The 72,089-nt window shown below is 40.3% G+C and overlaps 2 protein-coding genes across 3 annotated transcripts; both read left to right on the forward strand.

The window, feature by feature from the left end:
- The first annotated feature begins 13,324 nt into the window (after positions 1 to 13,324).
- On the forward strand, positions 13,325 to 48,352 carry arvcfa (ARVCF delta catenin family member a). Of its 2 annotated transcripts, XM_034192181.1 has the most exons (16): positions 13,325 to 13,539; positions 18,579 to 18,755; positions 23,650 to 24,254; positions 27,608 to 28,086; positions 28,169 to 28,352; positions 28,426 to 28,543; positions 29,790 to 29,958; positions 32,147 to 32,164; positions 32,293 to 32,364; positions 35,588 to 35,715; positions 37,405 to 37,555; positions 38,885 to 39,077; positions 39,363 to 39,474; positions 41,878 to 41,965; positions 44,467 to 44,543; positions 47,479 to 48,352. In XM_034192181.1, the coding sequence occupies exons 1-16, from the start codon at positions 13,519 to 13,521 to the stop codon at positions 47,569 to 47,571; spliced, it is 2,685 nt and encodes an 894-aa protein (XP_034048072.1). In that variant the 5' UTR covers positions 13,325 to 13,518; the 3' UTR covers positions 47,572 to 48,352. The 2 variants fall into 2 exon arrangements, with proteins under 2 accessions (XP_034048072.1, XP_034048073.1); XM_034192182.1 differs by lacking the exon at positions 32,147 to 32,164.
- A 3,729-nt stretch (positions 48,353 to 52,081) lies between these two features.
- Positions 52,082 to 54,149, forward strand: LOC117529409 (bone morphogenetic protein 10-like). The gene is made up of 2 exons (XM_034192183.1): positions 52,082 to 52,583; positions 52,918 to 54,149. Exons 1-2 carry the CDS (start codon positions 52,259 to 52,261, stop codon positions 53,925 to 53,927), a joined length of 1,335 nt encoding a protein of 444 aa, XP_034048074.1. The 5' UTR covers positions 52,082 to 52,258; the 3' UTR covers positions 53,928 to 54,149.
- The last annotated feature ends 17,940 nt before the right edge of the window (positions 54,150 to 72,089 follow it).

A 72,089-nucleotide genomic window follows, 5' to 3' on the forward strand; every position in this document is an offset into this window, starting at 1 on the left:
AACAATTATGATGCCCTCCTGCAAACATCTGAGATGATCATTGCAGATGAGTCCATGGATGATGACACATTAGACTGTGCCAATTTCTTTGTTTGTTATTGCAGTAGTCATTAAAACTGGAAATTTGTTCTTGAAAATAGCTGTTGTGAGTTAATTTGTGGGTTTGCGGGTGTTCAGGATGAAGTTAGTGTTTTCATGGGTGGTGGGGCGGAGGTGGTGGCCACGTTAGTGTGCGCGGGGGGGGGGGGGGGCACGCAGGGGGTTTCGCCCGGAGAGTAAATCACTCTAGGACCGCCACTGCATGCATCCATCCATTTCCAACTTTCTTTGCTTCACCCACTGCTAATTAATTCAGGTGTTCTCAGCCAATCAAGAGCTAAGAAACACCGGGATTAACTAACCAGCTGTGGGTGCAGCAGGAGCATGTAGACATGATGTTGACCAGGTGACCTCCAGGAGCAGGGTTGGTGAATCCTGCTGTGATTTTGAAATGTGGTCACGATGGTTTATTTTCTCTTGTCTTTCCTCCTTCACCCAGTTTCTGCAGCCGCGGGATAAGAGGGTTGTGACAGTAATGATGACAGGGTGACTGTGTGAGGGAGGATTACAATTCACAGAGGACAGAAGCTAAAGTAATTCTGTGCAGCCTGCGGTGTGCGTCAAACTCTCCATCATGCTGAAGACTAAAACAAATATTTTGTAAGAAATCATTGTCTTGAAACCCTACATTTATTGCAAATACAACTCTGGGAACACTGACCGCACTGCAGTGGTTATAGCGCATTTTGTTCTAACAATAATGCACATAGTTTGCATTGTAAACATTATTAACTTAATATTATAAAACTTTTCTCATCACAGTACACAAAACTAGAAGGACAATCAGTTTGGAAGACACCTCCTCCAAGGTACCACATTCCCCCTTTAATTTAACACCAAAACCAAATTAATCCGAAATTTGTTTCTGATTGCCAACCTGCAACCCTGGTCCTTGCTCCTGATCGCTCTTCTTTGATCCTGATTGATGCTCTTTGCTCCTTTGTTTTTACTTGTTTGTTCTGGACCTGATCGTGATTGTTGAGATGTGAACCTGAATACTGACACTGGCAATAATTGCTGAAGTTTGATCTTTGTTGCTGAGCTTTGGTCTTGATTAATGGTCCTTGATCCCGATCACTCATCTTTCATCCTGACATTTGATTCTGATCACTGAACTTTGAACCTGAACATTAACTTTGACAGTAATTACTGAAGTGTTATCTCATTCTTGGTCTTTGGTCCTTATTACTCATCTTTAATTCTGATCTTTGATCTCATTACCCTGACTCACGCCCTATGACTACTGAGATAGGCTCCAGCCCCCCTTGACCCTTAATTTCAGTAAGCGGGTACACAAAATGAGTGAATGAAGAATGAATGATGTGATTGCTGAGCTACAAACCTGAATATTGACCTTTTGACAGTGATTTCTGAGCTGTCATGATTTCTTAGCTTTGATCTTGATTGCTGAGCTTTGATCTTGAGTGATGGATTTTTATCCTGATCACTTGTCTTTCCAGATCACTCATCTTTGATTGGTCATGATATCTTAGCTTTGACCTTGAGTGATGGACTTTAATCCTGATCACTCATCTTTGATCCACATCACTAATCTTAGATTGGTCATGATTTCTTAGCTTTGATCTTTATCGCTGAGCTTTGATCTTGAGTGATGGACTTTGATCCTGATCACTCATCTTTGATCCAGATCACTCATCTTTGATTGTATTCCTGACATTTGATCCTGAGTGCTGAACAATGATCCTTCTTGATGATTGCTTTGATCATCTAATCGGGATCACAGGACTCTTTTTCAGAGTTATGCTTTAAGGATCAAAAGAAACAACTGCCCCTTGATCTGCATCTGCACCAAAAATGTGATGGGTTCTTCCTTGGCCTATGTTCCACGCCTCCACCATGTTTCATCAATAATAGTTCATTTGTTTTTATATATTGTAATCCTGGTAATGCAAAACACAGCAGACATAACAAATTTGCATGCCTGTAGGTGGTGATGCACATCATTATCTGATCTATGCACGTGGATTTGTGCACAGTTATAGTGAGAGTGTTGTCCTGCATTGCCACACGTCTTCTTGCATTTGCAAAATTATGGAAAAGGGAGCAATCATGTAAATCATCCAGATGCTCCTGATTACCTCCTGACACAAGCAAATGTCTTTGTAATCAATCTTTAAGTCATCTAAACCTTTTTTACAATGTTCTTTTAGATGCTGGAGGGCTGACCTACATTTGTGCCACTGCGGGAGCACCCCCCCCCCAGCTCATTGATATGCCCGATTATCAGAGGCATCGCTGAATTGACTGTCATTTCCAGCTGCAGTGCCACTGATGTATTTCGTTTCCTCTCTGGGTGAGGTTGGCGTGATTAAACACTCGTTACAGTGACACTTGTCTAGGAAGAACTAGATTATAGCACCCTGCTTTGTTTCTGTGTGTATGTATGTATGTGTGTGTGTGTGTATTTTTGCAACATTACATTATTTATCAAATGCCTGGGGGTTGATATATTATGGGTTCAGAAATAGTGGTCCTGATGCTGCTGTTCCTGCAGCTGCCAAAGGGGTGCAGTAGGACTGTGAAGCTGATAGTCAGCTGTTGCTTTTGATTTGCAGTCTGGCGGATGCTCCTCTCAAACTAACTGGATCTCATCCAGAAACAGGATTCACACAGACCTCAGCGCCACTTGGCTGCAAATTGAACTCTGCAATTAACCCGTGTTCAGATCATCTCTGAACACATGAAAATGAAAGATGACCTTTTAGTCTTTTGAAGCCAAACGGTGACCTTTCTCTGGTATTTCCAGCGTTGTTGCACAGCGTGTGACAGAAATAGGAGCATCATTCAAGGCGCTGTTGGCAGCTGTTACATTTTTTTTCTTTATGCGCTCTTTATAGCTATTTTGTCTCTGTGTTAAATTGAATTAGCGTCAGCTCCACACGCCAGCCTGCACACAGTGGTGGTTGGGCAGTGCAGGGGTTTAATTACGATGGAAATTTGCACCGACTGCAGAAAAAGTGATGGGAAATGCCCAGCCGTGCACGGACGATATGTGGGCATTTCACTGCAATTAATAGAGCACCATGCACGGTGTAATGTGAGATACTTATTTGGTGTTTGCAGCTTGGATGTTTGTCTGCAAACACTGTAGTGAGTCTACTGTGCAGCCTGTGTTCATCCCCCAGTGTGAGATAATATACAGCAATAATTACATTCACCTCTACCATGACAGACAATTGTCCAGTTACTGCGCGTGTGTGTGTAGCAACAACACAATACAACATTATTTACACATCAGAATGAGCTGTGTGTGGGTGTTCTGCAGACTCCAATGTGGTTCAGATGGTTTTATGTTAGTCTGTAGGGGTGTATCTGTTTTTATATCATACGACTGTGTGCACAGTATGTGATATTATGATGTCCTGTTTATACAGTGACCTCCAAAAGTATTCAGCCCCTTGGTATTTCACACATTTTAACTTGTTTATGCCCTTTCAAATACAAAAAGTAAATCAGGCTTCTCAGTATAAAAATTTCAAAAATGATCTTCCTTAAACTCAAACTCAAAGCAAATCTCTACAACTTGATGTAAATAAATTAAAAATATAAAAGCCAAGATAATGGGTTGCATAATTAAGTACAAAAAGTAGTACTTTTTGTATCTGAAATGGCATGAATAAATTAAAATGTGTGAAATATCAAGGGCTGAATACTTTTAGAGGACACTGTAGCTCTTTAGATTTCAGAATTGTTAGATGTACATATTGAAGGAAATTAAGTAATTTGTCTTGTGAACATGACAACTACTAACGACACATAGGAGACACTTGATACTTGCACTATAGGTACTCTCTGGGGAGTAGATGAGCTGATTAGATTTTGGGATTGTTCGATGCATTTATTTGCATATTCATTCATTCATTCATCTTCTACCGCTTAGTCCAATTAAGGGTCGCGGGGGACTGGAGCCTATCCCAGCGGTCATAGAGCGCGAGGCGGGGTACACCCAGGACAGGACGCCAGTCTGTCGCAGAGCCACAAATAGACAAACACAGACACACCCACACACACACCTACGGACAATTTTAAAGAGTCTGTCTTTGGAGTCGCATGTCTTTGGATTTGGGAGGAAACCCACGCAAACACGTGGAGAACATGCAAACTCCACACAGAAAGGCCACAGGAATTGAACCCACGACCTTCTCTCTGTGAGGCAACAGTGCTAACCACTAAGTCACCGTGCTGAAGCCACCATGCTGCCCATATTTGCATATTAATGAAAATAAATAGATTTTTTTATTGTGACCATAGCAACTATTAACAAAACATAATACACCCTTGATGCTTTCACTGCACCTACCCTCTGGGTAGTTGGTGAACTGATTAGTTTTTAAGATGGTTTATTTCTCTATTTGTGTATTAATGAGAAGTGATTTTATTTTCCTGAACATAACTCATTAACATAATGCAGTAAGCACTTGACACTTACACCATACCTACCCTTAGCAGAGTAGATGAGCTGGTTATTTTTAAAGACTATTTAGTGTACATTTGTGTAAAGAGGGTGGTGGTCAAGTGGTTAATGCACTTGGTTTCAGTGTGGAAGGTTCCCGGTTCAAATCCCACCCCTACCACATTTCTCCATGTAATGTGGAGATATTTAGAGAGACATTTAGTCCATGTAATGTGGCATCCGGCGTAAAACTTGTGCCAATTCAACATGCAGATCCACCTTGGATTTGCTGTGGCGACCCCGAATACAAAACAAAGGAGCAGCCGAAGGGACTTACTAGTGTACATTTGTGCATGAATGACAAGTGATTTTGTTTTTCTGAGCCAGAGAACTCCTTAGCAAAATATAGTTGAACCTGATACCTACACCATAGGTAAATGTCTGGGGAAAAATGAGCTGAAATTTTAAATTGTTTGATGCATATATTTACTGAGAATGAAGAATGAACAACTGTTAACAAAATATAGTAGACACTTGATACTTACACTGTACGTACCCTCTGGGAAGTGAGGTGATTAGATTTTACGGTTGGTGCATGTAATTACATAATGTATTTTTCTGAACTCATTAACATTATATAGTAGGCACTTGATACCTATAGTATAGACACCCCCTGGGAAGTAGATGAGCTCATTAGATTTTAGGATTGGCTGTTATGTATATTTGCATATTCATTAGCATTTTTATCCTGACTAGGATGATTCATTAGCAACGCTTAGTAAACACTTGATACTTACATCATATGTACTCTTTGGGGAGAAGGTGAGCTGATTACATTTTAGGGTTGTTTGGCACGTACTACAACCCCTGGCAATAATTATGGAATCACCGACCTCGGAGGATGGTCATTCAGTTGTTTAATTTTGTAGAAAAAAAGCAGATCACAGACATGACACAAAACTAAAGTCATTTCAAATGGCAACTTTCTGGCTTTAAGAAACACTATAAGAAATCAAGATAAAAAAATTGTGGCAGTCAGTAACGGTTACTTTTTTTAGACCAAGCAGAGGGAAAAAAATATGGAATCATTCAATTCTGAGGAAAAAATTATGGAATCACCCTGTAAATTTTCATCCCCAAAACTAACACCTGCATCAAATCAGATCTGCTCATTAGTCTGCATCTAAAAAGGAGTGATCACACCATGGAGAGCTGTTGCACCAAGTGGACTGACATGAATCATGGCTCCAACACGAGAGATGTCAATTGAAACAAAGGAGAGGATGATCAAACTCTTAAAAGAGGGTAAATCATCACGCAATGTTGCAAAAGATGTTGGTTGTTCACAGTCAGCTGTGTCTAAACTCTGGACCAAATACAAACAACATGGCAAGGTTGTTAAAGGCAAACATACAGGTAGACCAAGGAAGACATCAAAGCGTCAAGACAGAAAACTTAAAGCAATATGTCTCAAAAATCGAAAATGCACAACAAATGAGGAATGAATGGGAGGAAACTGGAGTCAACGTCTGTGACCGAACTGTAAGAAACCGCCTAAAGGAAATGGGATTTACATACAGAAAAGCTAAACGAAAGCCATCATTAACACCTAAACAGAAAAAAACAAGGTTACAATGGGCTAAGGAAAAGCAATCGTGGACTGTGGATGACTGGATGAAAGTCATATTCAGTGATGAATCTCGAATCTGCATTGGGCAAGGTGATAATGCTGGAACTTTTGTTTGGTGCCGTTCCAATGAGATATATAAAGATGACTGCCTGAAGAGAACATGTAAATTTCCACAGTTATTGATGATATGGGGCTGCATGTCAGGTAAAGGCACTGGGGAGATGGCTGTCATTACATCATCAATAAATGCACAAGTTTACGTTGATATTTTGGACACTTTTCTTATCCCATCAATTGAAAGGATGTTTGGGGATGATGAAATCATTTTTCAAGATGATAATGCATCTTGCCATAGAGCAAAAACTGTGAAAACATTCCTTGCAAAAAGACACATAGGGTCAATGTCATGGCCTGCAAATAGTCCGGATCTTAATCCAATTGAAAATCTTTGGTGGAAGTTGAAGAAAATGGTCCATGACAAGGCTCCAACCTGCAAAGCTGATCTGGCAACAGCAATCAGAGAAAGTTGGAGCCAGATTGATGAAGAGTACTGTTTGTCACTCATTAAGTCCATGCCTCAGAGACTGCAAGCTGTTATAAAAGCCAGAGGTGGTGCAACAAAATACTAGTGATGTGTTGGAGTGTTCGTTTGTTTTTCATGATTCCGTAATTTATTCCTCAGAATTGAGTGAGTCCATATTTTTTTTCCCTCTGCTTGGTCTAAAAAAGTAACCATTACTGACTGCCATAATTATTTTTCCTGATTTCTTATAGTGTTTCTTAAAGCCAGAAAGTTGCCATTTGAAATGACTTTAGTTTTGTGTCATGTCTGTGATCTGCTTTTTTTTCTACAAAATTAAACAACTGAATGAACATCCTCCGAGGCCGGTGATTCCATAATTATTGCCAGGGGTTGTGTATACAGGCTTTATTTTCAGAATTCCTTCATATCGAGGTGACACTAACACAACAGCATATACAAGCATGCTAATTAGGACACTGATTTGCATAAATAGATCCAATATAAATCAATGTCAAGAAATACAGTGATATGCTAATTAGCCAGCCTGTCTTCCAATGCTCCAGACTGCTTGATCTCAGAGGTTTCACATTCAGAATGTTTAATATAAAAACGATGGTGTGCCCAAATAATCAGGTTTATAATTTGCATGTGAACAATCACAGATAATAATACGTTATGATAATGGGTACACAAAACACTGCCACAGACCTGTCACCATGCTTCTGTATTATTAACTGATAAATATGACATTTGTAGCAGCCTTCCTGATATATGTCCTTTTCCTTATATGTTATACCATGCACAGATATTATTATACTACTTACAACCTGTGAGGTTTCAAGGAACATTAAGCAATTAAAAAGTGCCTCTATTTATAACCTTTTATCACCCAATTAGTTTGGTAAATGTTTGGAAATATCACAGTCATGTTTGTTTGTCAGACCACACAGTGAGTGAAAAGAGGAACAGATCACCCGGCAGAGGGGATGAGAGCAACCACACGGTTGTACAAGTGAGATTCTTTAAAATAAATGTTTATACACCAAAATATCTGTAGTCAGCTTCTTGGGGGTTCTTGTGCTGTAAGTTAGTTTTATTAATGTCTGTTATAAAAAAGACAGAAAAACGGTGGCTGCAAATGGTTTTTGTTGCTGACTAGAAGGAATAGAACAAACAGTGCAATCAAGCAACCCCCCCCCCCCCACCCCCCACCCTACAAGCAGATTTGTGGTGTAAATTTTTGTTTTCCAACATGCAAAACCATCTTCCTTCTGTATTACATCACCAGAATTTGAAACATGCATATTCAACTTAGATTTCTTTTTATTTCCTCCCTCACTCTAAGTTGATGTTTGCAAATGAACACAGTGGCGGCCGTGATAATAAGAGAAACTAACAAGCTGTTCCAAACCTCCATCATGCAATTTGATCAGATTATTTCTTGATGGTTGATTGGATGCCTGCATGGACTCTCGTCAATTGTTGTTGTGTTCTGTATTGTAAACCTTTTTGGTAGAATGTCCTAAGCAGTGGGTCACCCCTTTGAGTCTGGTCTGCTTGAGATTTCTTCCTCAATATCATTAGAGGGAATTCTCCTTACCACTGTCACCTGTGTGCTTGCTCTAGGGGTTGGTAAGGTTAGACCTTACTTGTGTGAAGCACCTTGATGCACCTTTGTTGTGATTTGGAGATATATAAATGAAATAAATTGAAATAAATTAAACTGAATTCCTGCGACAGTCCCAGGCATGGCCAGCAGGTAGCAGACAGCCATATGTTATATTACATAATCAAACCAAACTTGCTTTTTGTATTGATCATAATTCACCAGATTTTAATCAATTTATCCTCATTATCTGTCCTTTCAGTTTGGGGATGTACAACATGAGAGCATTTGTTCGTTTTTGAGTTATTGTGTTATTGTCCTGGAGGAGGATGGACTCATTCATCTGTATATCCACCTGCAACATTTTACAGGGCACAGACCTCAGCTTTTCCCAAACTTAGGGCATCTTACTGACCTGTTATTGAAGTACAGAGATAAGTAATTTCAGTCAAATGTATACAAATGGAGCAACTAGAAAGTTAAGGTCATTGACAAAATAAAAAAAAAAAATCTTGTTTTTATTTGGATCAAAATTGAACAGTAGAGTTTCTGGTCTTTTTCAGAAAAAGTGTGAAACTACATCAAATTGAATCTTTGGGTTTTTTGAGAAATTAAAGTCCCGAGTAGAGCCCGAGTTTTATTGTCTTTGCCTGTTACCATGGTAACACTTCCGTTTCTGACAGTGTGTTCCTTTAGAGCTTATATAAATTTGTTTTCTTGCCAATAATTTGACAGCAAATAGCACAAGCATTTCTTGAGCACAGATATATAGATATATATTCATTGTGCACAGCGTCCCTTTTATTAAAATCTTCACTTTAATTCATCTGATTGGGCCGTGCCATCGTGCAAAGTGTGGAACGCTGAACCAGCTTGAAAATAAGACAAATGCAATGAACGTATATGAAAAAGCCTCTATGGCGCTGAGGAACATTTACGGTTTATCTCTAATAATGAAGTCCAGCTGAGTTAAGGTGATAAATGAGTGTATGTGCAATACAATAAATCAAGCAGAGTCACACTAATGCAGTAGAAGACAGAGTATGGCACACAAATCTTAAAATTCTGCAAATATCTGGAGCCTGGAGACCAGGGGTTACTGTCACACAGTAAGTCTCCCTCTTTTAGTTAGTTATGGAGAGGAATAAAGTGTTTTGGGGCTAAAGTTAAAGTGTGGTCTGCTTTTTGTCAGCATGTTGAATCAATTTGTTACAAAATCCAACAATAAAACCACAGTATAAACATGGATAATTAATGTAATGGGTACAGTCTCAAGTATAATGTGAACAGTGAAGTGGTTTCTCTTTTCAGCTTGTAGATTAATTCATTTATTTCACTTTTTTGATATATCTGTAGATACATTTGAAGTGAACAGTGAAGTGGTTTCTCTTTTCACCTTGTAGAAATGGAATCAGGCTTTCGACCTATGTGCACATTCTATTTATTGTGCCAAATATTTCACCAGAAGTTCATAATGTGCTTTAATTGAGATCTGCACATCTGACATTTTACAATCTTAACTACAACAAACAAAAGGCATATTTCCTGTACACTCCATCATGAGAAACTGCCAAGAAAAGCGGTATGAATCATTTTCAGTATGAAGCACCCTCATCTGTCATGATTGACATTTTCAGCTCTGGCACTAAAGTCATTCCTTCATATCTCACAGCGACTCCCAGCCACACAGGTGGCTTTGTGTTTCTATTAATCATTTCCGGGTTATTTTTGAAGGAGACAAGTACAGATGTGTGATGAGAGGAAGTTCACATATTAAATTTGTGAATTAAAATAGGCCCAACCGTTATTAATTGTTATTTTTAGTTTCAGGAATGATGATGGATCTGTTAATGCTGCCTAAGTAAGTTTGATTAAACAAAAAAAAATCTCCTTTGGTGGAATATCTGCTGCTGTGGCAGTAAGATGCTTCCAAAGAAATTAAATGCACACACTTCTGTTTGTGCCATATATATTCTGAATGACATTATGGTGAAGGATAATTAAAGATATAGATCCTGCCAGCAGCAGGTCATATAAAATGGAATAAACTAGAAGAAGATTCAGTAAAGTGCATACTGCCACAAGCCTTCAGTCTCCTCTCGTGGTGCACCCCCATCCACAAATATAATTTGACACCCATAGCTACATCGTTATTTGGATCTGGGTCAAACTACACCTGTGGATAGGCAATTACAGGATCCTGAACACTCATCTTCGATCCTAATTACCCACCTTTGTTTCCACCTGTTAATCCTGATTACTCATCTCTGAAGATGTCCATGACCTTTTGTATCAACTGATCCATTTAGTTCCTGATTGCAGACCTTTGTTTCTGGCTGCCGATCTGTGAGCCCAAAGCTGATTTTTCTTTCTGATCACTTACCTTTAATCATGAACTTTGATCCTGATCACCAACCTTTGATCATGTTTGTGAACTTGAATATCAGTTGATCTAGTTAGTGCCTAATTGATGGTCCTGATATTAATCTTTGTTTTTGATTGCTCATCTTTGATCCTGATCACTCATCTTTGGAGATGTTCTTTACCTTTAATATCAATACATCTACTTAGTTTCTGATTGCTGATCTGTGATCCCTATCTTTCTTTCTGATCACTCATCTTCAATCCTAATCACTCCTCTTTGATCACATTCCTGACCTTTGATACTGACCAATATACCTGGGATTCCTATCCAGATGTTTCTTTATGATCATTTATCTTTGATCCTGACATTCGAACATGGTCACTCATCTTTGATCATGTGTCTGGCATTTGATACTAATGGTGACTACTTTGATCCTAATCATTCTTTGAACCAGAAGACTGATCTTTGACACTAACTGTTGATTTATTATCCAAATCACTGACCTTTGATTGGATTGACTCTCTTTTAATTCACCCTTTGATCCTGATATACAATTAATATGTTCTTCTCTGACCCGTGCCTCACTCCACCATTTAATTAATTAAAATCAGTTGTGTATTCCTCCTAACAAACAAACAAACAAACAAACAGATATGAGTGAAAACATTATCTTATTGATGGAGATCATAAAAATAGGGCTGCTTGCACCCAGAGGTCTGATAAAACAAATCTTTAAAAAGTGCAAGTTTCTAAAAGGACAAAGTGCAGACTGATGGTGAAGTTTGGCAGCTGGCTGACATACTGCAGAAACCAATGAAATTCATAAAAGCTTCAAAATCAATTATATTGATTGCTGCACATAAATCAATAAGAAGGACAGAGACAGAGTCACTCTGTGAAAGACAGCAGGTCACTGGATTAGATATCAGTTTTATATCTGATGTAGACGCCCAAACTGCTTTACAGTAACAATGAGCTCTCTATCTCTCTCTCTCTCTCTCTCTCTCTCTCTCTCTCTCTCTCTCTCTCTCTCTCTCTCTCTCTCTCAGCTGCACACTGCACACTAGGACCAATGTGGGGAATTGAACTTATGACCTTGCCTTTTTCTAACTTGTTAAAAAATAAATACTTTGTTTTCAGACGCAAAAAAAAAAAAAAAAAAACACACCAGCGAATGAAACATCAATGAACAGTTGCTTCAGGAAACACTCCAGGATTTTGAAACAGTGAAATTATTACATAAAATGTTTGCTTCAAATGTTTCACAACACTTGAAACACTAAATGAAACACTTTGAAATAAATTAATTGTATGACATCCTAGAATCAATGAATGAATCAATTGCTTTATGAAATGAAGGTTGTGAAACACTGGAATTACTACATGAAACATATGCTTCAGAAAACGATCATCAATTTTGAAACAAATTAAACATCTGCCTCAGAAAATTCACCATTTGGAAACACTTCAAACAACAAACAAAATAACAATGGCTCCAGTAAATGAGTTGTTTATTCATGAATGGAACCAGTCACTTTAAGAAATGACTGAGTGTTGAAACACTGAAATTACTCCATGAAACGTTTGCTTCATAAAAAGATAATCAGTTTCTAAACACTAAATGAAACATCTGTCTCACAAAATGAATCATAACTACAAACCCTATAAACAACAAAGGAATTAATTGCTTCAGAAAATTGAGTGTTTCAATGTGCACAAAAACACAATGCTGGTGTCATTTAAGGGATAGTGAAAAGTTGTTTAAAAAATGACTTTTGAAACACTAGAAGCAATGAAAGATCCAATTGCTTCAAAAATGAGTCAGGATTTCAAAACACTGAAATGTCTACATGAAACATTTGCTTCAGGAAAAGATAATCAGCTTGGAAACACTAAATGAAACACTTACCTCAAAAATGAATCATTATGTTGAAATACTATAAACAGTAAATGAGCTAACTGCTTCAGAAAACTGAATGTTTCAATACGCACAAATATACTAATCATGTAAAAAAACAGTAACAGCCGTTTGTCCCAGAATCGTTAGCACTCTGTGTTGATTGCAGTTCTCATACCATATCTGGCCCGTGGGCCCCCATTTGAAGACCCTGTCATTAGAGCCTCACGTACATGGACCTCATCCAAGAGCAATTTTCTTCAAACTCCAAAGGCAGATGGAGCGTTTTCCCTTTTACCTTTAGTTCTACACCTGCTGGAGAGCTGTAAAACAAGTAGTGTGTGAAGGAGCTTTTTGGACAGACAAAGACAAAAGGGGTTTGAAGACCAGAGCTCAGAGTCTGTACCAGCTGCATGCAGTCAGTGCTTCACTTTTTGGACGTCACCTCCTCCGACCCTTGCTGTGCTGCACATGGGTGACATAGGAATGAACCAGTGCAGGCTTCTCTGTGTTCCAGCTGCTTGTGCACCCACAGGGACTCCTGTTTGCACCAAAGCTGCAGGATTGCAGAGCTGTGCGGTTACATGTACCTCAACCACACACAGGCTCAGCATCACACGATTGATTCAGCATCTTGCACACATTAACTGCAGCACAGATGAGAGGGGCAGTGCAGTAATCAGGGACAGTCCTGGCGTTTATTCCCACTATATGTGCTGAGCAAATGTGTGCACGGTGCCCGCACTGTGAATTTGTGAGAGGAATAGAGTTAGAGAGAGAGAGGGAGGGAGGGAGGGAGGGAGAGAGCCAGGGAGAGAGCGGACGTGTGGTAGCGAGAGCTGGGAGGAAGGATGGCTGCTTATGTTTGAACTACCTCAGATGCTCAAAGGCAGAGTCGAAGCAGAAATCCAGCAGAAGCAAAGGAACAGACGTCTCACAGGGAGACGCGTCTTCGTTTGTGGGGGAAACTGAACACATTTGGTAATGCCTGCTGAAGTGAAAGAGGTAAGTGTGTGATGGAATGGCTCTATTTGCTGTGTACCCTCCCTCTTTTTTTCCCTGCAGAGAACTGAAGCCCTTCACAGCTTTGCATTAACATCTCTGTCATGATGAATGAAGCAGCCGTCCGTCGGTTCACCTGCTGGTGTGTGCAGTCTGCATGGGGACATGATGCATCTTCATCAAGCATGTTGCAATGTGTGTGTGTGTGTGTGCGTGCATGCGAACGTGCACACTTATGCATGTGTGGAAACTGCATAGGCAAGCTTATAAGAAGGGGGACAATCTCTAATTGTGTAATGAGCAGAGGTTGTCCCCTCCTCAAGGCAAATTGTTGCACACACACACACACACACACACACACACACACACACACTAAGTGTTTGCTGTGAGGCATCAAGGAGACATTAAATCTGACCATGCAGCATTTAACTATTTGAGGAGCGGAATGACAGGAAGCTCCCTACTGCAACTTTCTGCTTTTGTCTTTTCTTGCAAAAGAGACTAAATTTAGCCTGCAGTAAATACAGTTATATTGTGCAAAAAAAAAAAAAAAAAAAAAGCAAATGCATGGTCGTATTTCTGCAGGCATCAATGCTGAAATGTCTTTTTTATTCCCAATGCAGATGTGACTGCTGCTGAGGGTGGATGAGTTGTGACAAAGTTGTGACTAATGGCTTGTGACATCAGAGGGTCGATGTCACGTTTTATTATCCTGTGGGAACATGACGCTTTTAATCCTGCACTTTGATAGAGACAAAGTGACTGCTGAAGCTAATTTATACACAAGTTTCAGAAAAAGCAATCATGATCTGCAGATGTCGCAGCATTTGAGAGCATCCATTTATTCAGATGGGCTTTTATGGATCTGTGATAACTTTGAAACAAGCTTCGTGTTGCTTTTGCCCTTGAAGTGTTCTGCAAAATCTAATAGATCACAAAAAAAATTATACCCGATCATGGCCTTCTATTCCACGCCACACCATGCTTTTGAAGTCAGAAATTGACCTATTTGTGTGTGTGTGTGTGTGTGTGTGTGCGCACTTAGGAGGGGTGCAGTGAGTTATTTAAATGAGCTTTGACTCACTGTGGCCGGGCCTTCCCTGCAGCTCAAATTAGACGAGGACAGCTCACAGGCCGCTGTCCAACCCATTATCCTCCTCCAATTCCTTAATCAAGCTGTCTGTAGAGGACGGGTGACTCTGGCCGTCTTTTGGACGGGCATGCTAACGAACAATATCCAATCAAGCCCTCTCGCCCACCCATACAAGGGTCTGAATCATTTCCCCTCTTCCCCACATTTTGTGCATGAATGCGAGGGCTCTCGTGTTCGGTGGTGAGCTGTATGAAAAGAGAAGCCGGCCCTCCCTCCACATCCACTCAGCTGTTCACTGCAGCCCAATTTAATGTGGTGCAGTTTAATGCAGCAACAGAAAAGAGTTTCAGAGTTTGCAACCAGTATGAGATTTTACACCCTTATTTGGGATTTTGCAGCCTTGTTTGAGATTTTTATAGCCTTATTTGAGATTTTGCACCCTTTATGAGATTTTGTAGTCTGTTTCAGCTTTTGCACCCTTATTTAGGATTTTGCAACCTCGCTTGAGATTTTTTTATAGCCTTATTTGAGATTTTGTAGCTTTGTTTGTGATTTTGCAGCCTATTTAGGTTTTTGAAGACTGTATGAGATGTTGAAGCCTGTTTGAGATTCCTTCTTTGAGACTTGGCATTTTTGTTTGAGATTTTGAAGCCTGCTTGAGATTTTGCAGCCTGGGTTTTTTGCAGCCTATTTGGGTTTTTGGAGCCTTTATGAGATATTGAAGCCTGCTTGACATTTTGCAGCGTGGGTTTTTTGCAGCCTATTTGGGTTTTTGGAGCCTTTATGAGATATTGAAGCCTGCTTGAGATTTTGCAGCCTGGGTTTTTGCAGCCTATTTGGGTTATTGAAGCCTGTTTGGGATTTTGAAGGCTGTGTAAGATTTTGAAGGCTGAGATTTTACAGCCTTATTAAAGAATTTACATCTTTATTTGCAATTGTGCAGTTTGTGATTGTGAGTTTTTTCAGCGTGTTTGGGTTATTGCAGTCTCACAGTAAAATCACCAGTGTTAAATTAACACCAACAGTTTTACACTGGTGATTTTGCTATGCTGAGGTTTTGTAGCCTTGTTTGAGATTATGCAGTGTGTGAGATTTTAAAGCCTCTTCAAGATTTTGCAGTTTGCATGACAGTTTGAAACCTGTTTGTGTTTTTGAAGCCTGTATAAGATATTGAAAGCTGTTTGAGATTTGGCAACCTATTTGAGATTTTGTCATCTTGTTTGAGGTTATGCAGCATGTGAAATTTTAAAGCCTCTGAAATTTTGCAGCCTGCATGAGATTTTGAACCTGTTTGTGATTTTGCAGCCTGGGTTTTTGAAGCTGGTATGAGATGTTGAAGCCTCTTTGAGATTTTGAAGGCTGTGTAAGATTTTAAAGGCTGATTAAGATTTTGCAGCCTTGTTTGAGATTTTGCATCTTTGTTTGTGACTTTGCAACGTATTTGGGTTGTTGCAGTCTGTTTGAGATTCTGAATTTGGATTGGGGTTTGGCAATTTTGTTTTGACATTTGGTAGCTTTGTACACTATGAGATTTTGAAGCCTGATTGAAATCTGGCAGCTTTGTATGAGATTTTGAAGCCTGCTTGAGATTTTGTAGCCATGTACAGCATAAGATTTTGAAGCCTGTTTGAAATGTGGCAGCCTTGTATGACATTTTGAAGCCTGCTTGAGATTTTGTAGCCATGTACAGCATGAGATTTTGAAGTCTGTTTGAGATCTGGCAGCCTTGTATGAGATTTTGAAGTCTGTTTGAGATTTTGTAGCCTTGTACAACATGAGATTTTGAAGCCTGCTTAAGATTTTGTAGCCATGTACAGCATGAAATTTTGAAGCCTGTTTGAGATCTGGCAGCCTTGTATGAGATTTGAAGCCTGTTTTGAGATTTTGCATCAGTGTTTAAATTTGCAGCCTTGTATAAGATTTTGAAGCCTGCTTGAGATTTTGAATTGGGTTTGGAGTTTGGCAGTCTTGTTTGAGAATTTGAAGTTTGTTTAATATTTTCCAGCACTGTTTGAGATTTTGCTATTTTGTTTGAGATTTTACAGTCTTGTACACTATTATATTTTTAAGCCTGTTTGAGATTTTGCATCCTGTTTTGATTTAAAGCTTGCAGCTTTTGCACTGGCCCGTCATTTACATTGTGTCTGACTGGCACGTTTCATAACATTAATAATATTTTTGTAACAATTCTTGCAATGAAAATTGATGAAGACAATTGAAGAAATGACTAAAATTTCTCAAAAAAGGGTTATAAAATGATACATTTTTTGTGTTGATCTGTATTCTGTTGTGACTTCAGTTATTGTCGTGATAAATATCTCACCATTCGTTTAGCGATCCAGTTAGAAGTCTCACTTTCATAAGTTCCAATTTATCCCTTTTTAATTAGCCTCTGGTTTTTTTCTTCACATCAGGTTTTCCATCCCGAGATATTCTGTAAGAGCAGATTCATACAATGGAAATACTTTTTCTCTCAGTTTGGTGGGTCACATGACAGTTGCTTTGACATTATATATATTCTACTAATATAAGAATATACATGAATGAGATTAATTTCTCTTTGTTAGACTGAACACTCCAGCACCCTGTAGTTTTTTCAGATTTCTTTCAACTTGGTCCAGAAATGACTTAATAATCTTACTTTCACACAGCGTGGCTGTTTCATTTATATTATTTGAAATTTTCACGGAGAAGCTCGCCATAAAAGCGGCGCAGCAGGTGTGTTAAGAGCAGTCTTTAATATTAATATCTTTAATATGATGCGAGTGTGTGAAGCTCTTACTTTCACCCCTGATTATTCCTCATCTTTAACTTTATAATGAAATAAATTCAGGATCAGACTAGTATCTCGTGTCGTGGCAGACATAGTGTGATGGTATTATTTTCTATCTGGACTGGGATGAACAAATTAATTCTGTTATATAAATTTGATCCTCTTCTGTATTTGTTTTGACAAATAGTGGCTGCACACACACACACACACACATATATATATATATATGTGTGTGTGTGTGTGTGTGTGTGTATGCATATCCATCTCGGCATCTCCTGACTTGCCTGAAGAAAAAAATGACTTTAAAAAGTATTTCTGGAAATTCTTCAAAGTGTATCAATAGTTGCACATTGACTTTTGTTTACCGACCTTGACTTCATGGATGATGCTGTGCTCTTCGCCGCTGAGTGAGGAACCGGATTGTCTGGGTTTGTGACCGACCTGGATTATAGACTAAGATCCAGGTTTAGAATGACTTCCTGAACTCTTGGCCTTTGAGACTGAGAGGCACCTGGGAAGACCTCATAGAGTCATGACGTCACTGGACAGAAGTGTTTGGTGATGCTGATATCTTTGTAGGAGAAGGAAGGTCCAAATCTTTAGTGTCCTGGTGCTTTCTGTCTTAGAGGCTAACCAGTGGCCTCAGGTGACAACTAGACATCTTTGGTATTAGGTCGTTTCGGAGGATCCTTGGGTACCACTGAATGACTTTTATCAAATGAGCAGTTACTGAGGGAGCTTAGGGTGAGGAGCGCCACCTGCACTGAGAGCTAACATCAATTGAGCCATTTTGGCTACATGGAGCGTTTCTCTGGGCGGGATCCAGCATGCAGGTGCTTCAGTGTTCAGGACCCCAGTGGCAGAAGAAGGCCAAGGGGATGCCCACATTTGACCTGGCTGCAGCAGAAGGATGCTTACTTTTGAGAGCTGAGATGGACCGTTGCCTACCTGGGTGGTTGCTATCTGGGACCCAAAGTCTTTCAGTCATTTGGTGGACATGGCACCGTATGGCACCAAAACTTGCCCCCAGACCTGATCTGAATAACTCTGGACATCTTATCCAATGTCCTGATTATACAAACGTGAACATATTTTAAATTTAAACTATAGGGGTGCCTAAGTGTCAAATTGGTCAATAAAATGCCTCACTGGGTCATGTCTGTGTTTGTGGTGCAGGAGCAGAGTTCAGAGGGCCCCCCAACATTGTCAGTGTCCCAAGAGGCTAAAGAGACCACGCCTGATAACCCATCCACCAATGATGAGCTGGATACGCCCAGTTCCATCGCCTCTATGATGACCTCGACCAATGACAGCTCGACGGAGATAGACACCCCACAGCAGACGGACAATGAGGTTCAAACATTCTTTTGTGTGTTTGTTTCATAAAGTTTCAAACACAAAGTGCAAAGAGAGAATTTGTTACTAAATGTTTGCCAAGAATGAGGAGAGTAAAAGATGTAGAAAGTGCACGAGCGATAGGACATTCTAATATATATTATATTCACATTTGCATGTTTAATCCTGTGCTGCTACACAAGAGTCAAATCAAAGCCAATTTCCTAAATCAGAGGATTAAATATCCTGCAATTCAACAAAAAGACCTCAAATTGTTTCATCGGATGCCAATCTAAATTCACTTTGAACTAGAGCATCGTGCTCATAGAGCACAAACCTCCACCAACACTACTTTTTACCTTGGAAAGAAATTTCAAGGTCAAAGTCCTTTTAGAAGTGGCTTTTCATGAGCTAAGATGTGAACAAATGTCAGGAGTATGTATTTAGTTCACGCACTTGAATCAAAGTTTTTGTGTGGTGTTGTCACGTTGTTTTTTGTTGTTGTTGTTTTACTTTTTCAGTTTCTGAATTCTTTTTCAGATAATTTTCACAGAACATTGGTTTTCTGTGCTTTGAACAATGTGTCATTGCTTTTTGGCACTTTGGTTTCTGACTGATAACTGGAAGACAAACAGGCAAAAAATTGGAACCTCCATCCAATTTTGCTGGTGTAAGTTAATCCATAACAGAAAAATGAAACTGATTGAGGCACTTTTGATTGAGATATAGTGCAAAATGTACATTAAATGGGCTTTTCAATATTAAATTCAAATGTCCACAAAATCCACAATCTGGATCAGATCCAGATCAAAATTTGTCAGGCGATAGTGAGTGTCAGTCTGCACTTCACTTTCAAATATAAGAGTGATTGGGGCATGTTTCATTAAGATATAATGTAAAATATACATTAAATGGGGTTTTCAATGTTAAATTAAAATGTCCACAAAATCCACAATCTGGATCAGATCCAGATCAAACTTTTTCAGGTTATAGTGAAGTGCAAGTCTGCACTTCACTTTCAAATATAACAGTGATTGGGGCACGTCTCATTAAGATATAATGTAAAATATACATGAAATGGAGTTTTCAATGTTTCAATTTTCAATTTATTTTCATTTATATAGCGCCAAATCACAACAGAGTTGCCTCAAAGTAAATTAAAATGTCCACAAAATCCACAATCTGGATCAGATCCAGATCAAACTTTGTCAGGTGATAGCGAGTGCCAGTCTGCACTTCACTTTCAAATATAAGCGTGGTTGGGGCACATTTCATTAAGATATAATGTAAAATATACATTAAATGGGGTTTTCAATGTTAAATTTAAATGGCGAGAAGGAGAGAGATTGTTCTACTGGGGGATTTCAACGCCCACGTGGGCGGAGACAGTGAGACCTGGAGGGGGGTGATTGGGAAGCACGGCCTCCCCGATCTGAACCTGAGTGGTGTTCAGTTGTTGGACTTCTGTGCTAGTCACAGTTTGTCCATCATGAACACCATGTTCGAGCACAAGGGTGTCCATAAGTGCACGTGGCACCAGGACATCCTGAGCCGGAGGTCGATGATCGACTTTGTAGTCGTATCATCTGACCTTCGGCCATGTGTCTCGGACACTCGGGTGAAGAGAGGGGCAGAGCTGTCGACTGATCACCACCTGGTGGTGAGTTGGATCCGCTGGGAGGGTAGGAAGCCGGTAAGACCTGGCAGGCCCAAACATATTGTGAGGGTCTGCTGGGAACGACTGGCGGAACCCTCTGTCAGCGAGGTATTCAACTCCCACCTCCGGGAGAGCTTCTCCCAGATCCCGGGGGAGGTTGGAGACATGGAGTCCAAGTGGACCATGTTCTCCACCTCCATTGTCGATGCGGCTGCTTGTAGCTGTGGTCGCAAGGTCTCTGGTGCCTGTCGCAGCGGCAATCCCCGAACCCGGTGGTGGACACCGGAAGTAAGGGATGCCATCAAGCTGAAGGAGTCCTACTTATCTTTGTTGGTAGGTGGAACCCAGAGGCAGCTGACAGGTACCGGCAGGCCAAGCGTGCCGCAGCCCGTGCAGTCGCAGAGGCAAAAACTCGGGTCTGGGAGGAGTTCTGGGAGGCTATGGAGGAGGACTATCGGTCGGCCTCGAAGAGATTCTGGCAAACCGTCCGACGCCTCAGGAGGCGGAAGCAGCTCTCCACCAGCACTGTTTACGGTGCGGGTGGCGAGCTGATGACCCTGACTGGGAATGTTGTCGGGCGGTGGAAGGAGTACTTCGAGGATCCTTCCGAAGAGGAAGCAGAGACTGGGGACTCGGAGGCGGACTCATCCATTACCCAGGCCGAAGTCACCGAGGTGGTTAGAAAGCTCCTTGGTGGCAAGGCTCCTGGGGTGGATGAAATCCGTCCTGAGTACCTTAAGTCTCTGGATGTTGTGGGGCTGTCTTGGCTGACACGCCTCTGCAACATCGCGTGGTGATCAGGGACAGTGGCTCTGGATTGGCAGACCGGGGTGGTGGTCCCTCTGTTTAAGAAGGGGAACCGGAGGGTGTGTTCCAACTATAGGGGGATCACACTCCTCAGCCTCCCCGGTAAGGTCTATTCCAGAGTACCGGAGAGGAGAATTCGACCGATGGTCGAACCTCGGATTCAGGAGAAGCAGTGTGGTTTTCGTCCTGGTCACGGCACACTGGACCAGCTCTACATGCTCCATCGGGTGCTCGAGGGTTCATGGGAGTTTGCCCAACCAGTCCACATGTGTTTTGTGGATCTGGAGAAGGCATTCGACCGTGTCCCTCAACGCACCCTGTGGGGAGTGCTCCGGGAGTTCGGGGTCCGGGGTCCTTTGCTAAGGGCTATCCAGTCCCTGTACGACCGCAGCAGGAGCTTGGTTCGCATTGCCGGTAGTAAGTCAAACCTGTTTCCAGTGCACGTTGGCCTCCGCCAGGGCTGCCCTTTGTCACCAGTTCTGGTCATTATTTTTATGGACAGAATTTCTAGGCTCAGCCAGGGTGTAGAGGGGGTCTGGTTTGGGAACCACAGAATCTCGTCTCTGCTGTTTGCGGACGATGTGGTTCTGTTGGCTTCATCAAATCAGGACCTTCAGCATGCACTGGGGTGGTTTGCAGCCGAGTGTGAAGCGTCCGGGATGAAAATCAGCATCTCCAAATCCGAGGCCATGGTTCTCGACCAGAAAAAGGTGCTTTGCCCTCTTCAGGTCGGTGGAGTGTCCTTGCCTCAAGTGGAGGAGTTTAAGTATCTTGTGGTCTTGTTCACGAGTGAGGGACGGATGGAGCGTGAGATCGATAGACGGATCGGTGCAGCATCTGCAGTGATGCGGTCGCTGTATCGGACCGTCGTGGTGAAGAGAGAGCTGAGTAGGGGGGCAAAGCTCTCGATTTACCGATCGATCTACCTTACGATCCTCACCTATGGTCATGAGGTTTGGCTCATGACCGAAAGAACGAGATTGCGAGTACAAGCGGCCGAGATGAGTTTCCTCCGCAGGGTGGCTGGGCGCTCCCTTAGAGATAGGGTGAGGAGCTCGGTCACTCGGGAGGAGCTTGGAGTCGAGCCGCTGCTCCTCCACGTTGAAAGGAGTCAGTTGAGGTGGCTCGGGCATCTTTTCCGGATGCCCCCTGGACGCCTCGCTGGAGAGGTGTTCCGGGCACGTCCCACTGGGAGGAGGCCCCGGGGAAGACCCAGGACACGCTGGAGGGACTACATCTCTCGGCTGGCTTGGGAACGCCTTGGGGTTCCCCCGGAGGAGCTGGAGGAGGTGTGTGTGGATCGGGAGGTCTGGGCAGCTTTGCTTGAGCTGCTGCCCCCGTGACCCAACTCCGGATAAAGCGGAAGAAAATGGATGGATGGAATTTAAATGGCCACAAAATCTGTAATCTGGATCAAATCTGCATCAATTTTTATCAGTTGGTAAAGGGCACCATCCAGTGGCGGCGCCAGGAAATTTTTGTTGGGGGTCTGAGGGGGAGCTGGGGTAAAAGTTGGAGGGGCTCCACAAAATGTCGTTGAAAATGAACAATATATAGTAAATTGCTTTATAAATACCAAGGTATATGTTTTAGTCACCTGTGCTCCTCTAAAATGTGGTATCAATGCACACACACATCACTTAGAATCACTTGGTTTGTGATCCACAAACACAATTTTCTGATTTGTAACTTGTGTGTGGGTTTTTACAAATAAATGTTTATTTGCAAAACTGAAAATTCTGTTTGTGAAGGGTGATTCAGCATTGGTGGATCACTGAACACACATTCATCACTTTGATCAGTTACGCAATATTGAGACATTCTCAGCGCAAAACTGCAGTTGAGATCCACAAATTTGTCAGTCGTTTTTCACATTATTGGCAGAATTATTGGGGGAGCTGGGGGGGGAGCTTGGCACCACCACTGACACCATCCTTCATAACGCTCTCAAATATGAAAGAAATTAGATCTTTTTTGACAGAGTTATGAATTTTGTAAAATGTGTTCAATGTTAAAGATAGGGATTTTTCCTGACTTTGACCTTTGACCTTGAAAATTGAATCAGTTCTTGCCTATCAGGATAGGAAACCTCTGTAAAAATGTCATAGCAATATCTGAAAAATTGTGTGTTACAGGCTGTTCACAAACAGACAATCAAACAAACTGGGTGAAAACATAAACTCTGTCCAACATCGCTGGTGGCGGTAACAAAGGGAATTCATGATTCTTTGGCAGGAAGGGAGGATTCATTATTTACTAGTGGCATAGTAGAAAAGAAGGGAAGTAGTGAAATAGTGACAACTGATTAGGAATGAGCGGGGAGGATAAAGCACCGTAGATAATGAAGTCATGTTTAATCAGAGGTCTTGCATGCATGAAAAGGAAACCTCCAGAAAGTGCGGTTCTGTTTTTGCCAAAGACATAGCTGTGTGGTCTTAACCCTTGTAGGAGTCCAAAACTGTGGAGCCAGAAGCTGAACAACCCGAGACCCAAGAATCTGCAGAGTCAGAGCTCGAGAATGCCCAGACATGCGACACACCTGATCCCACATCAGTTCCAGGGGTTCAAGAAAACTCCCCAACTGAGGAACGCCCGGGTGCTGTCATCACCGAACCCTCTGAGTCTTTAGCACCATCCTCAACAACCAGCGGCACTAATGTGGCACCCCAACAGCCTCAGGTGATAGCACAGCCCGGGAAAGCAGTGAACCCAGATGGGCAGAGCAGGATCTACACCCTGCCAGATGGCTACAGAGGCCTCGGAGGTGATCTGTGCACAGGGTATGGAAGCCTGTCCCGTGTCGCCCTCCACAGCTACTGGCCTGTAAAAAACTTCCAGCCTAGCGCCCACTACACTTTACCGTTCCTCAGGGACACCTACGGTCCCACAGGGCTCACCGGCCAGACGGAAAATGAAGGCCTCAGCGAAAGGGCAGAAACCCCTCTTAACATCAAGTCTGAAAACCCGGCTGCCAGTTACCCAACACTGGGGGGGTTCCACCAGTTCAGGCCAATTACCACGATGGAGCTCCTCAGGGAGCCATCAAGAACCAGGTAACAGGAATGTACACTGTATTGAACAATACAGGTCCCAGCACAGAGACCGTTAAAAGAACTTCAAGGACTCTGGTGGATTCCATGGTGTCAAAAGAGTCTTGAGTAAAATACAGAGACGACCTTTCATGTACAAGTTGACAGACTGTAACATCTTTTTGCTGTTTTCTTACTCATTCAACATCATTGTAGCTGACATTACTGCAGGAAATTTGATTTAAAGTTGAGATCAATGCAGAAATGCAGATTGTGCAGGGAATAGAAAAGATATTTTGTACTTTGCTTTACATCAGACCGCCAGCTGATTTGGGTATCGATAACAAGAATGCCCAAAGCACAATGGTTGCAATAACAAGAACATATTGCAAAATACCCTGGAACCAGGCTGGGAAATTTGATTTAAATGTCTTATTTCATTCCATAATGAGTTTCCTTATCTAGTTCCTATAGGGGAAATATAAAATGCAAACGTGTAATGAAGTGATGAGTGGGGAGGAACTGTACCGTAGGGTCCTAGACTGCAGCAGTAACAGGCACGTCCAAACAATACCAACCCAATCTCACACCATTTCTTGATGGCAGCGTGAAAAGTAAATAAATCTATAGTTTGTGCTCCCGTCACGAAAATGTGGCACTTTTCATGTTAGGGGAAGGGTGAGGGTTAGGTTACAGTTAGGGGATAGTAAAAAGAAATAGAAATAGTAAAAAAAATAGTAATAATAATAATAATAAAAAAAACCGTGTCATAAAAATGTGACTCATTTCGTGACGGCAGCACAATACATAAATCAACACTGGCTAATTTTATCACAGAGGTTCTGCAGTGATAATTACACATATTAACCTTACAGACACACAATCGTTGAACTGTTTCATAGCTGTGAATCAGATTAGACAATGACGACAACACAGATGGACAGTGGTTGGGTAGCAGATGGTATCAATCAAGTAAGGACACCAGACTGCTATACAATGGATAACTGAGCCAGTTCTACCTTGTGTTACATTCCGGAAGCTTTATTCAGAAACCCTAATTACCATAGTTTCTGGAGTATAAGTCATGTTTTTTTATTTTAATAAGTTTGAGAGGTCCTTAGATTTATAGTCCAATGCGACGTATATGTCAAAAAATACCAGCCCAGTCTCAGTTTGCTTGGTTTTTATCCATGATACCGGCATGAAATTAATTACATTTCACCCTTCGCTCAATAATGCTAATGCTAATCCCCCCACCATGCCACCCCAAATTTTGTGTTACCCTCATGAAATTTTTTTGTGACACCATCATAAAAATCTGCTCCATTTCGTGACTGTATCACGAACTTGGCAAGAGAGATCGGGTTGATAAATACACACTGCACTTACCTTGTTCTTGCAGTGGTTCCACACACCAAAGGCTTTGATGGTCATTAGGCCGAGCACATCATCAGTCTCCTTCGGTCCCTGTCTTCTATCCAGATGGGCCCAAAACACATCAGGGCCCAGTTTCACAAAGTGGTCTATGTTGTGAAAGTGTCGTGACACGGACCCACAACAGGGGGCGTTAATGAATGAACAATGGATAAGCCAAAAGTAACAATTTAATGTTGTGAATCGCACAACGACGTACAGACAATAACAATATGGTGGAACGTCAATTATACACCAGGTGACGTGTGGGCAGGCTCGACGATAGAAGACGCCTGGCGAGAGAAGAGCCGGATCCCACACAGCTTCCACCACCAACGGAGCTGAAGAACACCGGAGCCGCCAAGCCCTGCGCCCCAGGTGGCCACTGTCTTCAGCAGTCAGACCCGGTACTGCTGGCAGAGAACAGAGACAGTCCTGATGAGTGTGGGTTCGCACACTCAGTAATCCCACAGTCTGTATACAGTTAGGAGGGAAAACCTCCACCTCCAATCACACACTCGTGCAGCTCCTGTGAAACCACTTATCTGGTTTGGGGTGTGAGGCGAAGCCGTCGCAGTCCACACCAAACGCCAATACCGCAGATAAGGACACCGTCACAGGAAAACGACTGCAAATGAGATCAGACTATTAGTCACAGTTAAGCTTAGCAGAGAAATTACCTGAATGGTAGCTGATTTCTCGGCGGGGAGGTGGAGTTGCAGTCCGGCCTTTATGGTGGTGGTGATGAGTAGTGGATGAGTGACAGCTGGTACGGATGATGAGTGACAGCTGTCACTCCCGGTCGCTCCGACGCCCTCTCGTGCTTGAAGCCCGCACTTCAAGCAGGGCGCCATCTTGTGGTGGTGGGCCAGCAGTACCTCCTCTTCAGCGGCCCACACAACAGTCTAATCTTGTTTCGTCGACTAAACTCACTTATTCGACTAATCTTTTGACATCAGTTGTTGCGCAAAGTTGAAAAAATTTCACGTTAGCTGACTAAAGTTTTTAGCCTGCTACAGAAGAGGCTAATCTTATTTTTGTCTACAAAATTTCAGTGTCTTACCTCAAAAATAGCGGCTATCATGAACCACCACTTGATGGAGCCTTGTAGTGAGAGCGGGTGTTCCGGGACCAGAATAATCCATTAGAGATCTTTAGGTTCAACAGCTATACCGCTTCCGTCTGCCTATGATCCTCTTCATCGTGGACATAATAACTCCAGCCATCAACCACCAAATGAGGAGGAACAACACCCTACCAGCCCTTCCTCAGGTTTTGATTGCACTGAAGTTTTACGCCTGTGGGAGCTTTCAGATGGTTATCGACGACACCATCCAATCTCCAAGATGACTGTGTGCCAAACTCGGCCATGGTTGCAGCAGACAACCCATGAAAATCATCGACTAACGTTAGATGGCTAATCTACAAGTTTAGCGATCTATGCGAAACGGAGATTAGACGGCTAATGTTGGGCAGCTGACCCCAGTCGACTAAGTAAGCTTAGTAGACTAAACAAATTACACTACTTTATGAAACCAGACCCAGATTTGTTGTCTGATTCATGTGTGTTTGTCTATCATTATTTTTAGTACATGACGAATCATACTGTTTTCATACACACCAGATTGTTTGATGTCTGTTAGGACAAATCCATCATCTATCTCCATCTGACCATGTCCTCTATCCAGACGGGAAACATCTAATCTGGTTTCTGATCATGTTTGTCATCATTTTATAGGACATGACAAACCATTGTGTTTCTTATGAAATATGTGTTTCAAAAATAAATGTGACTTATACTCCAGTATGAATGATATATGTTTTATTTTTATACTCCTGAAAGTACTATAAAATATGAGGCCACTCATTTAAACCTCTGGAGCTCCATCTGTCAGACTCAGACATGTCATTTTATCTGCTGAATATTCAAATAAATGCTGAAATGTCCGTGTCTGTCTCTCCAGAGGTGGCTATGATGATGCCTTTATGTCCCAGCTGGAAGGAAACCTCAATCCTTTCTTCCAGGCCATGTGCCGTGCACAGACACTGCAGTTCCCCCACAAACGCAGCAGCATGGTCAGCCTGGACAGCATCCGCAGAGACCCGCGCTGGAGAGATCCCAACTTGCATGAGGTGATCTCCATGCTGAGCCACCCAATGGACCCGGTCAAGTCCAATGCCGCAGCTTATTTGCAGCACTTGTGTTATGAGAATGATCACATCAAGCAGGAGGTCCGTCAGCTGAACGGGGTGCAAATCTTGGTGCAATTACTCGACCATCCGAAAGCTGAAGTTCACCGCAAGGCTTGTGGTGCCTTGCGCAACATATCTTACGGGAAAGACCACAATAACAAAATGGCCATCAAGAGCTGCGATGGCATCCAAGCCTTAGTCAGACTCCTGAGGAAGTCTAACAGTGTGGAAGTCAAAGAGTTAGTCACAGGTACCCTGGAATTCCCTTCATAGGGACACAACCTGCAACCCTTTAGGGTATTTCAACAACATTCTGTTTCATTCACCTGCAGGTACTCTGTGGAACCTCTCTTCACATGAACCACTGAAAATGATGGTCATCAACCATGGGCTCCAAACACTGACGGATGAAATCATCATTCCACACTCAGGCTGGAGGAGGGAATGTGCCAAAACTTCCAAACTGCAGAGCGCTGAGTGGACCACGGTCTTCAAGAATACCTCTGGGTGTCTGAGGTAACTTTCGATGCTGATTACAATTATGGACGGTAGTGGATCTTGACGCTCTCTAACGTGGTTGTTTCTGTAGGAATGTCAGCTCAGATGGGGCCGAGGCTCGACAGAGGTTGAGGGAGTGTGATGGGCTGGTGGATGCACTGCTTCATGCTCTGCATTCAGCTGTTATCAACAAGGACACAGACAATAAGGTCACTGCAGGACTCAGTCTCATCTAAGATGACATTTTCACTGATTCTGATGCAGTTGTGGGTTTCCTGCTAATCACCCACGTCCTTTCAATCACAAATTTCTGACCATTTCAAGACCCATGAGTGTGTCATGTAGAATGTGATTAAGTGACCACCAAAAATGTGTTCTAAAGTCCAACACAGTGTATTTGTGGCTTCTAAATGGTACAAAACTCAGATGCACCTTACATAAGTGGGTTTATGACACAAGTACACTTTGCTTCTACCCAAACATTTTGGAAAACAACCATGAAATTAAATAAAAACAACAACAACAACAACAAAAAACCTCAGGAAAAGCACAAAACATCACTTTACTGATTCACAGCTTCTCCTCAGGGAGCTTTGGTGGCCTCCATCTACTGGCTTGGACTCACAACTTGGCACAAATTTGCTAGAAATCTTGCCTTCCATTTCTCAATACCACAGTGCTGTGTGGCTGACACATGCCAGTTTAAAGGGAGTGACAGATAACACTCTGATTGGTTGATGTCATGTTTTGACCAAAACACACCCATGACTAATGAAGAGGATAAATCCAACACATTTGTGGTCTGATTACACACCCTCTAGATAGCAGAAGGGAATTCAACACACTTCAAATGCAGCGCTCTCGTTCAGACAGTGTGCTATAAACTATAAAAGTGGAACCCTTAGTCGCCTGTTTTAAAAATGCATTAATGAACAGTAGAGTTTCGGGGAGCTTGCATGCAGTGCACACCTATGACTATTCCTCATGTTTATTATGCTGCTTAAATTTTTAAACACATCTCATCGTGTGGCATTGCAAAAACCCACACAATAAATACACTAAAATGAGCGTCATAATCAGGATAGCTGGACTGTAACCTCGAGCAGCAACTCAGATCCGATTTTTATTATGTCTTACTTTTAATAACTCCCTTTTCCTGAATTTTAATTTGCTGTCAAAAGATCAATGAATGCCATGTAACACATGCAGAATCAAATTAAAGACACATGCCCCTAAAGGTTCAGTTGAGGTGATACAAGACCTCATGATTGTAAAATTTCTGTTGTTATGAATACAAACTGCTGTTACAGTGTGTCTTTAAATGTTTGCTGCAGTTTGTCATTACATAAATGGCCAGTTTGAATCAACAAAGAACAAAATCTTGTGTAATGTATGTGATGCTATATGAGGTATTTTATTTTGAAGTGTAATTCTGTGTCCATGTCCTCCGTTTAGTCCGTTGAGAACTGTGTCTGCATCCTGCGAAACCTTTCCTATCATGTTCACAAGGAAATACCAGGAGTCGAGCGACTTCAGGAGCCCCATGGCAATCACTCGCTGAGGTCAGCGGGTCAACACAAGAAGAAGAATGAGCCCGACTGTTTTGGAGGGAAAAAACCCAAAGGTTGGTTACACTACTTCTGTCACTGAGCTTTTGCACAAAAAAAGAAAAGTTCATTTCTATAATGCATTCCAAACTTTGGAAATCTAACAGCACAGCAGTCTGTATAAATCATTAATCACACTGTATATGCCAGAAAACATGTTCTCCATTTGAAATGTTCTGATTGGTTTTGATGTTGTCCTGGCTGCAGGCATGGACCTCACATTTCTTAGCCCCCACCCGTTTTTTTATGCCGGTGGGTGCATCAATATTTAATAAACTTACACATGCAGGAGCTGATGATTTTTGTTCTGTAAGAGCAGTGAAATTACTTGGAGCTGTGAATAACTCCAAACATTTAAAGGGATCATATTTTACAAAATCTTTTTTTTAAATTTACTTTAACACTTGATTACAACTACACTTTCATGGTAAACATCCCATGTTCCACAATCTCATGTATGCACGTACAAACTCCCCCAGTATAAAACAAGAACAGTTCGTTTTAGACTTCTGCGACGTATGTCACAGGAAGCACATACATGGACTCCTGTTTACATTTTTAAGACACACCACTGATGCAGTCTGTATTTTTCATGACACACCTACATGCTCCTCCCCTTAGAGTGAGGGTGTGGTCATCAGTAGAGCCTTTTCATTTAAAGCAACAGGCTCCTTAAAAGGTCTTTTTTTAAGTCTTAGAGACTGGTTTTTGAAGAACACATTATCTCAGAGGCTATGGAGTATTGTCTACCTTAGTATTTGACTGTACGTCTGTGACCATGGGTCATCTACAGAGGAACAAAATGATCATATTTGTGTTGCCCACTTGATAAGAGGGATTCAATAAAATGCGGTGTTTGTATATGGTGTGTGGTTTTATTTTTTCTTAAATACGTCAATGTCCTTCTTCATTTCAGGCATTTTCCTGCACCTTTTACAGGACAGAGCTTTTGAAAAGTGCAGGTTCGAATCCGTGGGTGGCATGTACTGTGGTTACACATCGCGCAGCTGCTTGTGTGCACGAACCGTCGCAGCGGCATTGTGCACGCCTGCCTGTCGGTTTAATGTTTTCGTGGTTCGCTCATACGAGCTGTTCTGCCGTGAGTCGTACTATGTGTGAAGGGGCCCTAAGGTTAGACCTTACTTGTGTGAAGCCTCTTGAGGCAGTTTTGTTGTGATTTAGCGCCATATAACTGAAACAGACTGAAACTGAATTTCAAACTTTAGCATCTGCTTTTAAGACACATGGTGATCTACATTATCTTGCAGAAAAGTTGCTCTGTAAAAAAAAGAAAAAGTTCAGAAAATTTAAAAATGTAATGCAATTGACTGCAGCTTTTAATACTGCTCAACTTAATTCATTTGTATGCGTCTAGTAGAAGCACCTTTTTAGTTTGGACCAGCAATTGTCTTTTTCAGCAAGGTTTCAGCGAGTAAAGCAGGTTAGTCGCAAACTACAGATCTGTGTATGAAAATACCCTGGAGCAAGATGCTAATCCTCAAATCACTCTGTCTGAACCACATACGAATCAGCCTAATTTAGCACTGCAAAAGATTTAAAGTATTTACAATAGCATAAAATCTTATTTTTCAACAAACGTATTTTAAGTTCATTGAACTAGAAATTGCGAGTTGATCTGAATTGTAAGTTGTTCAAACGTAACATTTCATTTTGAACAAATGCTTCAAACTAAATTGATGTAATTAATATCCTTGCTAATGCTACCCAGAAGCTTTTACTGAAAATAAAGTCTACAGGATGTAAATGAGATGGTGAGGACTTTGCCAGGCACGTGCGATGCAAATAAAGAAAAATGCTGAAAATGGCGGTGGGAGTTAAGAGGGCCATTGTTGTTGGGGTCTGGGGATGGGGAGGTCAAAGCTGAAGGATTCTATCCATGCTAATGCTCCCCAGAAGCATTTATTGTAAAATGTCTGAAGGACCTAAGTCTCATGGTGAGATGCTGAAGAGCTTCGCCCGTTCATGTCCGCGACATATACATATTATCTTTAAGCTGAGCAAATTCTCTTATTTATTGAGGTATAAAATATGACCCCTTTAGTAAAATGTGGTTGGATTCATTAGTTAACAGTCTGACAGTCACCAAATTCCAGAAAGTTGACAAACCTCAGTGCTGCTCAGTGGAATATAAGCCAATATCTGATTTTGTTGTTTCTTGTTTTTCTCTTTCACATCACTCATCAGAAGAGTGGTTCAATCAAGGTCAGTCTGCTCATGATCCCCAAGTATTTTCACTGCAGCAACATCGTGCCTCAGTAACATGGACTATCCCTGTGCTGACATAATGAACAACGCATTTGTGCCTGCATGTGCTTATCTGTGATGTCCAGGTTGGAAAAACGGATTTATGGAGAGAAAATATGGCACGCTGGATTTACCAAAGCGTCCGGAACAAATGAAAGGTAAACAATATAACATGTACCTCATGTACTGTGATGCATTTTTCTAATTTAACGCAATGCTGCGTGCATGATAACGTGCAAAAAATGAGCTAGGCTTGTTATTCCGAACATATTTGGAAAGCGTTGCAGCGTATCGTCGTCATCATCATGGTGCTCTGATCGAGCATCAATACCTGCTGTTGGATTCGTATGCAGAACGGAGGCCTGAGCTGTCAGAGAATCTATTTAAATGCAAAGCACCACAAAAGTACCTTTTAGTGCCTCTTGAGAATAGTTTCAAAATAATCCACCACCTGAAAGACGATGACATTTTTAATCTTGCAGCATTTCTGGCAGGGATGTTTGCTGTGATAACATAATATGAACTGTAATTTTCTCCCAGTACGACACTGCCATATGTTTGTGTGTTAACCCACGTTGTATTTTGCGGAGCCTCTCGGCCTGTTTTTAACCATGAAAGCAGACTGCAGGGCTGCTCACTGTATACTGGAATCTGGCTGCCGTCAGACCACAGATCAAAGAGAAGCTGATACCTCCAACGCTTCAGCCACTGAATGCAAATCAGAAAGACAATCAATCTTACAGTCCTATAGGTCAACATCGCACTGACTGTCAGTGCCCCGGCAGCCTCAACTGGCTTCTTCTTCTTCATAAACCTCTCTAAGTGCACCTGTGTGCAGCTGCCATTTCTGTTCATATACTTTTAGATTTTTAGTTCATGCATATGAAAATAATAAATTCACGGATTTCACCTGTGAGCCAATTAATCGCACTGGGAAGAGTAATAAAAAACAAAACAAAACAAACAAATCACCACAATGAAGCAGTGTTGGCAACTTTGGATCCAACTTAATGAGGATGGTCTCCAGAGTTGCATAAAATGTAATCTTTTGAATAATCTAATCAAACCTCAAAAAACATCTTTGGAAAAAAAAATACTTTCAAAAAACAGTAAAGGTGCTATATCAGAATTATATATTCTGCTAATGTCCAACTCGACTGAAAATGCTGATTCTAGGTTGAATGCTTGGAATGAGGATTTAGCAACAAGTATTTCAATAGAAGATTGGGAATCGGCATGTTCAAAAGCACATAAACAATTTGTCAGTACTCAATTTAGACTCCTCCAGTATAAGTGGCTCATGAGAATCTATGTGACACCAGAACAATTTTAACAGGTTTAATCCAAACATATCTGATGTGTGTGCAAAATGTAACGATACTAAAGGAACTTTGTTCCATTGTGTGTGACAATGTCCCGAGGTTGGACTTTTTTGGGACGAGGTGAAAAGAGCCGTAGAGACTATAATCCAAAAAGACATTCCAAAAGATCCTATACTTTTTTATTTTAGGAGTCTATTCTGAAAAAAGCAAACTCATGAAGACTGAGCAAATACTAATCAATATGTGCTTCTTACAAACAAAACAATCAACTGCTATATACTGAAAAAAATAAATAAATAAATAAATAACAGGCCCAAGCTGACACATTGGGTAAAACAAATGCTAGCAGTGTTTCCGCTGGAAAGAATAACTTGTTTTAAAAAAGGGAAGCTGTTGCTTTTTGAAAAAACCTGGGGACCATTTAAAAACTTTGTGGATAATTTAAATATACCAATAGACAATGAAAATGAATGAGTAATGTATCACTGTAAACCTAGGTGTGTATAAGATTTATCTAAATGCCTGGATTCATGACAGTTTGTGAACAGAATGTATAACTGGGAAGATTTTCCTCATTTTTTTATGTATTCTTTTTTTCGCTGCTTCTTTGCATGTTTTGTTCAGGTTCCATGCAATAAGCACAAGAATGTTTTTTTTTTTACATAAAAGAAAATACTTTTTTGACATTTTGAAATGTTGCATAATGTGACGGGATAGTCGGTACTTTTCACATTGAAAAAAGTCAACAAACACATTGTTAAAAAATAAAAAATATATAATCTTTTACAGATATTTGGTTGTACATATTGTTTCCTCATCTGCTGACAAAAAGGACATTTTTTTCACCCTCCCTTAATGTCAAAGATGTGCACAGTCCCGCCCCATTCCCCCATGTTTACATATGGCCTGAGTTGTGATTGGCATGGCAAATCAACTAATCAACTTCATATTTTGGGCAAGCGCACAGAAACACTGCCCCCTTCAGGACAAGATTGTAAAACAGAAGTGCTACAGTGATAAAATGGGCCTCTTCTTAAATGTAAGGAAGGAGACAGAAAATGACACACTACTTTCCTCTGATTTGAAACAGTACTTTCCTCCTAGGCCTCCGGGCCTACATAGGACCTTTACTTCTAGGTTCTTGGGTCTGGAGTGCATCAGTAATATACTCACATAGTCCGTAATCTGGTTTGTGCTTTTTGCTGTGGGAACCAGAAAAAGTTGAAAATTGATGTCTTACGAGACCGTGCGGTGTCATGGTGTGTGGCTGTCACTCTCACAGCTAGCAGTGGCAGAATTATTATTCCTTCTGTCATTGAATACAAGCAATATGCATGCTAGTGCACATGTAGATAAAGCACTGACTGTAAACTTTAAATATTACAGTTTTATTATCGATATGCATTCCTGAACTGTCCAGCAGGTGCCAGAATTCAACAGGATGTGATCTGTTCCTTTACATGTGGAATCCAGAGCAATGTTTGAAACACAGGTAGTTCAAAGGAACCGTGTTGAGTTTATTCTGGTTAATGAACCTTTAATTCCGGGTTTACTTTCCCATCCTGTTGTATAGTTTTCCCCATATTTGTATGTAGTGGACATTGTGTATCTCCTCACGGTTGCTAGTTTCAGTTGTTAGCACAAGTGAATGTAAACGCTGTTCCATTAAGTGGCAGACACATCTATTTGTTATTACCTAAGATCAACAAAGTTGCTTTTTCAATTGTTCGGGTGTCACAAAATTAATCAGAGTTTAATCAGTTCATCCTCATTATATAGCTTTTTAAGATGAAGGTTTCAAAAGTGATACCATTGATTGGTTTTTAATTACTGTCTGCACAAACTGATTGGGTTAGACTACAGATTACTAAAATTACAAAAAAGAAAAAAAATTAAAAATGTTTTTAACCACATTCTTAACCTTAATTTAACTATTCTATGAGTATAGCAACAGATCTTTAGCAACAGATGATCATCATCAAATTCTTTTTTTTAGAATGTCTGTGCTGCACATCTAATGAAATAATAATCCTGATTGATTTTCTGCTTTGGTTCGAAGGTTTGGAGCTGCTGTACCAGCCCGAGGTGGTGAGGCTCTACCTTTCTCTCCTCACCTGCAGCCACAACCACAACACCTTGGAGGCGGCAGCAGGAGCGCTGCAGAACCTCTCTGCTGGGCAGTGGGCTGTGAGTGGGCACAATCTTCCATACACACACACACACACACACACACACGCACACACGCACACACGCACACACGCACACACACACACACACACACACACACACACACACACACACACACACACACACACACACACACACACACACACACACACACACACACACACACACACACACACACACACAATGCCCCCAAAATGAAAACAACAGGACACAAACTGGTAATGTCCATTATTATTATTTTTCTTCAAGCAGAAACTCATGGATGCTCCTAAAAACATGATGGCTAACTCTTATATTACTTCAATTGAGTGTATTTATGCAGCACCAAAACATCAAATAACTAAAAATACTATATGAGTAAGCTCTAGTCCAGGGCTGGGCAACAGTGTTCAGGTTTTCCTTACATCTGATCACCTCAGTGCCTGTGGTCTAACCCTTAGGGAAAAACTCTGTCAGTATTTTTTGACGACAGGAAGAAAACTTCCTTCTGACTGTATAGTTGTAAGATTTGGATGCTAACAAGTGACCTGAGGTGACTGCTGGATGTCTGTGGGACTAGGTCTCTTTAGAGAATCCTTGAGTATCACTGGAATGACTTTGTGTCAAACAAACATGTTACTTATGGCAACTCAGAGGAGGAGTATCATTTGTGAAGTGAGGGAACATCAGCTGGAACAGTTTGGCAATGTGGCCTGTTTCTTGGAGCACGATCTAGCACACAGGTGCCTCAGTATTGGAGACGCCAGTGAAGGAAAAAGGTCAGTGAGATGTCTGTGTTTCACCTGACTGTGGGAAGTAGATGGTTACTTTTGAGAGATGGCAACTGACTGGTTTTCTACCATTTCTGTAGTCTGGTAGATGCGGAAATGTGGTTATGTGGTATGATGGGTGCTGCAACGTGCCACACCAGTAAATTCTCCCAGACCTGACCTGATATGACAAAACTGATCTGGTGTGGTCATACTAACAAAACAAAACAAAAACCACAACAGAAACTTTGACAAAACATGTAATGGCAGACTATACATGGTCCCAATGACACCTGTGTGCATATGGATGCAAGCTGACAACCATGGGTTCATCCCAACACCTATTTGACAGCTCAAATTCTTTCAAGCCATTCCTTCACTCAAAGTGCTCAAAATACATCTAGAAAGTCCCTTCAGTCAATCTGCAGCAGCTGAACCTGACATATATCAATAGACAAGATTCATATGAGGAAGTAATCAGTCAGGTGGAGGAAAGACTCCTAAGGGCACCCAGCTTCATCCATGTGCAGAGTTCTAGCCATCCAGCCTGGGGGCATCTGAGTGATCGATTCACACTAACACCCTTGGTCACGCGTCACAGCATGTGGTCACCACAGTGCCTCCTCTGCAGCGGCTCCAGAAAAGGCATCAGCACAGAGAACAGAACAGAAATTAATAATGTGAAAAGCAAACCCAACTTAACACAGAACATGGTACCATGCTTCTTGGCAGAAGACCCCTATACTCCACCAAGTCTCCTCAAGAGCTAGAGTTAAACAAGGCTGACTCCTTCCCCAATATATGATGTGACTAACTGAAGCAAGAAGCAACCCCATGATACAATACAGCCAAGTGTAATATATGTTTGAATAGATATGTCTTTAGTCTGGATTTAAATGACTCCACACAATCAGACTCTGATATTATTTTGTGCTTGCAGTGGTCCAGCTACATCCGAGCCACAGTGAGAAAAGAGAAAGGGCTGCCAATTCTGGTGGAGCTGCTGCGCTCAGACGTGGATAAAGTGGTGCGAGCGGTGGCTATCGCTCTTCGCAACCTGGCTATGGACCGAAGAAATAAAGACTTAATAGGCAACGTTCCAGTCCTTTTCAATATGCATATGCAGTAGTGTTCAGAATAATAGTAGTGCGAATAATAGTAGTGCTATGTGACTAAAAAGATTAATCCAGGTTTTGAGTATATTTCTTATTGTTACATGAGAAACAAGGTACCAGTAGATTCAGTAGATTCTCACAAATCCAACAAGACCAAGCATTCATGATATACACACTCTTAAGGCTATGAAATTGGGCTATTAGTAAAAAAAAGTAGAAAAGGGGGTGTTCACAATAATAGTAGCATCTGCTGTTGACGCTACAAACTCAAAACTATTATGTTCAAACTGCTTTTTTAGCAATCCTGTGAATCACTAAACTAGTATTTAGTTGTATAACCACAGTTTTTCATGATTTCTTCACATCTGCGAGGCATTAATTTGGTTGGTTTGGAACCAAGATTTTGCTTGGTTACTAGTGTGCTTGGGGGTCATTGTCTTGTTGAAACACCCATTTCAAGGGCATGTCCTCTTCAGCATAAGGCAACATGACCTCTTCAAGTATTTTGGCATATCCAAACTGATCCATGATACCTGGTATGCGATATATAGGCCCAACACCATAGTAGGAGAAACATGCCCATATCATGATGCTTGCACCACCATGCTTCACTGTCTTCACTGTGAACTGTGGCTTGAATTCAGAGTTTGGGGGTCGTCTCACAAACTGTCTGCAGCCCTTGGACCCAAAAAGAATTTTTGGGTATTCTTCTATCCATTTTGATGATTGTTTTCCATTTTCTTCCACGTTTCTCTGGTTTTTTGTCCATTTTAAAGCATTGGAGATCATTGTAGATGAACAGCCTATAATTTTTTCACCTGCGTATAAGTTTTCCCCTCTCCAATCAACTTTTTAATCAAACTACGCTGTTCTTCAAACAATGTCTTGAACGTCCCATTTTTCTCAGGCTTTCAAAGAGAAAAGCATGTTCAACAGGTGCTGGCTTCATCCTTAAATAGGGGACACCTGATTCACACCTGTTTGTTCCACAAAATTGATGAACTCACTGACTGAATGCCACACTACTATTATTGTGAACCCCCCCCCCCCTCCTTTTCTACTTTTTTTACTAATAGCCCAATTTCATAGCCTTAAGAGTGTGCATATCATGAATTTTTGGTCTTGTTGGATTTGTGAGAATCTACTGAATCTACTGGTACCTTGTTTCCCATGTAACAATAAGAAATATACTCAAAACCTGGATTAATCTTTTTAGTCACATAGCACTATTATTATTCTGAACACTACTGTAGATGGCTGTGTTTGGAATGTCTATGTTCTAATGACTATTTTGTGGGATGACAGGGAGCTACGCGCTGAGGGACCTTGTTGGTAATCTTCCATGTGGGCAACAGCATCCAGCCAAAAACCTGGAGGGAGATACGGTGGTGTCCATTCTGAACACCATTCATGAGATCATCACAGACAGCCCAGAGAACATCAGAGCGCTCATCCAGGGCCATGCTATTCAGAAACTGGTCGCAATCAGCAAGTCAAGGTGCAGAGTAAAACTTAACACACATTTATTTCAACTGTACTCCAAAGCTAAGCCAATCAGGTGAGGAAAATCTGAAATAACAGACTACAGGCTGACAACGAAAATGAAATCCTGCAAAAACCTGATCAACTTTGACTTACAATGTGATAAACTGCAACATGCACAATAAGTGTATAGCAGCCTTAAATTGCTTCTGATTTTTATAGCCAATATCAATCAGAACTGTGCAGAATCAGCAGTGCTGCCTTCTGTTGTTCACCATATTGTCCAATGATTTGTTGTCAGCCAATCAGTGCGTGAGACCAAGGCGGCAGCCCATGTACTTCAGACAATATGGACCTACAAGGACCTGAGAAACACTCTGACCAAGGCAGGTTGGAACAAGAGTCACTTCAAGGTATTTTTCACTGCTGTATTTGAAAACACCTGAGCTTGCACAAAACAAAAAAGAAAAGGTGTATATAATGTCCTGGCTCCACCCCTTTTTATGAATATGCATAAAAATGAATGAATATGCATATGAATGGTTTGTAACATTGCATGCCTGTGTTATTCTGACAAAATTGTGTAAAATGTTGACCTGGTGCTGGTTCTGCAGATCTGGCCCAAAGTGTGCAGTCATGGTTGTCCCTCCACACTAGTTCCTATATTTTTTTATTCAAATGGCCTATATTACAATGCAGAGTAGGTCATCCAAAGCGATAGGATTTGGATGCACCAGATCTGTCCAAAAAGCAACTTTTTCTTGCTTATGCAATATCCCATAGGCGTGTCTGCCACCTGCTGGATGTTTAGTGGGTTCTGCATTGATGATGAATTCGGAGCATGTGCAGTTATCAGTGAGAGAGACAGTTATTTTTATCACAGTACAGTTCTAAAACTCAAATAGCACAATTATGAATGCAATCCCCTGAAAGGATTTCATACAACCCCAGTTCCAATGAAGTTGGGATGTTGTGTAAAATGTAAATATAAATAGAATACAATTATTTGCAAATCCTCTTCAACCTATATTCAATTGAATACACCACAAAGACAACATATTTAATGTTCAAACTGATAAACTTTATTGTCTTTGGCAAATATTTGCTCATTTTGAAATGGATGCCTGCAACACATTTCCAAAAAGTTGGGACAGTGGTATGTTTACCGCTGTGTTACATCACCTTTCCTTCTAACAATACTCAATAAGTGTTTGGGAATTAAGGACATTAATTGTTGAAGCTTTGTTGGTGGAATTCTTTCCCATTCTTGCTTGATGTATGACTTCAGTTGTTCAACAGTCCGGGGTCTCCCGTTGTCATATTTTGTGCTTCATAATGCGCCACACATTTTCATTGGGCGACAGGTCTGGACTGCAGGCAGGCCAGTCTACTACCCACACTCTTTTACTTTGCAGCCACGCTGTTGTAACATGTGCAGAATGTGGCTTGGCATTGTCTTGCTGAAATAAGCAGGGATGTCCTTGAAAAAGACATCACTTGGATGGCAGCATGTGTTGCTCCAAAACCTGGATGTACCTTTCAGCATTGATGGTGCCATCATAGATGTGTAAGTTGCCCATGTCATGGGCACTAACACACCCCCATACCATCACAGATTCTGGCTTTTGAACTTTGTGCTGGTAACAATCTGATTGGACTTTTTCCTCTTTTGTCCTGAGGACACGACGTAATTTCCAAAAACATTTTGAAATGTGGACTCATCAGACCACAGCACACTTTTCCACTTTGCATCTGTCCATTTCAAATACGCTCAGGCCCAGAGAAGGTGGCGCTGTTTCTGGATGTTGTTGATGTATGGCCTTTGCTTTGCATGGTAGAGTTTTAACTTACACTTGTAGATGTAGGGACGAACTGTGTTAACTGACAGTGGTTTTCTGAAGTTTTCCTGAACCCACGGGGTAAGATCGTTTACACAATGATGTTGGTTTTTAATGCAATGCTGCCAGAGGGATCGAAGGTCACGGGCATTCAGTGTTGGTTTTCGGCCTTGCCGCTTACATGTAGAAAGTTCTCCAGATTCTCTTCATCTTCTGATTATATTATGGACTGTAGATGATGATGATGGAATCCCTAAATTCCTTGCAATGAACATTGAGAAACATTGTTCTTAAACTGTTGCACTATTTTTTCATGCAGTTGTTCACAAAGTGGTGATCCTCATCCCATCTTTGCTTGTGAACGGCTGAGACTTTTGGGGATGCTCCTTTTATACCCAATCATGAGTGTCCTCAGTTCCCAAACACTTATTGAGTGTTGTTAGAAGGAAAGGTGATGTAACACAGTGGTAAACATACCACTGTCCCAGCTTTTTTGAAACGTGCTGCAGGCATCCATTTCAAAATGAGCAAATATTTGCACAAAAACAATAAAGTTTATCAGTTTGAACATTAAATATTTAGTCTTTGTGGTGTATTCAATTGAATATAGGTTGAAGAGGATTTGAAAATCATTGTATTCTGTTTTTATTTACATTTTACACAACGTCCCAACTTCATTGGAATTGGGGTTGTATGAATGTAACTAAAGCAGACGCTTCTTCCTTCTCTCTCCATCCCTCTCAGTGCGGTTCTGAATTTACATGTAGCTTGAAATGAGCTTGTTTGTCAATTTATTTTCATAGGCATGTGACCATTGAGTCCAGTGCCTCTTGTCTTATAAATGCCCTGTTATTCAGGTCTGTGCCCCCCCACCAAATTTAATGGAAGCTATTTCAGGATTATTTTATACAATTTTATAAGTACAAGAAAGACTTATTCTTGTCATCTGGTAATGTAATAACATTTTGTCTTTCAAAGCCAACAGCGGCTGCTGTAGCTAAAAAATCCAAGAGTGGAAAGCAAGGCAGTGATGACATCACGTTGCCTCTCATGGACAAAAACCAAGGTCAGTGAATCACGGCCTGCATTCTCCCAGCTATTAAATTATCACACAAATGAGGAAAGTGTCCTCTAAGTCAAAGAACAAACTGTGTTTTAAAGACACCGTAGTTCATTTCAGGGGCGTGCTGAGTCTCAGACCAGATTCGCCTGAAACCAGTGATGTGCTACCAAGGTTATCAGAGGAAAGACTCGCCTTATGAGCCTGAACAGACCTCCCCTGGGGCGCAGTCCACTCACGCATCACCAGTCACATTTCATTTTAAGATGATTGTGAAAGGGTGCCTGCTTTGCTCTGACGTCCCACATTGATACTCTAAGCCAGGGGTGGCCAAGTTCGGTCCTTGAGAGCCACATTCCTGACACTCTTAGTTGTCTTCCTGCTCCAACACACCTGAATCCAATGAAAGACTCGTTAGCAGACTTTTAATGAGCCTTTCATTGGATTCAGGTGTGTTGGAGCAGGGAGACAACTAAGAGTGTCAAGAAGGTGGCTCTCAAGGACCGAACGTGGCCACCCCTGCTCTAAGCGAAACACTGAAGCACTGCATTAGTAATTATCAACACAGCTGAAACATCTTTGGAAAAAATTATGTACAAAACATTTAGGTACCGTACAACTTTGATAACTGAAAACCATTTGAAATATCTACAAACTCCTATTTTAAAAAAAGTTAACCCCCCCCCCCCCCCATTTAATTAAATAAACAAATTAATTATCAAGTTACAATTTTTCTTAAAAAATAAGTGATTTCTTTTGGGCGTGTACTGCCTGGTATATGATAATACTAAAACAGTCGGCAGTAAATACTCAATGGTAAAATAGTAGTACAATTTTCTTATAAATTGCAGGAGATCAAATAAAATAAACTTTTGCACACCACTGTATGTGGTATCTAAAGTGTTTAATTTTAAAAGTATAATTATTTAGAAACCAAGCAAAGGAAAATTAAAGTGGCTATACAGTGCATCCGGAACATATTTACAGCACTTCACTTTTTCCACATTTTGTTATGATACAGCCTTATTTCAAAATGTAATCAATTCATTTATTTCCCTCAAAATTCTACTTGCAACACCCCCTAAACACACCTTAAAAGTTTTTTTGAAATTTGCAAAAATTTCAAAAAAACTTTTCAAATTACATGTTCATGAAATTACATGTACATTTGCTCATTACTTTGTTGATGCACATTTGGCAGCAATTACAGCCTCAAGTCTTCTTGAATATGATGCCACAAGCTTGGTGCACCTATTGTTGGGCAGATTTGTCCATTCCTCTTTGCAGCACCTCTCAAGCTCCATCAGGTTGGATGGGGAGCATTGGTGCACAGCCATTTTCAGATCTCTCCAGAGATGTTCAATCGGATTCAGGTCTGGACTCTGCCTGGACCACTCAAGGACATTCATAGAGTTGTCATGAAGCCACTCCTTTGATATCTTGACTGTGTACTTAGGGTTATTTTCCCGCTGAAAGATCTTCCGTCTGGCCACTCTACCATACAGTCCTGCTTGGTGGATTGCTGCAGAGAATGTTGTCCTTCTGGAAGGTTCTCCTCTCTCCACAGAAGAATTCTGGAGCTCTGACAGAGCGACCATCTGGTCACCTCCCCGACTAAGACCCTTCTCCCCGATTGCTCAGTTTAGACAGGTGGCCAGCTCTAGGAAGATTCCTGGTGGATCCGAATGTCTTCCATGTATGGATGATGGAGGCCACTGTGCTCATTGGGCCCTTCAAAGCAGCAGAAATGTTTCTGTACCCTTCCCCAGATTTGTGCTTCAAGACAATTGTGTCTCAGAGGTCTACAGACAATTCCTTTGACTTCATGCTTGGTTTGTGCTCTGACATACACTGTCAACTTTGGGACCTTATATGTAGACAGGTGTGTGTCTTTCCAAATAATGTTCAATCAACTGAATTTACTCCAGGTGGACTCCAATTAAGCCGAAGAAACATTTCAAGGATGATCAGTGGAAACAGAATGTACCTGAGCTCAATTTTGAACTTCATGGCAAAGGCTGTGAATACCTACTGTATGTACATGTGATTTATTAGTTTTTTATTTTTTAATAAATTTGCAATAATCTCAAAACTTTTTCACATTGTCATTATGGGGTACTGTGTGTAGAATGTTGAAAAAAAAAAGACTTCCATCTATTTTGGAATAAGGCTGTAATATAACAAAATGTTGAAAAGTGAAGAGCTGTGAATACTTTCCGGATGAACTGTAAATAATGACTAAAAACATTCCTGAAAATGCTTACAAAATGAACTCTCCCCATTTTATTGAACAGTGCAATATTTACCATCATCTTTTCATGAAATCCATTTCGATGTATTCATTTGTTGCAATAAAATAAATAATGCTAATGCTATATTGCTGACTCTTCAACACAGTTGTCATTCTTATTATTTATTTCCCACTACCACATATTTTCATGCCTCAGCTTTTACTATGACTTTCACTGTATAGTTTGGATTCATATGATTTTAATGTTATGTCACAGATGTGTACGCCACCTTAGAGCCAAACGACAGAGTTGGAGATGGAAAAGGACCTGTTGTGGAGAGAGAAGCTCTTCAGGTAGTCTGCCATTTGGATTTACTAAGTCAGTTTACAATCAGCATAAAGGGGAGTTTAGAACAAGTCAGCGAGGTAACAGGCACAGTCCTGTTTTAAGACTATAATTATTATTATTACATAAAAACAAACTATTGGATTTTCACTGTAGTTTATTCCTTTTGAACTTTAGTTGTTTTTTTAACTACAGTTGCTAAAGGTGGTCATTCGTCACAAAGTCTTATTATAACCACGTATACTAATTGAATTAAATAATACGGAGCCCTGGAAGTCATGCACGGCAAGCTATTATTTTTTTTCTGATCTTTTTCACACAAGGTAATATTTATCTCATGTCCAAAAGATAATAACTTGTAACCACACAAAGATAATTTACAGTAAATCATGCTGACAAGATAACAACTGGTTCCAAACAAGATGATTAACAAGATAGTAATATCCAAAATAATGAAATGACCTGAAAAATAATGTACCTGTTCTATCAGGTCATGCTGGACAGCCTGATGAAATATGGAATACAAGCATGGCGAGGAAACCTACCAGTGCAGTCATGATCTAAACGGGCTCGACCGGATATGATTTCCAAGAAAATAATCAGGAAAGAAGAGCTTGAACCCCTCCAAATTTACGAGCAGCCTGATCTAAGAGGAGCACTGAGAATAATACAAAATCCATCCCACGTCCTTCACTTTGAGTACAATCTTTTACCTTCTGCCAGGAGATACAGAATACCAAAATGCAGATTCAATCATTTTAAAAACTCATTTGTGCCCTCCTCCATCCTGAATAAGACTCAGTCATAGACCTATAGAAATCTTTGTCTCATTTTTGATATGCAGTATGCTGTTAATTTCCCTTTTACTAGATGAACACATGTTTGCATAATGTTTACATAGTGTAACCACAGGGAGCTTGCAATCTCAGAACTTTTGCAATACTGTTTGGAGGTTTGGTGCAATACGGTGATAAGTGCAACATGACAAATGTGCAATAAGAAATAACAAGTTGTACAATAACAGTTTGGTCCCAGTAGATTATAACTTGTTCCCACAATGTCATAACTACTCACCACAAGATAATTACTTGCTGCTCCCAGATAATTATCTCATATACACAAGACAATCATTTGATCTCACTAAATAATTATTTCATGTGGACAAGAATCAGTTGTTCTCCCAAGATAATTTTCTCATGTGTACAAGATAACTTGTTCTCCTAAGATAATTATATCATGCACACACACAAAAAATGTGTTCCCATAAAATATTGATCTCATGTGCACAAGTTAATAAATATCTTGTTTCTCCAAGATAATTATCTCATGCGGACAAGATAATAAATTGTTCCCCCAAGACAATTTGCATTTGCACAAGATAAAAATGTATTCCCACACGATATTGATCTCATGTGCACAAAATAATAAATTGCATGCACACAAGATAAAATGTATTCCCATATTATATTTATCTTATGTGCATAAGATAATAACTCCTTCCCCCCAGTTATTTATGTCATGTGCACAAGATAACTTGGATAATTTTCTCATCCGTACAAGATAAAGACATGTTCCTACAAGATATTTAGCTCATGCACACACTTGAACTCACTAATTATTTAATGTAGACAAGATAACGTGATTCCACAAGATAATTACCTCATGTGCACAAGATACAAATATGCTCCCACAAGATGTTGATTTTGTGTACATAAGATAATAAATAATTTCCCAAAGATAATTATCTCATGTGCACAAGATAACTTGTTCCCAAGGATAAATCTCATCTGCACATGACAAAGATATGTTTCCACAAGATATTGATCTCATGCACACAAGATAACTTAAACACACAAGTTATTTATCTCATGTGGTCACTTGATCTCACTAGATAATTATTTAATGTGCACAAGATAATAACTTGTTCCCACAAGGTCATCTAAAGACATGTAGGTTAGGTGAATTGGAAAGTTTATAATTGTCCAGGTCTCCCTTGTAAAAGAGATCTTGATCTCAATGGAACTAGCCTGGTTAAATAAATAAAAGGTATTTATTATATGGCTGCGATGCTACGCGCTGTCTGGTTGGCTGATTACCGCTCAGATATTTTCCCATATCAGGACCGGATACCATGACAATCAGTCCGCAAATTTTCGTTAAAGCCAGGAAGAAAAAAACCTGATTAAAAAACTAAGTTGGACATAAACATACTTCATAAATATCTAAACAGTATCTGAAAAAACACACAGATTGAAAGCTTACCAGCTAATTAGCTAGTTAACAAGTTCTTCATGAACGTGAAGTGAACAGGTCTGACTACGAGCCGTCAGCAGCTTTCATATTTGGGTGACACTGTAAGTTTGCATGTTTATATATAATAGCATATAATAAATTATTAACCTCGCTTGCTCGGTCTGTATGGGGATATAAGACCTCCGTGTTTTTCGCATGGACCTCGCTAATGCTCAGTCCGTACTGACAACACGTCAGAAGTACAGACCTCGCGGTCGGTTAATAATCCTTTATCATTTCATGTGCACTAGATAGAAAGTTGTTTCCCCAAGATATTTATCCCATGTGCATAAAATACTAAAGTGCTCCCACAAGATATTAAGAAAATACCACCTTGGGCTTATGATGGTTCCACAAAATAATAACTGTCAAACTAAAATAAATCTGAGTGTCATTTCAAATAAAAGCACGTCTTGTTTGAGACTGAGAGCTCTGTATCTTGGGAAATTCTGCTGTGGCTTTACAAGCAGGAAACATTTCAAATGAAAAATGATTTGGACTGAATTTAATTGATAAGTGGGGATTATGTCAAGGGTTGTTACACTCCCCCCACAACCATGGATTTACACGACAATTTTCTCAGAAACTGACTTTAGATTGTTTTTTAAGCAAATATGCTAATATAGCCTGTTTGATTCTCTCTTGATGTAGACGGTTAGTGAGAGGAAGCACTTCATCCGAGCCGGGAGGCCTGCGGTGGGCCTCATGGACAACAAACCGCCACCGTTAGACTCCTGGGTCTAAAGACAAGAAGCATTTCCAGTTGAGCCGAAGGAATCTTTCATCTTTCCACTGGTGAAACACAGATCTGTGCCATGTGATCACTCACAGAGGAGATGATTTATTAATGTATCTTTACTTAACTTTTTCTTCTTTACAGAAAATAATGTGCCAAACGTTAACATTTATTTATTACGCACATAATTTAGTTTTCATGGATTTTCTCACATGCAATGATGTATCTAACTGAAATTTCAAGCAAAATCACATAATTATGCAAACTGTGATGAATCATGACTCCAAAGACTATACAACAAACATTTGAAGAATTAATTTATATCTCTTCTAGTGCATTAGGGTCTAAACTAAGATGTTGGTCTATTGTTGTCCAGCTCCATGAAGATTAACAACCTTTAGTATAAAATACTTAAAAAATCTTTTTGGTCAATGTTTGAGATAATTAGGATTTGTTTGCCAAGATATTATTATTATTATTATTATATCTTGGAATTTCCATTAAATTAGACTCTGCTCTTTTACTGCATTAGAAAATGATTCTATTTGTTTCTGGATGGGTGATACAAGATTGTAAATGTGTAATAAAGGACTGTTAATATTCTAAATGAAGGCATTTATATTGTAATATTTATTGTAATACCCATGTTATTAACTGAAAGTTATAGATGTGTATCAACTAATACCTGTAACTGATTTCACATTCAATACAACTCTGCTTTGCAGTTGTCCTTTTTGCATTGCAACATTGAATGACAAATGGAAATAAATTACGTGCATAATTTCTCAATTTTCTTTGCATTATCTTCTTGTATCACAGATGTTCTTGTACTTTACTGGAGCACAATGCGCATTTCAATTTATGACCTTTGCAGGCATTGATTTGTATGCATTCCTCATGCCAAAAGTAAATATGCAAAAGAATTCACATTGCACAAAGTGCATGAAAAGACAAACACCCCCTGCAAATGCTTTGATCCCAGCAGCAAGCGGAGCTACAAAGGTGGGTCATGTTATGCTGAATGTCACTTGGCAGCTGTAGAACAGATTTGGCAATCAGCAGAGTGATGAACATGTTTCCAAACCACTACCAGACCTCCAAAGGGGCAAAACATGTGCCAAAGTGCAGGTGCATCAGCCAAAAACTAAACAAAACAAACAAACAACAAAAAAGATTTTCTCAAGGAAAACAATCAGGCAAATAGGCCGAACAAAAACCCCTTAAAGAGTCGCAGCAGGTGCAATGAAGTAACAAACAGGGATATCATCACACCAAACATCACATTAACATTTTTGTTACTCACATGAATGCTAATTTATAACTTGTTTGCAAACTTTTTAAATTAAAAAAGGTTTAAAATTACTTTGCGCACCTTTATGTGCAGTCACAGCACTACTGCAAAGTACTGACATTAAACTGGCCATCTTTCTTTCGGCTGCTCCCATCAGGTGTCGCCACAGCATATCATCAGTTTTCATCTCACCCTGTTCTCTGTATCTTCTTCTGTCACACCAACCACCTGCATGTCCTCTCTCAGCACATCCATAAACCTCCTCTTTGGCCTCCCTCTTCTCCTCCTGCCTGGTGGCTCCATCCTCAGCATCCTTCTGCCTATATACCCTGGATCCCTCCTCTCCACATGTCCAAACCATCTCAATCTCACCTCCCTGACTTTGTTTCCAAACTGTCCTACTTGAGCTGTCCCTCTGATATAAGGCTATATTATTATTATTATTATTATTATTATTATTATATCTTCATTCCTAATCCTGTCTATTGTTATCACTCCCAAAGAAACTCGTAGCATTTTCAGCTCTGCCACTTCCAGTTCAGCTCTGTTAGTGCCACCGTCTCTAAGCCATACAACATAGCTAGGCTTACTGCCATCTCGTCAACTTTCGTCTTCACTCTTGCAGATATCTTTCTATCACAAATCACTCCTGCCACCATTCGCCACCCACTACACCCTGTCGGCACTCTCTTCTTCACCTCTTTACCACACTCCATTACTTTGGCTTGTTGACCTCAAGTATTTAAAGTCATCTACCTTCAACACACTATTTCACTTGCTCCCTCTCATTCACACTCGTAAACATTCTTGCTCCAACTGACTTTCATTCCCCTTCTCTCCAGAGCATATCTCCACCTCTTCAGGTTAGTCTTAACCTGCTCTCTACTCTTGCTACAGATGACAGTGTCATCTGCAAACATCATAGTCCATGAAGAGTCCTGTCTGATCTTGTCCATCACCATTGCAAACAAAGGACTCCTCCAGGCTGCCTCATACAATACCAAAACTCTTCTCTTGCCACCCTGTCATAAGCTTTCTCTAAATCCACAAACACATAATAGAACTCCTTCTGGCCTTCTTTATACTTCTCCATCAGCACTCTTAGAGCAAGCACTGCATTAATATTATTGCTATTATCTACCTAAAAAAGAAAAATCACAGATTCAGTGTTTCTTGTGTCACACTCTGAAAACTGTGACTAACATGATGAGTGACGTATGTGTTTATGGTTGATGGTTTGGATGAAGATGAGGCAAAATTTCACCTGGAAAAAGTGTAAATAGTACACAACTGCATGCCAAGTTCATTAAAAAAAAGATTAAAACTTGCATCCGTACATGAAACCATGTCAAATTTATGTACTTTACTGTACTCGTGTCACTGTGGAAGGAGAGACAAACACCAGCAAGTTCAGAAACACAGTTTTTAATGACTCACTCGGATAGAGGTCAAAGGTCGGTACATAAGTCTGTGAGGGGATTAGCAAGCAAGAGGTCAGGGAGGCAGAGAACGGTCCAAAAACACAAGAAACGATCACAAGCAAAGTGTCCAAAACAGCAGGCAAAATGTAAACAATCACAGGAAAACAAAGTTTGGCAACAAAAAGCCATACACTGAAAATGAGAGCGAGAAAGAGGGTAAAAGCACACAACACTTAGACAGCAGATGGGAGGAACAGAGGGGTATAAATACACACTGAGGTAATCACACACATGAGACACAGTTGAGGTAAACTCTAATTGACAACAGTTGGGTAGAGACACAGGAAGAAAGTTAACAAAATACACAAGGAAACCATGACCACCAAAATAAAACAGGAACAATTAACTACAATAAATACAGAAACAAAACCATGATAAAATAAACACAGGAATGAAACACAGAATAAAACCAGACTACAATAACTCAGGAACTAAAGTGCAGAACATTTAAATGAACACCAAAGACATGGAACAAAGACAGCACACAGAGATGAAAACCCACAGGGACCCCAAACAATATCAACACTAGGAACAGTCACAAGGGGGAGCCAAAAGACAAGGATAGACATAGACAGGGATCACGACACTCTGGGTGTGGACCAACAGTTAGTTTTTTTTTTTCTCATTAACCTTATGGTTTGAGTTTATCAACTGGTGTGTTTCAATGTTGTATTGTTTAAGTTCAAGCTGTTCTTATTTGTACATTTTTTTGTAGTTGCATATTTTATGTATTTTTTTAATTGATTTTGTTTTGCATTTTATGCATTCTTTTAACTAGATTTTTAATTTTTTTTGCATCTTTTATGTATCCTTTTTCTTCTCAGATTTATTTTAATTTTTGCCTGTATCTAGGATTTTTGTTTTTATATTGCATGTTTTTCATGTATCCCTTTCAATTTTTTTTAAGGTTTTTGCATGTATGTACACATTTTACTTGATTTTATTTTTAGTTTAACTTTATTGCACTATTATTCCCTGTTGTTAAACACTTCATAAAATTTTTTGGAAAGTTCTAAATGCAGGAAATTTGTTGTGTTATTGCTATTGTTTTAACATAACTGATGAAAACTACAGTTGCAAAGATTGATGAGACACTTCTCCTACCTAACATTTCAAGCAATAATTTCAGTTGTTCATAATTAAAATTGAATTTCTTCTTCTTCTTCTTCTTCTTCTTCTTCTTCTTATTATTATTATTATTATCATTATTATGTTATTATTCAATAATTACACTGACAAAGTGGCCACATTTGAATTTTCTGGAGGCCATTAAAAGAAATCAAACCCACTAATTATATGAAAGCATATATCGGTTTTCACTCCAAATTAAAAGATTTTCTGTAATCCTTGAGACTATAGTGTCCTCTTGTGGAGGCTGTAGAACATGAATTAATAATACTGAAAATTACTTTTGAGTTTCTGAATTTGACTGGACATACATTGTCATAAGTTTCTTTAGAATCCATTCCAAAGTTTTCTTGGACAGAGTTTAGAGAAATTTAATAATATTCTTTTAATATTTTTGCCTTTAAAGTATCTATTTTTAGATTTCAGTGTGGGCTATAAAGACATTCAGCATCTGACTGCAATGTTAATTTAAAATCAGTGTAAAGGGTTTTTTTATTTGTAGGATTCTGCATCACAATGAAACGCTGTGTAGAATATAAGTAGACTTCACGGACTGTCCACAGTCGGTACTGGAGAGAGAAAGAGAGGAGGGCCGAGCGGGGCTCTGCCCTCAGAACCAAACCACAAGATCAACAAGGGCAAAGCTGTTTGTTCTTTGCCTCCATCAACAACCTGTTCTCCTTTAATGAGAGAATCACCTCTGGATACCTCGAGGCGTTCACAGGTGTCCCATACTAAGGAGGCGTCACATTTCATCTGATCACTCTGTGGATCTAAACCGGCTCAAATTTAGCGATGATCGTTTCATTATTCTCCAGCTCTCTGAGTGTCCTGCTGCTGACGTTGACTGCTCTGAGTGCAGGCAGTCCCATCAGGTCTCCTGAGAGCCAGCACACGGCATCGGCCCCCGGGGATATCGGTGATAATCCGCCACTTGGTGTTCAGGATTTTCTGAGCCAGTTTCTGTCCACACTGAATCTGACAGATCTGAGGCCCCAGCCCAGGCCCGCGGCCACCTCACCGGACCCACCAGAGTACATGCTGGAGCTGTACAACCAGTTTGCCAGGGACTACACTGCCGTCACTTCAGCCAGCATCATCCGCAGTTTCAAGAACCAAGGTACAAAATGTATATTCCCCACTTCAAAAACATTAAGCAACATCTTGCAATGAAATTTTTAAACTTTTTTTTGCAAATCTTTTGAAGCATGTTTTGGTTTTTGAGACAGTGTGATTTTTCAGTGAAAATATGATCTAAAGCATACCTATACAACTGAAACATGTCAACATGTATATTTATATTTTATAAATTGTGTAACTCAGCCTTGTGACACTGCTTAAGGAAGACGGTCTTTTCTACATGCTTCAAAAGATCATTAACTCATAGTTCAGCAAATACAAAAAACTGCAATTTGAGATATTAAAACTCAATTTTTTTGACATTTTAATTTCAGATTCTTCCCCTTACAGTGTAACAGTCCGGGGTGTCAAGATCCACCCTTTACTCTTCAACATCTCCACCCCCCACCATGAACACATAACAGTTGCTGAGCTTCGCCTTTTCACTCTGGTCCAGAAGGCCCAAAGACCAAATACTGGTCTCAACTGCAAGGTGACCGTCTACAAAATACGAGAGGATGTGGTGTGGACCAAAGAGGTGGGCAAAGAAGGGAGAAGGAGGGATAAAGAGGAAGTGGTGGAGATGAAGGACTTGGAGAAAGTGGTGACAAAGCACATTCATGCCAGGGATAACTCCTGGGTGTCATTTGACCTGACGCATGTCGTTACACTCTGGCAGAAATCGCCGACCACAAGTCACAGACTGGAGGTTCATATTGCAAATTCTGGGTCAGAGGATGGGGTCACAGCAGAGGACGTAGACCTGATTGGTATCGTCAGAAGGTCGGAGGAAAGCCACAACGCAGTGATGATTGTATTCTCGGATGATCAGAGCAGGGAACACAAACAGGATAAGCAGGAGCTCAGTCACATGATCGGGCATGAGAGTGACCTTTATGGAAGCATGGGGCGGAATCAGCCCGCTCTGATGGGGCGTGCTAATCTCCACAGCGACCATGCAAAACACGATGACCTGCAGTCCAACATTATCTATGAGACGCCACCCCGAATCCGTCGCAATGCCAAAAGCGAGCCGTGCAAGAGGACGTCGCTCTTTGTGAATTTTAAAGACATCGGCTGGGACTCGTGGATCATCCAGCCGGAGGGCTACGAGGCGTACAGGTGTAAAGGCGTGTGCAACCCACCTATGACCTCTGAGGTCTCACCTACCAAACACGCCATAGTCCAGACTCTGCTAAGCGTAAAGAATCCGGAGGGAGCGTCACGTGCCTGCTGCGTGCCCACAAAGCTGGAGCCTATCTCACTCCTTTACTATGACAGTGAGGTTGTCACTTTCAACCACAAGTACGAGGGGATGGTGGTGGCAGAGTGTGGATGCAGATAGTCCTGAAACGGATCTTATAGCACGCAGCAGCAGACTGTGCACTGAGGGACACTGAAAAATAACTTAGACTTAAGCAGTATTATGCAATACTCTCTCTCTCTCTCTCTCTCTCTCTCTCTCTCTCTCTCTCTTTCTATCTACCTATCTATCTCCAAATCAGAAAACCTTGGTACAACATGGAAAATGGATAAAACCAAACTAAGACAAGAAAAAAAGAAGAGACAAAAAACAAACAAACCCTGCAGTGAGTCTTACATTTGCTTTGACTTTTATTTCATTGCAGACGGCAGGAACCCAAGATATTTCTTGGTTTGTGTGTTCAGCTTCATTTAATTTGTTAATATACATCCATTCCTGCATTTCAGGCCTGCGCCACATTCCAAAAAACGTTGGGATGCTAAAGCACGTATCACTTTGTAAATGGACTGCATTTATATAGCGCTTTTCCATCTGCATCAGACGCTCAAAGTGCTTTACAATTATGCCTCACATTCACCCATTCACACAAACACAGTGATGTCAGGGAGCTCCCGTGCATGGTGCTCACTACACTCCGGGAGCAACTAGGGGATTAAGGACCTTGCTCAAGGGCCCTTAGTGATTTTCTGACCTGGCTGGAATTTGAACTGAGGCTCATCTGGTCTGAAGCCCAAAGCTTAACCACCAGACCATCACCTCCCCTTTGTAATATTGCCATTTCATATCACAACAGTGAAAAGATGTTTTGGCTTTGAGGATGACAAGCGATGAAGTGTTTCAGGTGTCATTTTGTCCCATTCTCCCTGCAAACACATCTTAAGGTGTGTAACAGAACAGGGACATTGTAGTTCCATTTTTTGTTTCAAAACTGTCCACACATTCCCTATTGGGGACAGTTCAGGAGTGCAGGCTGGCCAGTCCAGTGTCCATACCCTCTTCTCCTACAGCTATGTCTGTGTAATGTGTGCAGAATATTTTGCATTGTCTTGTTTTAAAATGCACAGAAGTTACAGGAAAAAATGTCTTCTTGAAGGCACCACATTTCTCTAAAATCTCAGTGTACTTTTCTGCATTAATGCTACAATCACAGAAGTAAAAATTATATTTTCCAAGTGCACTGACACAACCTCACACCATGACAGACCTTGGCTTTTTGACTTTTTGTTAATAGCCCGGATGGTCCTTTTGGTCTTTGAAGCACTTGGCATCCATTTGTTTCAAAAAATATGTGGAATACTGATACATCTGACCACAATACATGTTGACACTGTGTGATATGCAACCCAGATGCCTCAGAGCCAAGAGAAGTTGGTATCACTTCTGGACAAGGTTAGCATCAGGCTTCTTTTTTGCAGAGTAAACTTTTAAGTGGCATACATGTGAATGCAACTCCATATTGTATTGCCTGATGAAGGTTTCCCACAGTAATCCCTTGCCCACGTGGTTATATCAGCTATTGATGAATGATGGTTCTTAATGCAGTGCTGTCAGAAGGATTGGAGATCTTGGGTGTTTTTTTAAATCTTATAACTCACCGTAAATTTCCCCCGATCCAACTTTTTTAGAATGTGTTGCAGGCCTTAAATGCAGGAATGGAAGTATAATAACAAATAAAATGAAGCTGACCAAACAAAACATGAAACATTTTGGGTTCATACTGTCTGTAATGAAGTAGAAGTAAAAGTAAATATAAGACTCATTGCACTTTTTTAAAATTTGAATTTTCCATACCATACCAACATTTTCTGATTTGGGTTGCATCTATCTATCTATATATGTTTGCCCCCACATGATCTATACATCTATACCCCACATATAAGCTACTCTGATGTAAAATAAGAAAATCAGACTTTGGACAAAAATATTTGTTTTAGGGATGTAAATTTGCAATTGCTTAAAGATAAATCGAATTGTTTATCTGAATGTTTTCATGCTGCAATAACTGTGTGGGCCCAAAGTCTATTTACCAACAGGCCACAAGCCAGTTTCTAGGTTCTCCCAGTGGGGCCAATAGAACAATAAAGGTCAGATACACCATCAAAGTGGAAATGTGAACCCCAAAGTTGGAAATGATTTATAAAATGTGATATGCATTTCTTTTTTAAATTGTATATTGTACAAACAAGCACTTTTTAAAAGTTAGTTAGTCAGTCATAGATAAGGCATCTATGATAGATCAGTCATTGAGGCATGCCATGCGCCGTACACTACTAGCTCATAGGCATTATCTGCACAGAGGATTGAGACTACTAGTTTAGAGTGTAAAGCACCTCTACCCTAATGTATGCTGAGATTGCTCCAGTGTAATAAAGCTTCAATTTTTGTACTACACTGAAACACAATCAGTATCATGTATAGAGCTTTGAAATTGTTGTTGCAAATCTTACTGATCATTTTATGGCACTTATGGGTTTTTTTTTTTTTTTGTTTTTTTGTTTTCTGAATTTTGGGATGTGTTAAATAATTCTGTTGAACTGACAGAAACAGGTCTTCTGGTGATGGATGTATGGCCTTAGTGCTATACAGTAATGCACAAAATGAAAAGAAAGAAAGTGAAATGAAGGTTCGGAAAGAAACACGTGCACAATTGTTGCCCAGTAAAGAGTTGTGTTGAATTGCTTTTTGAGAAATTGCTTTTCTGTATTATAGGTGAGATAAAAGGTTCAGAAGTGCTCCAATGACATCTCTGACAATAAGATCAGACTCTTTCAGGAATGTGTGCTTCAATGTTTAGCCAGAAAAAAAGAGTTACTCCAAGAAAGAAGATTTCATGGTCAGAATCTGACAGTGGAAAGTGTTTTTGAAAAGCTTATTTTATTTGTGAGGTTACTGGAATATATATTAAACGAAATAAACTTTCCACCCAGCATCTTCTCTTTTTATCAGTCACAGAAGCAGTTAAATACGCTTGTTTCCAATGCGGAAGGTTTGGAAACAAACCTGTTGTATAATATGCGTTGATTCTGTGCTTTCTATCTTGTAGAGTCACTGTGTGACTTCAGTTTTAAATGGAGCTGATGGTTTACCTGCTTTGATTTATCCTTATTCAATAAAGGTACATCGTGTTACTCCTTGATGTGTATTTCTGTTTATATGGGATGTGTATTTTATATGTAGTCTATGGGAAACTGTAAATTATCCAATGATTGCAACATCATCTAAAATCATCATTTATCTAAAATGATTGAAGTTAATGATCACAAGTGTTTTAATAATGACAGCGGGTCTAGTTGAATATGATAACAATAGCGGGGAGTGGAATAACTATTGGTTTTGTTTGGGGTGACTGCTGACTGAGATATGGGATGAGGTTAAATACATCCTGGAACTTAGTCTGGTCTGGAGCAGGCAAGCTCCACAGAATCAATCTATCCCACTTTTGTGCAAGTGGATCATGGATAAATTGAGCAATGATAACCACGATATCCTGGCTTAATCCCTGAAACCTCAGCCCCACCGAATAATAAGCCATGAATAATGAGCCACGCATGGGTGTATCAGTGATTATTCGAAGAATGATCCACATTTTAAGCTATCACATATCCGCTACTAAGGCACCTCAATGTACCGCGCATGTGCCAAGTATCAGCCTCTAGAGAACCACGACTGACCTGTCAGTTGAGCCCCGGCCAGCCTCGAATGGCTTGTGTTGCCACATATGATCCACAGCAAGCCTCATATGATCCATGTAGTGCCATGTAATGCAACGTTGGTGCACGTTTAGGCATGGGTTTGGTCAAAACCTCCAGCCCTCTCACACATGGTCCCTTTAAAGTGTAGGTTTTCAATTCACAGCAACCATTCAAGATTTCGTCACATTTTTTAAAAGCAGTCCAAAAAAAGACGCTCCTGTACAGTCCGGCCAGTGTGCACATCCGTGCGCCAGGCTGCTGTTCACCTGTGTTCCAGGATCATTAATTGCAGCAGTTCTGTGTGTTCACCCAGCTGTGTGTGACCAATAAATAAATAAATAAATAAATAAATAAAAACACAAAACACATCCATAACCAGACTAGCTAGAACTGAACCATGGGTTCCTGGAGAGTTGCCTCTGTGCTTCTTCTCACTGGCTTTATTTCTTCTGCAGCTTACAGTCATTTTGATACCGGTGATACAACTTTTAAATTTGTGTTCCGCCGGTATTGTCTGCAAAATCGCTCTTTCATGAGCTCGCGTTCTGCGTAAATGCTCATCTTGAATGTGAGTCTGCGTGCCTCATCTGATCCATTATAATAACATCGTAAATCTATCATAAACATACTTTTACAGCTATTTATAAAGAAGGAAAGGACAACAAAGCTATTACAATATAAACATTACAAATACTTACCTTTAAGCTGTTCCAAATATGTTCTCCATCTCAGCGCACGAGACAGAGAGAGGAAAAAGCTCCAAATGTCCTCTGTGATTCCAGACGCAATTAGTGTTTTCAACATCCAAGCTCTGACAGAAAATGATTAATCCGCTACAAAATAATTATTTTACATACGGCAGGTGGAACTGTAGTGCGCAAGAGGGCTGAGCCGAAATAGTCTGTCCTGTCCTCATAGCTGCCAGGTGCCCGGATAATGGCTTTTAACAGCCTCGTCCTCACTACAAACATGCCTCTAAAATCCTCGTTTGCCCTCGTAGTAAAGGCCCACTGATACAAGCATGCCTTTGATTCACGCAATAGCACGACCTGTGTCGTGCTGTGTCGTGCTGGAGAGTAAACTCCTCTTTAACAGGTGCAGACAGGACACGAGAGGGGTGCCAGTGCATGCTACTGCACACAGAAAATTTTGAAATGTTCTAAAATCTTCACGCATAAATATCGTGCTATGTGGCGCGATCTAATCTCCAACACTATGTGCAGCTCATCAAGTGGAGAAAAGAAAAAGTGAACAGAGCAAGTGGTGACGTCAGCGGATCGCATCAGAGCACAGCTCGTCTGAAGGATTATAACAAGAACTTAAATCCGTTATAAACATATTTAACAGCTGCACACAAGAAGGAAAGAACACGCAACTGTTTAATCAAGCCATGACAATGTAAACATGACAAATAATTACTTTTTTAGACAGCTCAAAAAGCTTTCTGCAGGTAGTTAGGTACGCACGCACGAACGGCTCCGGCTGCAGCCTCCTCTGTGATTCAGGATGCGATTAGAGCCATTTTCAATGGACAATTTGCAGAAAAAAAAAGATTAATCCTCCACAAAATAATTTTTTTATATTTTATATACACAGCATCCAGCGCAGAGCATGTGGCAGCCGGTAGAACAAATAACGGCGTCCAGCTGGGATCACAGCAGGTGGGATCGTCACAACGACGTTCGTGCTATTGTATGAGTCACAGGGGTGCTCGTGTCAGTGCACCTTAACTCGTACACAAACTGCCTCAGGCTGTTGTTGCTAAATTTTGAACTTCGTGAAATTAGCGCCACGCTCAGAGATGAGCCTCGTTAGCCGAATATTCTGCCTCTACGAGCCTCACGGAGCCACTATTCTCCCACGATTGTTGAATAACTGGACTTGTACAAAAAAAAAAAAAACATGCTACGTGGCTCATTATTCATCCTTCATTATTCGGTGGGACCAGGGCTTTCTCCTACTTTTGTGCAACAAACCTGCTCTTCTTTAAAGAATAAAACCTGGATATAAACTGTCTGAATCATAGTTTCAGTCATTCTTTCCTGTTTCACTGTGAGGCTGTGTGCACTGAAGATGATCCTTTATGGCTAAGTTGCTCCATTGCTTTAATGAGCATTTTGCGCTAACGTTTGGTGTTTACAAATGATCATGTGATGGTTTGTAAACAGTAAACAGCTTGTACAGTTTGTAAATGTTCCATGAAAACTATTAACTTTTGTTTCCATGTGAATGTGTGAACCCCTCCTCTCCTATCGCTCATGCTCTTACCCCCTCCTCCAGTCCCCTCTACTCTCCTTGATTCAAGCACCTTGTCTGTTGTTTAGTGTTTCCCCTGTTGAGGAAACAGAGTTTTATGGAAACACAAAGCCTTTAATCTGTAAAATAAACTGTTAATTTCTGAATGTAACAACAGCTATGGACACAAGAGGAACTGTGGATTATTTAATGAAAGATTTTGATGAAGTTTTTTCTTTTACTCAGAGGAAGAGAGACAGGCCCCTCAGACAAGGCCAGGCCGATAATCGATCGACCCCTACCTTTGACCCTAATGACCTTGACCCCAGTGTTTGAACAAATTTAACCTCACCTGGGAAATTCCAGAACCCACCTCCATATGAGTGCCAAGTTTGGTGAACACGGGAGTACAAAAATCATAATTTTGACCATTGGCCTCTGTGACCTTGACCATTGTCAAAAGAAACCTGTACAGGACAATTCTGGGGTTGACTGTCATCCACGTGTCAAGATTGGTGGAGATAACCAAAAGGACCTGGGAAGAGTAGAAAAACAAACAGATAAATCAAAATTTGATCTTCAACCCCAATTACTTTAAACTTTGCCAAAACAAACCCCTTAAGGGCAATTTGGGTGTAAACTTACATGTACACGAAACAAAAACAAAACAAAAGAAACTGACAATCAAGTTCATTTCAAGCAACATGTAAGTTCAACCACATCCTTCAATCATCCAGCAAGTGGCAGGTAGGTCTAAGGGATATGAAATGAACAAAACAAAGTTCCTTTTAGTCTTTTGTGGGTGCATCAAACTTTGCAAATTCTAATTATATTCTTCATTTGCTCACTGCATTTTACATGACTCAAGGGATGGTTTGGAAAAGCCTCTGCAAGAGGATGTGGTGCATTTTGCTGTGAAGTATTGCCGACAGAGAAATGTAACACAGTAATGATGTATTATTTTTAAACCTGGACTCTCTTACATTCAATTTAAATTGAAAACAATCCATCTCCATAAATTGTTTTTTGCATCCAGTAGAAATGCAAAAAGGTTCCATTTGTATCCATGTCCTGCAGTGTTTGGAGTCCTTGAGATGATTTAAAATTATGACTTGACTTTTTAAATTTTTTTGCAAGCCTCTCTTGCAGAACATGTCTGTTAGATGGCTTCCAACCATGAATGGATTTTCACAGTACACTAGAGGTCTTCAGGGCTTCTATTCTAAAAACATCAACAGCCAGTTTCTTTTGAAATTTCCATCACTGCAGAGAACAACTTTGTTATATTGTCTTAATCTCAAACCAAAAGGTCCAACAATAGAAAACTGAGCAATCTGTACATACCAAACTAATTGTAAGGTAAGCAGAATGCCCCCCATCACCCCGATCCCAGCTGTTAATCCCTCTGGCGTCACATGCCTGGCGAGCCTCTCTCTGCCTGCTTCCATGACACAGTGATAACAAGGTGTCAGAACCTGCAGGCTTGTAGACCGTCACTCAGGATGACACACCACTCCAAAGAGGCAGCATTCGTGAGAAGGTGGTGTCAGATTCCTGATCGCCAACACCGACATGCTCTATTGACACTCATGCCACCGGGTTGCTTGGTGACCGCAGAAACCTCCTACTTCCTTTTTCTGACATGCTAAAGCCCTTATCAAGGCTGCAGCAAACTTATCCCATCGCCACCCGGTTTCTGTTAACACTCTGAAGTACATAAACAGCAGGTGTGGAACTTTCTAAAGTGATGCCATCCTCCCTCTGCACACTGATTTGCACATAGGGGAAATGTATAATGCTCATATGTGTACGACGCATCTCATGGTGTTTGATAATCATGTTTCATTTTAGGTATAACTAGATAATCCCTCACTAGAGTGCATTCTGCACAACAGGACCTTCACCATAGGAACAGTAACGCATATTCCAACCCTTCAGTCATGTGTTTGAGTGCTTGCAAGTCAAATCTGGGAGCATATGCTGGTCCTGTGTGTTGCCACATCCACAACACTACGCAACCACGTTGGATCCTAGATGGGAATCACCCAGGCAAATAACCGGTTCATCCCCAACTCTCAAAAGTAGCCATCTATTTGTCCAGGTGAAATGTGGTTGTCACTTTGGCCTTGAACCAGCTGCTGGGGTCCTCAACACTGAGGCATCTGTGTGCTGGATCATGATTCATGCCCAGAGAAACACACCACATGGTCAAAATGTCATTATTTTGGTTCCCTCACTGTACAAGTGACACTCTTCATCTAAGTCTCCCTAAGTAAGCACTTGTTTGACACAGTCATTCTAGAGTTACTCAAGGATCCTTGGAAAAGACCTGAATACCTGAGACATCTAGTCATTGCTTTAGGTCACTGGTTAGCCTCCAAGTTTCACAAGCAAGCATGAGGATCCTAAAGACTTGGAACTTCATTGCCCGAAAAAGACATCAGCATTGCCAAAAGCATCTCTACATTTGACCTGTCTTGCAACCTTGACAAAAAGTTTTTTTTTCTTGAATCTGTCAAGTGAAGTTTGGGAGTATGCGCTGGTGCTGTGCAATACCCGCATCCACCATATCACTGACCCTCCCAAGAAACCCAGTACCAAAGACATACAACCATCACCGTAAAGTGCCAAAGTGCCAAAAATCTCACAACCATGCAGTAAGACAGGAAGCACCAGCACCATAAACACTTTGTTCACCTGCACCGATGTCAACATCACCAAACAACTCTGTCCAGTGACTTCATGACTCCATGAGCTTGTCTGAGGGGTCTCCTAATCTCAAAGGTCAAGGACGCAGAGACTAGAAAGTCACTGCCAAGATAAATTATTGTTTCTACAAAATAAACACTTATCACATGCAGATACATTTCAGATGGCAGAGAACAGGAAGTCGTTGAAAGCCTGGCTCTTAAACTTAAACCACTGGCTCTTAAGCTTGAACCAGGACAATCACAAACCCAGACACTCCAATTCCTCACTCAGTTTCTCAGGGACTGCAATCAGGGCATCCATTGATTCCACAAACATCACAGCATTGTCTGTGAAACCAAAGTCAGTCAACCTTTTCTCACCAACAAAGGCACCCAGGCCGGTGGTTTCCACAACCCTACCCAACACCCAGTCAATGCAAGCACTGACCCAGAAGACATCCATGAAAAAACACTAGTTTTCACCATAGACTGTATGGGTTTTCACTGGGGAAAATTCACAGTTTCTGCCTCAATACCGTACAGCACAGACAGGACAGTACCTGTGTATATGCATGCTATGATGTCCAGCAACTTCTTGGAGATCCTACAAATTTTCGGAATATCCCTGAAAAACTGAATTATGTGTTTGGATGTGCCCTACACTAAAATTTTATATGTTTTGTCTTCATCCATGCTCTACCCCCTTCCAACTTTTACAAAAAGTGGCGTAATTGTGGCGATACACACTAAACAAGCCCATCAACTAACACTGGTGAAAGCATCACCTGATCTGCAGCGATAACTTGCTGAAAGACCAAAAAAATATATCTCTGCCAAGACACAGCAGTCCAAAAATGAATTTTTCGTTGAACTGAGCTACTTTTTCCACAAAATTTCTCTCAATCAGTTCCAACATTTTTGAGTTATTCTGCTGACAAGCATAACACAAAACCTTCTTGAGGCATAAACTGAAACAAATAACTTGTGAAGAGGAAGGATTGCCTTTTCTGTCTAGCAGATGCTCAAAGTGATTTACAGTGCCTTACAACTAGGTGAACTGAGAAAATACAGGTTCACTGCCTTATCCAAGGACACAGACAGCTAGCATGAGTAGGATTAAAACCGAGGTCTACACCTTGTGCTTCGAGATAAAAAAAATTTAAGGATAAAAAAAAAAAAAAAAAATGAGCATAGCATATGAGAAATGTGGGCCCAACCTGAATGATCAATGGTGCACAATGATTGAAAGTGCATAACGTGAGTGCATTTGGTGCGTGTCACACTCCACCTTGCTATTAAAACGATTGCAGTATAGTGGCATAGATATGTGAAAAAGATGTTCACTTCTGGCAGAAAGTGTGAAATTTGCATATGGGGTATTTTCAAATGCTGAACTCTGGTCTGATGATTGGGTCAGCTGCCATCTTCCATTATGACAGCCATTCCAATATGGCTGCTATGTTTGAAACACTGATAGTCACTATCTTGGTTTCTAAAGGACACAAGTTACTGAAATTTGGTACACAAGGGTATTTTGATATGCTGAATTAATAATACAGTTATTAATACATAATAATTGATACATTTTATTTATCTGAAAGAAACAGTATGTTTCTCTAAACCTGGACTCGGATATCAATTGTAAAGAGTGTGGAGTACCTCAGGTTCAATTCTGGGACCATTATTGTTCATAATATATATTAATGATTTTGCATCTGTTTCTACTACTACATTCCCTTTGTTGCTGCTGATGATACTATTCTTTTTATTTCCAGCAAGATATTGATAGTTTGGTTAGTACTTTAAATGATGATCTTATAATTATTCAACTGGTTCAAAGCCAATAGATTATCGTTAATATAAAAAGTCTAATTTTATGTATTTGCTGGCAATAAAAAATGTAATCATGGTGTAATGAAAATTAGCATTGATAATGAAATAATATCAAGGGTCTCATCTATATGTTTTTTGGGTGTGTGGATAGATGAGAAACTGTCTTGGAGGAGAACATATTGATCATGTTTTTCCACATTTCCGATGTTCCGATTGCTTGCCTCTACTGGTGGTTGGCTCTCACTGCGGTATTGTATCACTTCCTGTTCCGGAGCACAGCGGTGTTTTGCTGTATCTGTTAGCTGTTTAATTTGCGCAGTTAGACTGATCGTTACCTAGATAACGATTGTTTCACAGTGTAATCTTCATGTGCCTTAACTAAAGCACTCCCTCTGCTGAATCACCTCTAAATTATTTACACATTATTCACTTTGTGTGTTTTTAGGAATCCGCTAGCTTAGCGCAGCTACTAGCTCTTAGCTGGTTTAGCATGGCGGCTTCTCCTGTCTCTCTCGCACTTTTCTGCTCTGGGTGTGAAATGTTTAGTTATTCCTCGGCCTCCTTTAGCAGTAATGGTACTTGTAATAAGTGTAGCTATTCGTAGCTTTGGAGGCCAGGCTGGGCGAATTGGAGACTCGGCTCCGCCACCGTGGAAATTCTACAGCTAGCCAGGCCCCTGTAGTCGGTGCGGACCAAGGTAGCTTAGCGCCGTTAGTTCCCTCTAGCAGATCCCGAGCAGCCGGGAAAGCAGGCCGACTGGGTGACTGTGAGGAGGAAGCGTAGCCCTAAACAGAAGCCCGCCAACCCGTTCACATTTCTAATCGTTTTTCCCCACTCGACGACACACCCACTGAGGATCAAACCCTGGTTATTGGCGACTCTGTTTTGAGAAATGTGAAGTTAGCGACACCAGCAACCATAGTCAATTGTCTTCCGGGGGCCAGAGCAGGCGACATCGAAGGAAATTTGAAACTGCTGCAAAGGCTAAGCGTAAATTTGGTAAGATTGTAATTCATGTCGGCAGTAATGACACCTGGTTACGCCAATCGGAGGTCACTAAAATTAACACTGAATCGGTGTGTAACTTTGCAAAAACAATGTCGGACTCTGTAGTTTTCTCTGGGCCCCTCCCCAATCGGACCGGGAGTGACATGTTTAGCCGCCATGTTATCCTTGAATTGCTGGCTGTCTGAGTGGTGTCCAAAAAATGAGGTGGGCTTCATAGATAATTGGCAAAGCTTCTGGGGAAAACCTGGTCTTGTTAGGAGAGACGGCATCCATCCCACTTTGGATGGAGCAGCTCTCATTTCTAGAAATCTGGCCAATTTTCTTAAATCCTCCAAACCGTGACTATCCAGGTTGGGACCAGGAAGCAGAGTTGTAGTCTTACACACCTCTCTGCAGCTTCTCTCCCCTGCCATCCCCTCATTACCCCATCCCCGTAGAGATGGTGCCTGCTCCCAGACCACCAATAACCAGCAAAAATCTATTTAAGCATAAAAATTCAAAAAGAAAAATAATATAGCACCTTCAACTGCACCACAGACTAAAACAGTTAAATGTGGTCTATTAAACATTAGGTCTCTCTCTTCTAAGTCCCTGTTAGTAAATGATATAATAATTGATCAACATATTGATTTATTCTGCCTTACAGAAACCTGGTTACAGCAGGATGAATATGTTAGTTGAAATGAGTCAACACCCCCGAGTCACACTAACTGCCAGAACGCTCGTAGCACGGGCCAGGGCGGAGGATTAGCAACAATCTTCCATTCCAGCTTATTAATTAATCAAAAAACCCAGACAGAGCTTTAATTCATTTGAAAGCTTGACTCTTAGTCTTGTCCATCCAAATTGGAAGTCCCAAAAACCAGTTTTATTTGTTATTATCTATCGGTCCACCTGGTCGTTACTGTGAGTTTCTCTGTGATTTTCAGACCTTTTGTCTGACTTAGTGCTTAGCTCAGATAAGATAATTATAGTGGCGATTTTACATCCACACAGATGCTGAGAATGACAGCCTCAAACACTGCATTTAATCTATATTAGACTCAATTGGCTTTGCTCAAATGTAAATGAGTCCACCACCACTTTAATCATATCTTAGATCTTGTTCTGACTTATGGTACGGAAATTGAAGACTTAACAGTATTCCCTGAAAACTCCCTTCTGTCTGATCATTTCTTAATAACATTTACATTTACTCTGCTGGACTACCCAGCAGTGGGGAATAAGTTTCATTACACTAGAAGTCTTTCAGAAAGCGCTGTAACTAGGTTTAAGGATCTGATTCCTTCTTTATGTTCTCTAATGCCATATACCAACACAAGTGCAGAGTAGCTACCTAAACTCTGTAAGTGAGATAGAGTATCTCGTCAATAGTTTTACATCCTCATGAAGACAACTTTGGATGCTGTAGCTCCTCTGAAAAAGAGAGCTTTAAATCAGAAGTACTTGACTCCGTGGTATAACTCACAAACTTTGCAGCTTAAAGCAGATAACCCGTAAATTGGAGAGGAAATGGCCGTCTCACTAATTTAGAAGATCTTCACTTAGCCTGGAAAAAGTCTGTTGCTCTATAAAAAGCCCTCCGTAAAGCTAGGACATCTTACTACTCATCACTAATTGAAGAAATAAGAACAACCCCAGGTTTCTTTTCAGCACTGTAGCCAGGCTGACAAAGAGTCAGAGCTCTATTGAGCCGAGTATTCCTTTAACTTTAACTAGTAATGACTTCATGACTTTCTTTGCTAATAAAATTTTAACTATTAGAGAAATAATTACTCATAACCATCCCAAAGACGTATCGTTATCTTTGGCTGCTTTCAGTGATGCCGGTATTTGGTTAGACTCTTTCTCTCAGATTGTTCTGTCTGAGTTATTTTCATAGTTACTTCATCCAAACCATCAACATGTCTATAGACCCCATTCCTACCAGGCTGCTCAAGGAAGCCCCTACCATTATTTATGCTTTGATCTTAATATGATCAATCTATCTTTATTAGGTTGGCTATGTACCACAGGCTTTTAAGGTGGCAGTAATTAAACCATTACTTAAAAGCCATCACTTGACCCAGCTATCTTAGATAATTATAGGCCAATCTCCAACCTCCTTTTCTCTCAAAAATTCTTGAAAGGGTAGTTGTAAAACAGCTAACTGATCATCTGCAGAGGAATGGTCTATTGAAGAGTTTCAGTCAGGTTTTAGAATTCATCATAGTACAGAAACAGCATTAGTGAAGGTTACAAATGATCTTCTTATGGCCTCAGACAGTGGACTCATCTCTGTGCTTGTTCTGTTAGACCTCAGTGCTGCTTTTGATACTGTTGACCATAAAATTTTATTACAGAGATTAGAGCATGCCATAGGTATTAAAGGCACTGCGCTGCGGTGGTTTGAATCTATTTATCTAATAGATTACAATTTGTTCATGTAAATGGGGAATCTTCTTCACAGACTAAGGTTAATTATGGAGTTCCACAACGTTCTGTGCTAGGACCAATTTTATTCACTTTATACATGCTTCCCTTAGGCAGTATTATTAGACGGCATTGCTTAAATTTTCATTGTTACGCAGATGATACCCAGCTTTATCTATCCATGAAGCCAGAGGACACACACCATTAGCTAAACTGCAGGATTGTCTTACAGACATAAGGACATGGATGACCTCTAATTTCCTGCTTTAAACTCAGATAAACTGAAGTATTGTACTTGGCCCCACAAATCTTAGAACATGGTGTCTAACCAGATCCTTACTCTGGATGGCATTACCCTGACCTCTAGTAATACTGTGAGAAATCTTGGAGTCATTTTTTGATCAGAATATGTCATTCAAAGCGCATATAAACAATTATGTAAGACTGCTTTTTGCATTTACGCAATATCTCTAAAATTAGAAAGGTCTTGTCTCAGAGTGATGCTGAAAAACTAATTCATGCATTTATTTCCTCTAGGCTGGACTTTTGTAATTCATTATTATCAGGTTGTCCTAAAAGTTCCCTGAAAAGCCTTCAGTTAATTCAAAATGCTGCAGCTAGAGTACTGACAGGGACTAGAAGGAGAGAGCATATCTCACCCATATTGGCCTCTCTTCATTGGCTTCCTGTTAATTCTAGAATAGAATTTAAAATTCTTCTTCTTACTTATAAGGTTTTGAATAATCAGGTCCCATCTTATCTTAGGGACCTCATAGTACCATATCACCCCAATAGAGCGCTTTGCTCTCAGACTGCAGGCTTACTTGTAGTTCCTAGGGTTTGTAAGAGTAGAATGGGAGGCAGAGCCTTCAGCTTTCAGGCTCCTCTCCTGTGGAACCAGCTCCCAATTCAGATCAGGGAGACAGACACCCTCTCTACTTTTAAGATTAGGCTTAAAACTTCCTTTTTGCTAAAGCTTATAGTTAGGGTTTGATCAGGTGACCCTCAACCATCCCTTAGTTATGCTGCTATAGACTTAGACTGCTGGGGGGTTCCCATGATGCACTGAGTGTTTCTTTCTCTTTTTGCTCTGTATGCACCACTCTGCATTTAATCATTAGTGATTGATCTCTGCTCCCCTCCACAGCATGTCTTTTTCCTGGTTCTCTCCCTCAGCCCCAACCAGTCCCAGCAGAAGACTGCCCCTCCCTGAGCCTGGTTCTGCTGGCGGTTTCTTCCTGTTAAAAGGGAGTTTTTTCCTTCCCACTGTCGCCAAGTGCTTGCTCACAGGGGGTCGTTTTGACCGTTGGGGTTTTTACGTAATTATTGTATGGCCTTGCCTTACAATATAAAGCGCCTTGGGGCAACTATTTGTTGTGATTTGGCGCTATATAAATAAAATTGATTGAATTGATTGATTGATGTTTGTAAAAAATAACCAAGTCAATAATCATAAGCAAAATAAGATATTTAATACATCACAAATTTCTTTTAACATTATATTATAGTTTAGTTTATCCATATTTAAGTTATTGTAATACTGTATGGGGAAGGACCTTTGCAACATTTATAAACAAAATATTTCTTCTACAGAAAAAATTTGCTCGAATAGCTACTCGTTCGAAACCTGGTGCTCCAAGTGCACCTCTGTTTTTTAAATTGCAGCTCTTAAATATTTTCCATATAAATATTTTCTTGACTTGTACATTTGTTTTCAGAGCTCTCTATGATATTAAGTGGCCTTCCTTTATTTAATATTATTTTGTGCTTAACCATCAAATTCATAATTATCCAACCAGGTAGGCTGCACATTTGCATTTACCGCATAGAGCGACTCGTTATCAGCATCACATCAGATATCATGGCATTAAATCTTGGAATGATAATGTACATCTTGTGAATCCATCTTTCACCTTATATATGTATAAAAGTGGTCTAAAAGCAAAGATCCTGCAGGAGTATATACAATGATTTGTTTTAATCTGGAAAAAATGGTGTAATTCCTTTGCATTCTGTTATGTTTGCTTTGTTTGGGAGTGGATTCTTTATAAACCTTTTGGCTTCAACCACTCCCTTGCACTTTATTTATATTGTATTTTGTTTTCTCTACCTCTCTCTTTGGTTGTTTTATGTATATACTTTATTTTATATCTGTTTTATTTTGTGCTAAATAAACAAATAAAAAAAAAAATCAAAAAATCAATTGTGTATGCAAATTTACATACTTTTTACTGGATGTGAACATCTCAGTAAATTTTTGTTACATATATATATATATGCAGTTAAGGAGTAAGGGAAGCCACCAACTTAGACACCCACAACTCTGAATGAGTTTATGGGCTTTTGCCTGTTGCATCAGCTTCATCATGGTAAAAAAAACAAACAAGCAAACAAACAACAACAAAAAAAAACAACTAATAATGAAGTGGCTTTATTTACACCATTTATATTTAATAAATGTGCACACAAGTTAAATAAAATAGCAAACGCTTGTGATTTAGTTGCGCATAGCGCAGTCGCAGCGTAGCAGGAGGGACTTTTGTTGTTTTTTTTATTTTCGTGGCTAGCTAACTTGTAGCCGCATTGTTGTTAGCATTTAGCGTAAAGAAAATTTACAACTTTAAGTGCGATTCACGATACTAGTCTAATGGGCCACGACCTAAAATAATTGGTTTGGGCCTCTGTAGAATAATAGCTCAAATAGGAGTGTCTTATCACAAATGTATGTTGGCTGTTAGCTTATGTGCTATCTAGCTAGCAAAAATAATATTGACGCAAGCTAGTTGAGGCCAACGAGGTAACGTCGTAAAATTACATTAGTGAAGCCGCTCAGTTATCTTTTACATCTGGTAATAACTGCACCGTGCTGAGCAATCACGGTAAGGTTAATGCTATTTTGGTGGTGAAATATTACCTGCGAGAGTAACTGAAGAAAATGTATTTGTAGCCCCAATGCTCATCAAAGCTAACTTTAGCTATAAGTATTATGAAAATGCACTTTAATCCTTTTAATTTTGTTCAGTCTTAGTCGTAATATATGAAACCAAGGTAAGAATCTGAGTAAGTTTTAAATGTTATGCTTGTGTTTGCCCAGTGCTCAGTTTTTGCGTGCACGAACGTGAATATGAGCTTTAATGCAGTGATCTTCAATTTTTAATGTACACTCAAGCAAAATACCAAACCCCGGTGTATATCTTGTTTCCACTGCTGAAGAATAGGTGTGACGAGAAGGTAGGAAAGATGTAGTCTCAGCCATAATTATTTTGAAAATAACAGTTTTGTAATCTTGCCTATATAAACCACCACAATGAAGATTAAATGGTAAAGATCTGCTTCCAGTGTTGTGGAACAGAGAAGGATTTTCAAACAAGAAGACAGATCAAATCTAGGCTTGATTCTCCCACGTGCCTTCTGACACCAAAAAATAGCTAAAATGTCACTTTTTTTCAAAATCCTTCTCTGTTCCACTCCACCTTGAAGATGTACAAAGTAATGCAACAAACAAAAGTTGCATGATGCACAGTTTCTTCACTTACAGGCACAGAAGCTTATAACTACTTACAGGTGTCTTGGTGGCTTCCCTCACAAATCTTGAACAATTGCTCGGCTTTGAGAACTGCCTGACCTACTCCACACTGAAAAGAGAATCTGTTGGATTTACATGATTTAAATATGTACATCAATTGCAAATGATCAGAATTTGTCTAAATACTTAGCTCTGCCAACAAAGTTGTGCAGAGGTTATGTTTGTTTGTCTGTCTGTTGGTGAACAGCCTGGAACCCACAATTTTTCATATATCATTATGAAATTGTTACAGAGGATCATATCTTGATAGGCAAGAACTGATTAAATTTTCAAGGTCAAAGGTTAAAGTCAGGAAAAATCTTAGAAAATTGAAGAAAAAAAAATCCATATCCTTTAACATTGAATGAATTTTCAAAAATTCATAACTCTTGTCAAAAAAGATTGAATTTATTTCATATTTCAGAGCATTATGTATGATGTTATCCTTTATTGACTGATAAAGTTTGATCCGGATCTGCTCTGAATTACAGATTTTGTGGACATTTGAATTTATTATTCAAAAGCCCATTTGCTGTACATTTTGCATTGTATCTCAGTCAGAAGTGCCTCAATCACTCTCATTTTCCTGTTACCACCAAAATTGGATGGAGGTTTCAATTTTATGCTTGTTTGTCTTCCAGTTATCAGTCAGAAACCAAGTGCTAAAAAGCAATGACAGACTGTGCATAGCAGAGATGACCAATGTTCGGTGAAAATGATCTGAAAAAAGTTGAAGTAATAAAAAAACAAAGCAAAACCTGACACCACAAAAAACAAAAAAAAAAAAACCTTTGCTTTATGTGCACGA

This window comes from Thalassophryne amazonica, chromosome 17 (assembly GCF_902500255.1).
Source record: "Thalassophryne amazonica chromosome 17, fThaAma1.1, whole genome shotgun sequence".
NCBI lineage: Eukaryota > Metazoa > Chordata > Actinopteri > Batrachoidiformes > Batrachoididae > Thalassophryne > Thalassophryne amazonica.

Coding starts and splice junctions, on each gene's coding strand:
- arvcfa (XM_034192181.1), top strand. CDS start 13,519: ATGCCTGCTGAAGTGAAAGAG. Junction 24,255..27,607: donor AGGGAGCCATCAAGAACCAG/GTAACAGGAATG, acceptor CTGTCTCTCCAG/AGGTGGCTATGATGATGCCT. Junction 39,475..41,877: donor GGAACAAGAGTCACTTCAAG/GTATTTTTCACT, acceptor TGTCTTTCAAAG/CCAACAGCGGCTGCTGTAGC.
- LOC117529409 (XM_034192183.1), top strand. CDS start 52,259: ATGATCGTTTCATTATTCTCCAGCTCTCTGAGTGTCCTGCTGCTGACG. Junction 52,584..52,917: donor CCGCAGTTTCAAGAACCAAG/GTACAAAATGTA, acceptor TTTTAATTTCAG/ATTCTTCCCCTTACAGTGTA.